The sequence below is a fragment of the Pelobates fuscus genome, chromosome 11, assembly GCF_036172605.1.
Source record: "Pelobates fuscus isolate aPelFus1 chromosome 11, aPelFus1.pri, whole genome shotgun sequence".
Classification (NCBI taxonomy): Eukaryota; Metazoa; Chordata; class Amphibia; order Anura; family Pelobatidae; genus Pelobates; species Pelobates fuscus.
Genome location: NC_086327.1, coordinates 2,104,017 through 2,176,105, shown reverse-complemented (window position 1 = coordinate 2,176,105; position 72,089 = coordinate 2,104,017). Strand labels below are relative to the sequence as shown.

The following is a 72,089-nucleotide window of genomic DNA, read 5'->3' as shown; positions in this document are numbered from 1 at the left end:
TCCTTGGTACTACCAGTTGGCGATTCTTTGATGGGGCTGTTCCTGTGTTATGGGTTTCAGTCATAATCTATCCTGTTCCCAGATAAACCTTTTCCCCTCTAATCCTCCTTGCTCTGTCACTGCCTTGGTCCTATACTTATGAAGGGACGGGTCCTCTGTAGTCTAACTCCCAAACTCCGCTAGGGTGTCCCAGGCTAAGGGTGTCATTGCTACTGTTCTGGTCGGGGTGTCAGTGATACTTACCTGGGTCTCTCTAAGCAGTAAGCTGTGTTCTGCGTACCTGGCTTGGGAGCGAGTTGTGACCGGGTTGACTGTGGCTGGTTCGGTAGGGACGTAAGTGGAGGTTAATGGTCCTAGGACACTCCCCAATAGTACTTCTGTGGGCAAGTTGTCCATAATTCCCACATTCACAATGCCATATCCAGCTTCCCAGTTAAGGTAAACGTGGGCAATAGGGAGGAGTGTCAGGATCGGGACAGGGATCCAACACGCAGAGTACAAACAGTAGCCAGATACGTATACCGGACCTTAGAATGGCCTTAGTAGTACAGTAGAGAATGGTCAAAGACAAGCCGAGGTCGAGGATAACAGAAGACAGGTAAGCGGTAGACAAGCCGAATCAAGGGTAACAGAGATAAGCAGAGAAGAGCAAACAAGCCGGGTCAAAACCAAAAGGGATAACTAGAAAACACGAGCACTGAGTGACTAGAACAAGCTAGAACCACGACAGGGCAATGAGCTAATGAAAGAAGCACTGTTAAATGCCCTGTTCAGATAAGTAGACACACCTCCGACGAGTCCTGATTGGTCCTGAACCAATTGAGTGACAGGTCGTTCCGGGTTGACGTCCTGACGTCGACTTCCGGGCGTCATGCTATAAAAGGGAGTCACTCCCTCGCGGCCGGCTTTGCATGACCGGATGGACCGCGAGAAAGAGGGAAATCAGACCGTCCGGATGGATGAACGACTAAGTCTCTACCTCTCTCGGAGGTAGAGACCTCAGGTACCCTGACAAGGAGAAAGACAGCTCCCCCGGCTACCCAGACAGCTACAGTTTGTCCGGTGTGTGCCTTGTTGCTCACCAGGTGTTGTTTCAATAGAATCAAAATATCGCCAATTTCCCGTAAACCCTGGGCCGATTGACCGTTGACCAACACCTCCTGCCAGTGTTGTTGGCGGTTATCCTGGGTTGCAGCTTGCACAGGTTCAGCCTCTTGCAGTACCCCTAAGTATTCCTCGGATGTGGCCTCCGCTACCAAGCAATGAGCTGCCGGAGTATGGGTTGGGGCAGGCTGGGTCACTGGTGGGGGTCGCCCCCAGGTTGGCCTGAGGGTTTCCAGGGGACAGTTACTCCTCACATGACCCCATCTGTCACAACGATGGCACTTTATCTCAGGTTGGTTCTGTTGAAACCTAGGAGGTCCTAGGTAGTGTGAAGGACCTGGGGAAGCTAAGGTCCAAAACCCTGGGCGAGGAGGGGGCCTCATAGTAGTCTGTTCCATGCGCCTGGTGCCTCTGGCAAGGTGAAGGGTCTTCGGTCACGTACCCATTCCAGCAGTTCAGATTGCAGGTGAGTTTAAAAAGTGACGTGCGGAAACAGCAAGAGGGCGACGACAGATGAGTGGAACGCATGATGCATTCCACCAAGTGGAAAAGACCGTGAAAATGAAAGAAGAGACATAAAAAAGAAACCACAAGGACCCAGCGAAACGAGGCTTGGTGATTATTGGACTCATATTTTATGCTCATTTTTTATTGTTTTATTTATATCAATAAATGTGTTCACCTTTTCCTAATTCCTGTTACTTATCATTCCTGGGAGGATATTGGATCACCCTTAAACCATCTAAAGTGGGGCTTGGATCTCCCAAAAAGGATCCTAAGGAAATACAGAGCCAGGTTCTCTATATGGCTCTATTCTTGTGAGTGTGCTTTATTGAGATGCTCATATGTGTATGCTGTTATAAGGATAATCGGCACTATTGTATATCCCTCTTTTTCTGTTTCAGCATTGTTGGCTGTATTAAGAAGAGAGGGGAATATTATTAGCTCCACATTACGCCTGTCACAGGCGTTTAGAGCGAACCACTACTGAATGATATACTATTTGTTTGTGTTACAACTATCACCAAACAGTTTGTTGCAACATGTGGACGTAGTTATACACCAAAAAAATGGTTGCTCTGAATAAGTACACTGTATATACTAGCTTTGCATCACAAATTTCAAACTAGTGTTAAACTATTCTTTAACAAAAAAAAAATCCCACCAGGAATACTAAAAAGAGAATATCAGGCTCTGGACTAAGTAGAGTAATCTATCAGTAATGAATTTACACTAGTATTTTGTAGCATTGCATTATTTAGAATATAAGCTGTGTAACTCACTCACTCTCATTCTCTCCTTAACTCACTTTCTCACTCAATCACTCATTCACTCACTCAATCTCTCAATCACTACCTCACTCACTCAGTCAATCTCTAATTCACTCCGTCATTCACTCACTCAATCTCTATTCACTCCCTCATTCACTCACTCCCTCACTCACTCACTCACTCACTCAATCTCTAATTCACTCACTCAATCTCTATTCACTCCCTCATTCACTCACTTAATCTCTATTCACTCCCTCATTCACTCACTACTTCACTTACTCACTCAATCTCTAATTCACTCACTCAATCTCTATTCACTCCCTCATTCACTCACTCAATCTCTATTCACTCCCTCATTCACACACTCCCTTACTCACTCACTCACTCAATCTCTAATTCACTCACTCAATCTCTATTCACTCCCTCATTCACTCACTCAATCTCTATTCACTCCCTCATTCACTCACTCACTCACTCACTCAATCTCTAATTCACTCACTCAATCTCTATTCACTCCCTCATTCACTCACTCAATCTATATTCACTCCCTCATTCATTCACTCACTCACTCAATCTCTAATTCACTCACTCAATCTCTATTCACTCCCTCATTCACTCACTCCCTCACTCACTCATTCAATCTCTAATTCACTCACTCAATCTATATTCACTCCCTCATTCACTCACTCAATCTCTATTCACTCCCTCATTCACTCACTCACTCACTCAATCTCTAATTCACTCACTCAATCTCTATTCACTGCCTCATTCACTCACTCACTCACTCACTCCTTCATTCAATCAATCTCTCACTCACTCACTCACTCACTCACTGCCTATTGAGGGTCTTTGTAACAAACTCAGAAACAAGAAAGCAAAACTCCCAGCACTGTGTGTCATCTGACCACTGGCCATCATGCCTTTGGGGCAACTACTATTGTATATTTCAATAAACTCCCTTATGAAAAGAATGAAAGTTTAAATAGTTTAAAGCCAAACCCATTGGTAAATAATTGCCAAGCTCTAAATATTTAGAATTTATTTTAGTGGAATTTTAAAATTGCAACACTTCCTGGAACTGAACACCCCGAGGATCTATATAAAATAGAATATATAAGAATGAATGTAAAACCCTCTTCATCATCAGAGTGAGGGAGTCTGCTACCATCACTCGAAAGAGCGCAGGATACAGGTAGCATTCTTTGTACACACTGTGTGTGTGTCTGTGTGTCTTTCTGTCGGCGTACATGTGTCTGTATTATATCTGTGTGTGTCTGTTTCTTTCTGTGCGTGTGTCTGTATATGTGTCTGAGTGTGTGCCTTTGTCTTTCTTTATCGTGTTGTGTCTGTCTGTCTGTATGTCTGTGTGTGTCTGTTTCTCTCTCTACGTGTGTCTGTATGTGTGTCTGTTTCTGTTTGTGTTTGTGTTTGTCTTTCTTTATCGGTCTGTGTCTGTATGTTTCTGTCTGTAAGTGTGTCTGTATTTGTGTCAGTTTCTATTTGTATCTCTGTGCATGACTGTGTCTCTTTATGTGTGTCTTTGTATGTAGAATTAGAGAAAGACAGAAAATGGGTGAGAAGAAGGGAGGGAGGAACAGAGAGTTAAATACCAGATGAACTAAAAATACTGAGAAATTGGAGAAAAATAATAAAATAATGAACTGTGTGTGACTATAGCTTAGTTGGAGAATTTTAGCAGGTTCCCTATTTTAGCCTAAAATTCCCCATTGATATTTCAATTCTCAACAATTTAGAGTCCAGTGAATAAAATACCATAGTGGGTTTAATGCTTTGGAGCCCTATGATACTAGTCTTTTTTAACTTGCTACTAAAGCTTTTAAACCCCAATTTAAAACTCTATTAGAGTTAAACCAACCACTGACTGAGCCTGATGGGAGTTGTATTTCACAGAAGCTAGGTAGCAAGAGCTAGGATGTCCATCATTGTCTTTGGGAGTTTGTGTGTATAGTTATCTGTGTGTGTCAATTTGTGTCTGTGTCTATATTTTTCTGTGTGTGTCTATATTTTTCTATGTGTGTTAATTTGTGCCTGTGTGTGATTATTTGTTCCTGTATGTATCTAATGTGTTATCTGTGTGTGATTATTTGTTCCTGTATGTGTCTATATTTATCTGTGTGTGTCAATTTGTGTCTGTGTATGTGTCTGTTTTGCACTGTGTGTCTATATTTTTGTGTGTGTTAATTTGTGCCTGTGTGAGTCTATATTTATCTGTGTGTGTCAATATGTGTCTGTGTGTGTCTATATTTATCTGTGTATGTCTATTTGTGTCTCTGTGTCTCTGTGTTTCTATATTTATCTGTGTGTGTCGATTTGTTCCTGTGTTTCTATATTTATCTGTGTATGTCTATTTGTGTCTCTGTGTCTCTGTGTTTCTATATTTATATGTGTGTGTCGATTTGTTCCTGTGTGTCTATATTTATCTGTGTGTGTCAATTTGTTCCTGTGTGTGTCTATATTTATCTGTGTGTGTCAATTTGTGTCTGTGTGTGTCTTTATGTATCTGTGTGTGTCTCTGTGTGTCTATTTTTATCTCTGTATGTCAATTTTTGTCTGTGTGTGTCTACAAATAGCATGTGAAAATACTGAGGTAATGGAAAAAGAAAGAGAAAAATTAATAAAATGATGCTGTGTGGAGGGAACAGGTAGAAACATTCATACATATATATATCGAGAGAGAGAGAGAGAGAGAGAGAGAGAGAGGAGAGAGAGAGAGAGAGAGAGAGAGAGAGAGAGATAAACTAATGCAACAATAGACAAAGATAACAGAGACTCTTATTTTAAACTCATTTTTTATTGTTTTATTTATATCAATAAATGTGTTCACCTTTTCCTAATTCCTGTTACATATTATTCCTGGGAGGATATTGGATCACCCTTAAACCATCTAAAGTGGGGCTTGGATCTCCCAAAAAGGATCCTAAGGAAATACAGAGCCAGGTTCTCTATATGGCTCTATTCTTGTGAGTGTGCTTTATTGAGATGCTCATATGTGTATGCTGTTATAAGGATAATCGGCACTATTGTATATCCCTCTTTTTCTGTTTCAGCATTGTTGGCTGTATTAAGAAGAGAGGGGAATATTATTAGCTCCACATTACGCCTGTCACAGGCGTTTAGAGCGAACCACTACTGAATGATATACTATTTGTTTGTGTTACAACTATCACCAAAACAGTTTGTTGCAACATGTGGACGTAGTTATACACCAAAAAAATGGTTGCTCTGAATAAGTACACTGTATATACTAGCTTTGCATCACAAATTTCAAACTAGTGTTAAACTATTCTTTAACAAAAAAAAAATCCCACCAGGAATACTATAAAGAGAATATCAGGCTCTGGACTAAGTAGAGTAATCCATCAGTGATGAATTTACACTAGTATTTTGTAGCATTGCATTATTTAGAATATAAGCTGTGTAACTCACTCAAGAACCAAAGAAATAAACAACAGGCTGGAAGGAACCAGACTAGTTGAATATGCTACTGGAAATAATAATTGCTGTACAAACTGAAACAGTAATAATAGTAGTAACAAATAGAGTAGATAGAATCACATCTAATTCAAAGTGCAGTCTTGCCTTAGTGGCTCACCTCCGAATATGTCTCTCCAATGGATACCGCTATCCTACTAAATCCAGCGCGAGCTACTGTCTAGTGACTTTATTAAGAGCTAAATGCAGTGTCAAGACTAGTGGCTTATGGATCTATTTGGTAGGTCAAACGTCATGCAACTGACGTGGGTATTTAGCATTTGGTCACACTCGGTCCTATGTAACTTAATCCGAGCTATTGCTGGTTAAAGTGTTGAATAACTTGTGAAAATCGCAGATTCAACCGTCCTAAGTTCACCCTAACAACTAAATGGGGAACAGCATATAAAAGGTAGCTGGGATAGATACATATATCCCTCTCAATTTGGCCGCTGTGGAGGATAATCATATGCTTCTCAGAGCTAAAGCCAGACAGTTATACCTTTAAATGCATAGAAATTGTACCCATTTAGCGAGGGTAAAAGAGATATGCATATGTGCTGGATATCTTTATATACCCCCTAACAGATAAGTGGGGGATAATATATAAGTAGTATCCAGAGTGAGATATTTAGCCACTATAGAGGGCTATTAAGTACCTCTTAAAATATACACATCTATATACTTTAAACTTCCACAAAATATAGAGAATAAACTGCGAATTTAACAGCTAATATACATATATACAAAGTTATTCGAATTAGGCATATCAAATGTAACCAACAGGAGAGAAGGTGGAGGTGAAAAATAAAGATTAAAGTGCCTCTATGTGCAGAACCATACTTAGAATGTTGGTTGCCTGCACATAGTGATAGATAACCTAGTGAGGAAAGCACACGGTGAGGAAAAAATGAGCCCAAAAGAGCCCGACGCGCGTTTCGGTGCTGAGATGCACCTTCGTCAGGGGCTAACTGGAGACTGCGTCTCGGTCTCCTTTTAAAGGGGTTTAAGTCCCAGTGTCTCTAGTTCTGTCCAATCAGGAGGTTGCTGACATGCGCACTACAGATCCCGGCCATCCGGTGATCATTATGCTAATGGTGGTATTGATTGAGCTCGTAGGAGCCGTCTTAACCGGCTCGGTGCTGGAAAGCTTCGAGCACGTCCTTGAACCTCCGTAAACTAAGGAGGTAAGGACCGGCTGCATACCACCAGGGTACAGTGTATCATGTGGATACACAGTGATCACGGCTTCAATTAACTCATTCCATGCTGGGAAAAGACTGAACAGCTAATGTGCACATTATGGGGCATAGCGTAGGTAGCGATCATGCCCTGTATTTAGCTCATGTCTATCCACATATTGGGTAATGGATATCCCTAGTTTTTGTAGTAGGTTTGGGTATCCTGACCACGGTAAGTTGGTGATTAGGATGGAGTGGAACATGGATGCTAGATATTAGGACAGAAGGTCCATATAATCATAGAGACTTAGTTTAGGGAAAAACATCAATAAATAAAAAGGGAAAAGAGAACTGAAGAAGAATACAAATTCTATATATACATATTAACATATTTACAAAAATGTACAATTTGCATATGATGCTTGATGCATAAATAAGATAACGCTTGCTCGAATGTGTATGGCATTAATCAATTATATTTATGAGGGGAAACTTCCCCAGATCATAGTAGTTATGACTAAAGGGATGTGGTACACACTGTAAGTCATAGAGACATGTTCTGGCTATTTAGTGAATAAATAGACTAATGCTGTTTAGGTAGGTTTATATAAACGAGGTATAGGAGAATCCTTCATTTAGACCAGAAGGGGAAAGGGTTTTTAATGTGAAAATCCAATAACTCTCTCTTTGGAGTAGTTTAATATCTATATCACCCTTCCTCGGGCCTAATTTCATTTTTTCGATCCCATTAAACCTTATGCCCTGGGCTGTGCCTCCATGTCTCAGTTTAAGGTGTCTCGAGATGACAGTGTCTATGTGTCTAGAGGGGTTTACCGAGTTTACGTGTTCAAGAATTCTTTTCTTGAACGGCCTAAAGGTCTTTCCCACATACATGAGGCCACAGCTGCAGGTTAGGAGGTAAATAAGACCTGTCGTTTGGCAATTAAAGAAGGTGTTGACCTCATGTGTCTGTGTATTGGTGGAATTTGGAAATGTTTTTGATTTCCTCCGAATATACCTACAGGCCTTACAGCGGCCGCATTGAAATGTGCCTACTGCTGGTGTTCTTAGCCACGTGTTGTCTGCTTTGGGTGAGGAAAGGTGACTGGGTACCAGTAGATCTTTTAGATTACGGCCTCTCCTGGCCGTGAGTGACACATGTGGTGACAGGACTTCCCTAAGGTGCTGATCTTGGTGGATCAGGGGCCAGTATCTATTCAGAATGCCCTTAACTGGATCCCAGCCTGCATCAAACGTGCCAATGCATCTAATCAGGTTTGGGGTCTTATCCCTGAGAGGGTTGTCTTCTAGTAGGTCTTTACGCTCAGTCGTAAGTGCTCTTAAGTATGCCGCTTTGAGACATCTATTTGAGTATCCCTTGACCTTGAACTGCGATCTTAATAGCTTGGCTTTAATTTTAAATTCCTCAGTGGTGGAGCAATTTCTTCTTACACGGAGATATTGTCCTACCGGGATTCCATATTTTAATGGTGTTGGATGGTGGCTTTGCCAGTTCAATAGATTGTTGGTAGCTGTGGGCTTCCTGAAAAGAGTGGTAGAGATATGTTTGTTGTCACTTTCCATGATTTGTAAAGTCAAATCCAAAAAGTTAATTTTGTTATCCCCCACCTCATGAGTCAATTTCAGGTTCTGATCATTCAGATTAAGAGCCTTGACAAAGTCTTCAAACACCTCAGTTGATCCTGTCCACACAATCAGTACGTCATCTATGTAACGTTTCCAGAGACTGATGTAGTCCTGGTAGGCGGCAAATTTGGAACTAAATACTACATTCTGTTCCCACCACCCCAGGTGGAGGTTTGCGTATGATGGGGCACAAGTCGTCCCCATCGCAGTCCCTCTCACCTGGTGGTAGTGGGTGCCCTCAAAGAGGAAATAGTTATGTGTTAAGATGAATTGTAGTAATTGCAGCACAAACTGATTATGGTCATGGAGGGATACGTCCCGTGTTTGAAGGAACCATCTTATATTGTTAAGACCTATCTCATGGGGTATAGAACTATATAGACCCTCAACGTCAAGACTACATAGTTTAGCCCCAATGGGTATTGTCAGGTCGTCCAGTATTTTCAAAATTTGCTTTGTATCCCTGACGTACGAGGGAAGGACCCTAACCAGGCCACTCAGAATTTGTTCCACATACATGCTGCAATTTTGGGTAAGATTGTTGTTGCCTGATACTATAGGTCTCCCTGTTAGTATTTTCTGTTGCTTATGTATCTTAGGCAGCGAGTAGAAGGTAGCGATGGTGGGTCTCTTGTTGAACATATACTTGTATTCATCAACGCTAATAAGGTTGGTTTGGAATGCCTGATCCAGAATCTTTTTGAGCTCAAGTAGGAATCTATTGGTGGGGTCTGAGGGGAGTGCTACGTAGGTGTCCTTATCTTCAAGTGTGATGTTCACCATTTGGACATACTTGTCCCTATCTAGTATTACTAGGTTCCCCCCTTTGTCCGAAGGCTTTATGATGATTGTCTCATTGGCCCTCAGTTTAGCCAGTGCTCTATTCTCTTGTGCATTCAGATTATTTGGATGGAACCCAGACTCTGAGTTGGTTCCCATTGCTTCAATTTCTTTGCACGATAATTCGACAAATAGGTCAATATATTTGTATTCAGGTATGTGTGGAGTGAACTTACTTTTAGGTTTTAACTTGGTGAATGGAGCTACTTGAGTGTTAGATGGATCATTACTACTAAGTAGTTCCACCAAATTGTCAAGTAAATTCATGTCCCTGGCTTCTAGACCCAATCTAAGTGCTTGCTTAGTTTTTTGAATGCAATGGTATTTATGCAGAGCCAGCTTCCTGGCAAATAGGTGAATGTCCTTTGTCCACCCAAACTTATCAAATTTGGGTGTAGGGACAAAGGACAGGCCCCTCCTGAGAAGCTGTGTTTCTGAAGAGGTAAGTTGATAGGAGGAAAGATTAATAATTTGACTCTCTGTAGTTAGTATGCTTTCCTCCGTTGGAAGCCTCTTGTGGATTTGCTCCTCGTATTTCTCTGGGGTCTTGCTTCTAGGTTCGCTCTGGCTAAAAAATTAATTCCCTTTTTTAGGATACTTTTGGGGTTCGGTTCAGGTAGGGTGGAGGCGTTATCTGAACCAAGTTCTGGGTCGGAGCCACTCGTATCGTATTCCGATGTGGAGAACTGGTCAAATTCTACCCTCCTACTCTGTTTGGACCTCTGGTATATATTGCCTGTTTGGAAGTCCTTTGTATCTCGTAGAAATTTAGAGTGTTTCCTGGATTTAATTGAGGATTGAAATCTCTCTAGTTGACTTTTTAATTTTATTTCAAGTTGTGCGAAATTACTCTCTGTCTTGAAAACCTCAATTTTCTCTATTTCGTCATCGACTTCTTTATTAATTTTGTCGAGTCTCTGTTTCTCGGATCTACATAAGATGTTCATAAACTTACGGGAACAAGTGCTCGCTGCCTCTTCCCACTCTTTTATGAATTCTGTTCCTTCAATGTGAGGACCAGGGATATTCTGAACTCTAAGACCCCTTGGTATTAATTCTTTGCTCAAATATTTTTCAAGTGAAGCAACCTCCCAACCAGCTTTAATCTGTTGTTTGAACAGGTATGTCAAGTGGTTAAATGCAGCGTTAATATTAGTGTATGTTACGCTCTCATTGAGGTGACCCTCTGAGAACACTGAATCGATGTCCGTATACCAAGCATCCCTAATAGCTTTATCGGATAGAAAACCGGCCATATTCGAGCAGCGTTTGAAACTCACTCACTCTCATTCTCTCCCTAACTCACTTTCTCACTCAATCACTCATTCACTCACTCAATCTCTCAATCACTCCCTCACTCACTCAGTCAATCTCTAATTCACTCACTCAATCTCTATTCACTCCCTCATTCACTCACTCAATCTCTATTCACTCCCTCATTCACTCACTCCCTCACTCACTCACTCACTCAATCTCTAATTCACTCACTCAATCTCTATTCACTCCCTCATTCACTCACTCAATCTCTATTCACTCCCTCATTCACTCACTACCTCACTCACTCACTAAATCTCTAATTCACTCACTCAATCTCTATTCACTCCCTCATTCACTCACTCAAAATCTATTCACTCCCTCATTCACACACTCCCTTACTCACTCACTCACTCACTCAATCTCTAATTCACTCACTCAATCTCTATTCACTCCCTCATTCACTCACTCAATCTCTATTCACTCCCTCATTCACTCACTCACTCACTCACTCAATCTCTAATTCGCTCACTCAATCTCTATTCACTCCCTCATTCACTCACTCAATCTCTATTCACTCCCTCATTCACTCACTCACTCACTCAATCTCTAATTCACTCACTCAATCTCTATTCACTCCCTCATTCACTCACTCCCTCACTCACTCACTCAATCTCTAATTCACTCACTCAATCTCTATTCACTCCCTCATTCACTCACTCAATCTCTATTCACTCCCTCATTCACTCACTCACTCACTCACTCAATCTCCAATTCACTCACTCAATCTCTATTCACTCCCTCATTCACTCACTCAATCTCTATTCACTCCCTCATTCACTCACTACCTCACTCACTCTCTAATTCACTCACTCAATCTCTATTCACTCCCTCATTCACTCACTCAAAATCTATTCACTCCCTCATTCACACACTCCCTTACTCACTCACTCACTCAATCTCTAATTCACTCACTCAATCTCTATTCACTCCCTCATTCACTCACTCAATCTCTATTCACTCCCTCATTCACTCACTCACTCACTCAATCTCTAATTCGCTCACTCAATCTCTATTCACTCCCTCATTCACTCACTCAATCTCTATTCACTCCCTCATTCACTCACTCACTCACTCAATCTCTAATTCACTCACTCAATCTCTATTCACTCCCTCATTCACTCACTCACTCACTCACTCACTCAATCTCTAATTCACTCACTCAATCTCTATTCACTCCCTCATTCACTCACTCAATCTCTAATTCACTCACTCAATCTCTATTCACTCCCTCATTCACTCACTCAATCTCTATTCACTCCCTCATTCACTCACTCACTCACTCACTCAATCTCTAATTCACTCACTCAATCTCTATTCACTCCCTCATTCACTCGCTCAATCTCTAATTCACTCCTTCATTCACTCAATCTCTCACTCACGCACTCACTGCCTATTGAGGGTCTTTGTAACAAACTCAGAAACAAGAAAGCAAAACTCCCAGCACTGTGTGTCATCTGACCACTGGCCATCATGCCTTTGGGGCAACTACTATTGTATATTTCAATAAACTCCCTTATGAAAAGAATGAAAGTTTAAATAGTTTAAAGCCAAACCCATTGGTAAATAATTGCCAAGCTCTAAATATTTAGAATTTATTTTAGTGGAATTTTAAAATTGCAACACTTCCTGGAAATGAACACCCCGAGGATCTATATAAAATAGAATATATAAGAATGCATGTAAAACCCTCTTCATCATCAGAGTGAGGGAGTCTGCTACCATCACTCGAAAGAGCGCAGGATACAGGTAGCATTCTTTGTACACACTGTGTGTGTGTCTGTGTGTCTTTCTGTTGGCGTACATGTGTCTGTATTATATCTGTGTGTGTCTGTTTATTCTGTACGTGTGTCTGTATATGTGTCTGAGTGTGTGCCTTTGTCTTTCTTTATCGTGTTGTGTCTGTCTGTCTGTATGTCTGTGTGTGTCTGTTTGTGTCTCTACGTGTGTCTGTATGTGTGTCTGTTTCTGTTTGTGTTTGTCTTTGTCTTTCTTTATCGGTCTGTGTCTGTATGTTTCTGTCTGTAAGTGTGTCTGTATTTGTGTCAGTTTCTATTTGTATCTCTGTGCATGACTGTGTCTCTTTATGTGTGTCTTTGTATGTAGAATTAGAGAAAGACAGAAAATGGGTGAGAAGAAGGGAGGGAGGAACAGAGAGTTAAATACCAGATGAACTAAAAATACTGAGAAATTGGAGAAAAATAATAAAATAATGAACTGTGTGTGACTATAGCTTAGTTGGAGAATTTTAGCAGGTTCCCTATTTTAGCCTAAAATTCCCCATTGATATTTCAATTCTCAACAATTTAGAGTCCAGTGAATAAAATACCATAGTGGGTTTAATGCTTTGGAGCCCTATGATACTAGTCTTTTTTAACTTGCTACTAAAGCTTTTAAACCCCAATTTAAAACTCTATTAGAGTTAAACCAACCACTGACTGAGCCTGATGGGAGTTGTATTTCACAGAAGCTAGGTAGCAAGAGCTAGGATGTCCATCATTGTCTTTGGGAGTTTGTGTGTATATTTATCTGTGTGTGTCAATTTGTGTCTGTGTCTATATTTTTCTGTGTGTGTCTATATTTTTCTATGTGTGTTAATTTGTGCCTGTGTGTGATTATTTGTTCCTGTATGTATCTAATTTGTTATCTGTGTGTGATTATTTGTTCCTGTATGTGTCTATATTTATCTGTGTGTGTCAATTTGTGTCTGTGTATGTGTCTGTTTTGCACTGTGTGTCTATATTTTTGTGTGTGTTAATTTGTGCCTGTGTGAGTCTATATTTATCTGTGTGTGTCAATTTGTGTCTGTGTGTGTCTATATTTATCTGTGTGTGTGTCAATTTGTGTCTGTGTGTGTCTTTATGTATCTGTGTGTGTCTCTGTGTGTCTATTTTTATCTCTGTATGTCAATTTTTTTCTGTGTGTGTCTACAAATAGCAAGTGAAAATACTGAGGTAATGGAAAAAGAAAGAGAAAAATTAATAAAATGATGCTGTGTGGAGGGAACAGGTAGAAACATTCATACATATATATATTGAGAGAGAGAGAGAGAGAGAGAGAGAGAGAGAGAGAGAGAGAGAGAGAGAGAGAGAGAGAGATAAACTAATGCAACAATAGACAAAGATAACAGAGACTCATATTTTATGCTCATTTTTTATTGTTTTATTTATATCAATAAATGTGTTCACCTTTTCCTAATTCCTGTTACTTATTATTCCTGGGAGGATATTGGATCACCCTTAAACCATCTAAAGTGGGGCTTGGATCTCCCAAAAAGGATCCTAAGGAAATACAGAGCCAGGTTCTCTATATGGCTCTATTCTTGTGAGTGTGCTTTATTGAGATCCTCATATGTGTATGCTGTTATAAGGATAATCGGCACTATTGTATATCCCTCTTTTTCTGTTTCAGCATTGTTGGCTGTATTAAGAAGAGAGGGGAATATTATTAGCTCCACATTATGCTTTTGTGTTGTATATGTTTTAAGGTGTAGGTGAAGGAGATACCTCACAGGCGTTTAGAGCGAACCACTACTGAATGATATACTATTTGTTTGTGTTACAACTATCACCAAAACAGTTTGTTGAAACATGTGGACGTAGTTATACACCAAAAAAAGGTTGCTCTGAATAAGTACACTGTATATACTAGCTTTGCATCACAGATTGAGTGAGTGAATTAGAGATTGACTGAGTGAGGGAGTGATTGAGAGATTGAGTGAGTGAGTGAGTGATTGAGTGATAAATTGAGTTAGGGAGAGAATGAGAGTGAGTGAGTTACACAGCTTATATTCTAAATAATGCAATGCTACAAAATACTAGTGTAAATTCATCACTGATGGATTACTCTACTTAGTCCAGAGCCTGATATTCTCTTTATAGTATTCCTGGTGGGATTTTTTTTTGTTAAAGAATAGTTTAACACTAGTTTGAAATTTGTGATGCAAAGCTAGTATATACAGTGTACTTATTCAGAGCAACCATTTTTTTAGTGTATAACTACGTCCACATGTTGCAACACAAACTCCCCATCCAACTACCGTCCTATCTTGCTACTGCCTTTTGCATCCAAGATCCTTGAAAGAATTGTGTATGCGAGATTGACAGACTTCCTCGAGTCCAACTCTCTGCTAGACCCGCTTCAGTCTGGTTTCCGCGCTAAGCACTCTGTGGAAACGGCACTGACCAAAGTATCCAATGATCTACTCGCTGCAAAATCTCGTGGTCACTACTCTATCCTAATTCTCCTTGACCTGTCTGCGGCTTTTGACACTGTTGATCATCAACAGCTTCTTCTCATCCTCTGCAATATCGGTCTACAAGATATTGCTCTCTCCTGGTGCTCCTCCTACCTCTCCCAGCGCTCTTTCAGTGCTTCTTTCTCTGGCTCTGCTTCTTCTCCCCAATTCCTCTCTGTTGGTGTCCCCCAAGGTTCAGTCCTTGGTCCCCTACTGTTCTCCATCTATACTGCCTCCCTTGGTAAACTCATTAGCTCCCTTGGCTTCCAATTTCATTTCTATGCAGATGACACGCAAATCTACCTGTCCTCTCCTGATCTCTCCCTGTCCCTCTTGACTAGTGTCTCTGACTGCCTCTCTGCTGTTTCTAACTGGATAGCTGCCCACTTCCTTAAACTAAACTTGACCAAAACTGAAATTCTGGTCTTTCCTCCCTCAAGTGTTGTTACTCCTGTGTCTCCCTCCCTCCAAGTCAACGGTGCTACCATCAGCTCCACCACGCAGGCTCGCTGCCTAGGTGTTCTCTTTGACTCCGACCTCTCCTTCAAGCCTCATGTTCAATCTATCGCCAAATCCTGTCATTTCCATCTCAAAAACATTGCGCGCATCCGCCCCTACTTAACGCCAGATGCTACTAAGGTGTTGGTCCATTCCACTGTCCTTTCTCGCCTTGACTACTGTAATCCGCTTGTCTGTGGTCTTACGTGCTCCCAACTTGCGCTGTTACAGTCCATAATGAATGCGGCAGCGAGGCTCATCTTCCTGTCCACCCGCAACTCCCATGCCTCACCCTTCTGTCAGTCCCTACATTGGCTTCCTATAAAATATAGAGCTCAATTTAAAATTCTGGTTCTTGCTTTCAAATCTCTACATAATGCTGCTCCCACCTATCTATCCTCCCTTATACACAAGTATGTCCCGTCTAGGCCCTTACGATCTGCTGAAGACTTACGTCTATCTTCTGTCCGTACTCCCACCTCTGATGCTCGCCTTCAAGATTTCTCGAGGGCTGCACCGTTCCTGTGGAACTCGCTTCCCTCCTCCGTTAGATGCTCACCCAGTCTAAACTCCTTCAAAAAATTATTAAAAACCCACTGTAACGGACACCTTCCGTTAATGGACGCTTCCTAGCTTGCGCCGAGGACCACAAGCACCGCACTTGACACCACAACCACCGCAGACTCCACAACCAACTCTACATACTCAAGGGAGTATGTAGAGCATAGCAATCCCCAGTGTGATATAGCAGTTCCCTCCAATAACGAGACAAGGCTACGTTTTGAGGGTCAAGAAGATCTCAGGTTTAATGGCACACACTCTGTTTTTATGGAATTCTCCCCTGCAAGGGAGATGCCCACAGACAATTAGACATTACCCAATAACACAATGGTTACATCCCACACATCAACTCCCCTTAGCCTGAGAGGTAACCCCTAATTATACGTACAATTTAAACATACTTTTTACCCAACTTTCATAACTCTAAAACTATACATCCAATATTAATAAAAGTCACATATTATTAATCAGCACATTCCAAATACAAACATACCCCAAAAATCATTTGAATCCGTTCAGCTGTTTGGGAGATAGGTATAAGTCACTTTTGACCGACCGCAAGCACATTTTCATGCCCAAAACAGTTCCATGGATTTGGGCTGTGCGGTCAGTCTATTTTACACCGAGAAAATTACTAAGTCCCATTCGAACAAGCGTTCGCATTTTCGAACGGGACATAGTCTCCAGCCGCGGTGTCGAAGTAGCGTAGAAGGTACGGGCCAGCGGTGTTCGTGCAATTGGGTAGCCGAAAACAGTTCCATAGATTTGGCTGCACACACAGCTGACCGCGTTCGAATAAGTTAAAATGGCCGCCGCCACGTGTTCGTTTGTCGAATGGCAGTCACTTCGACGACTTCGGCTCTTCGACTGCATCCCAAATGCCAGTTTAAAAGTTGCAACACTGCTCCAAAGTAATTAAAGGGCCAGGAATAGCATTATAAAAATCCATTATGCCCAAATACAGTTCTTAAAGGGCAATACATCCCAGGGCCATAGTCGCAGGGCAGGAGGCTAGCAATCAGTCCTCTCCAATGCCCAGTGGCAAATGGCAGTTTGTCACACCCACTTCTTCATAAAAGCATATCAATTAAACTGTTAATAGCTCCCAACTGATTCCTCTTCTGCAACTGTCACTAGTCTAATACTATCCTTACCTTTTTGTGTCATTTTACCCCACTCCCTCTAGCATGTAATCTCATTGAGCAGGGCCCTCGACCCCTCTGTTCCTGTGTGTCCAACTTGTCTGTTTACAACTACATGTCTGTTCGTCCACCCATTGTAAAGCGCTGCAGAATTTGACGGTGCTCTATAAATATCATAATAATAATAAAAATAACTGAAAATTTCCCTCTTCCCTCACCTCCATCTCAGCAATAATGTCCCTGGGAGCGTCCGCTGGGGAAGTTGCAGCCTTTCGGATTCGGAATGCCGAGATTATGGGCTGCAGCCCTCCCTCTCCCCTCACCTCCATCTCAGCCGAAATTTTGTTTGCAAACTCCAACACTGCCTCGGGGGCCACAGTTTAAGGCACCCCGCATATGCGTATATTTTTCTTGCGGTGCTGCGCTTCTATTGTCGTGACAGTGCCAGTGAGATGGTGAAGCTGCTGGGACAGGCTCTCTACTTCAGTTCGGGTCTCAGTAAGTATGTTGTCTCTTACTCGGGTTTCCACAGCTCCGACGCTTGTAGCGAGGCCGCTCATCTCAGTGCGTACCCCATCCAGGTTCTAGCAGAAGTGTTTTAATGTCTCCCTTGGTAGAGGTTGAGGTGTCAGTCGGAATCATCCCTCCTTTATACCCTGCTGGGGACTTGCGACTTTTTGGGTCCTTCTTCTTCTGGAGACATCTCAGAGTCGCTGGAACCGTGAGGCCTCCTCAGTGCCATATTTGACTGCATTGGTTAATGCTGCCATTCGAATGACCACCAAATATTTTAGAGGTTTCTGTAGCCATCAGTTTACGGTGTTTGCTCCCCATTTCTCTGTGGGGGGTTCGGGGTTACCAATCTTGCAGTTTTGAGGTTAGATTTCTGGTTTTCCGTGGAAATTTTATTTGTTTTTTGGAGCATTCAGCAGGAGCTCCAGTTAAACACGTCTGGTTAGGCACTGAGCAAGCCACCGTGGTTGGATGTTTTATAGTATACATTCTAACATACTATCTGTTTTACACAGAACCTGGTCTAAGAGATGAATAGATATTTTCGTGGTTGGATGATTTATAGTATACAATCTACATAGTATCTCTTTTACATAGAACGCAGTCTAAGGGATGAATAGATATTTCCGTGGTTGGATGATTTATAGTATACACTCTACATATTATTTCTTTTACATAGAACGCGGTCTAAGGGATGAATAGATATTTCCGTGGTTGGATGATTTATAGTATACAATCTACATAGTATCTCTTTTACATAGAACGCGGTCTAAGGGATGAAAAGATATTTCCGTGGTTGGATGATTTATAGTATACAATCTACATATTATCTCTTTTACATAGAACGCGGTCTAAGGGATGAAAAGATATTTCCGTGGTTGGATGATTTATAGTATACAGTCTACATATTATCTCTTTTACATAGAACGCGGTCTAAGGGATCAATAGATATTTCTGTGGTTGGATGATTTATAATATACAGTCTACATATTATCTCTTTTACATAGAACGCGGTCTAAGGGATGAAAAGATATTACCGTGGTTGGATGATTTATAGTATACAGTCTACATATTATCTCTTTTACATAGAACGCGGTCTAAGGGATGAAAAGATATTTCCGTGGTTGGATGATTTATAGTATACAGTCTACATATTATCTCTTTTACATAGAACGCGGTCTAAGGGATGAAAAGATATTTCCGCGGTTGGATGATTTATAGTATACAGTCTACATATTATCTCTTTTACATAGAACGCGGTCTAAGGGATGAAAAGATATTTCCGCGGTTGGATGATTTATAGTGTACAGTCTACATATTATCTCTTTTACATAGAACGCGGTCAAAGGGATGAATAGATATTTCCGCGGTTGGATGATTTATAGTATACAGTCTACATATTATCTCTTTTACATAGAACGCGGTCTAAGGGATGAAAAGATATTTCCGCGGTTGGATGATTTATAGTATACAGTCTACATATTATCTCTTTTACATAGAACGCGGTCTAAGGGATGAATAGATATTTCCGTGGTCGGATGATTAATAGTATACAGTCTACATATTATCTCTTTTACATAGAACGCGGTCTAAGGGATGAATAGATATTTCCGTGGTTGGATGATTTATAGTATACAGTCTACATATTATCTCTTTTACATAGAACGCGGTCTATGGGATGAATAGATATTTCCATGGTTGGATGATTTATAGTATACAGTTTACATATTATCTCTTTTACATAGAACGCGGTCTAAGGGATGAATAGATATTTCCGTGGTTGGATGATTTATAGTATACAGTCTACATATTATCTCTTTTAAATAGAACTCGGTCTAAGGGATGAATAGATATTCCCGTGGTTGGATGATTTATAGTATACAGTCTACATATTATCTCTTTTACATAGAACGCGGTCTAAGGGATGAATAGATATTTCCGTGGTTGGATAATTTATAGTATACAGTCTACATATTATCTCTTTTACACAGAACGCGGTCTAAGGGATGAATAGATATTTCCATGGTTGGATGATTTATAGTATACAGTTTACATATTATCTCTTTTACATAGAACGCGGTCTAAGGGATGAATAGATATTTCCGTGGTTGGATGATTTATAGTATACAGTCTACATATTATCTCTTTTACATAGAACGCGGTCTAAGGGATGAATAGATATTTCCGCGGTTGGATGATTTATAGTATACAGTCTACATATTATCTCTTTTACATAGAACGCGGTCTAAGGGATGAAAAGATATTTCCGCGGTTGGATGATTTATAGTATACACTCTACATATTATCTCTTTTACATAGAACGCGGTCTAAGGGATGAATAGATATTTCTGTGGTTGGATGAGTTACAGTATACAGTCTACATATTATCTCTTTTACATAGAACGCGGTCTAAGGGATGAAAAGACATTTCCGTGGTTGGATGATTTATAGTATACAGTCTACATATTATCTCTTTTACATAGAACGCGGTCTAAGGGATGAATAGATATTTCCGTGGTTGGATGATTTATAGTATACAGTCTACATATTATCTCTTTTACACAGAACGCGGTCTAAGGGATGAAAAGATATTTCCGTGGTTGGATGATTTATAGTATACAGTCTACATATTATCTCTTTTACATAGAACGCGGTCTAAGGGATGAATAGATATTTCCGTGGTTGGATGATTTATAGTATACAGTCTACATATTATCTCTTCTACACAGAACGCGGTCTAAGGGATGAATAGATATTTCCATGGTTGGATGATTTATAGTATACAGTTTACATATTATCTCTTTTACATAGAACGCGGTCTAAGGGATGAATAGATATTTCCGTGGTTGGATGATTTATAGTATACAGTCTACATATTATCTCTTTTACATAGAACGCGGTCTAAGGGATGAATAGATATTTCTGCGGTTGGATGATTTATAGTATACAGTCTACATATTATCTCTTTTACATAGAACGCGGTCTAAGGGATGAAAGATATTTCCGCGGTTGGATGATTTATAGTATACACTCTACATATTATCTCTTTTACATAGAACGCGGTCTAAGGGATGAATAGATATTTCTGTGGTTGGATGAGTTACAGTATACAGTCTACATATTATCTCTTTTACATAGAACGCGGTCTAAGGGATGAAAAGATATTTCCGCGGTTGGATGATTTATAGTATACAGTCTACATATTATCTCTTTTACATAGAACGCGGTCTAAGGGATGAAAAGACATTTCCGTGGTTGGATGATTTATAGTATACAGTCTACATATTATCTCTTTTACATAGAACGCGGTCTAAGGGATGAATAGATATTTCCATGGTTGGATGATTTATAGTATACAGTCTACATATTATCTCTTTTACATAGAACGCGGTCTAAGGGATGAATAGATATTTCCATGGTTGGATGATTTATAGTATACAGTCTACATATTATCTCTTTTACATAGAACGCGGTCTAAGGGATGAATAGATATTTCCGTGGTTGGATGATTTATAGTATACAGTCTACATATTATCTCTTTTACATAGAACGCGGTCTAAGGGATGAATAGATATTTCCGTGGTTGGATGATTTATAGTATACAGTCTACATATTATCTCTTTTACACAGAACGCGGTCTAAGGGATGAAAAGATATTTCCGTGGTTGGATGATTTATAGTATACAGTCTACATATTATCTCTTTTACATAGAACGCGGTCTAAGGGATGAATAGATATTTCCGTGGTTGGATGATTTATAGTATACAGTCTACATATTATCTCTTCTACACAGAACGCGGTCTAAGGGATGAATAGATATTTCCATGGTTGGATGATTTATAGTATACAGTTTACATATTATCTCTTTTACATAGAACGCGGTCTAAGGGATGAATAGATATTTCCGTGGTTGGATGATTTATAGTATACAGTCTACATATTATCTCTTTTACATAGAACGCGGTCTAAGGGATGAAAGATATTTCCGCGGTTGGATGATTTATAGTGTACAGTCTACATATTATCTCTTTTACATAGAACGCGGTCTAAGGGATGAATAGATATTTCCGTGGTTGGATGATTTATAGTATACAGTCTACATATTATCTCTTTTACATAGAACGCGGTCTAAGGGATGAATAGATATTTCCGCGGTTGGATGATTTATAGTATACAGTCTACATATTATCTCTTTTACATAGAACGCGGTCTAAGGGATGAAAAGATATTTCCGCGGTTGGATGATTTATAGTATACACTCTACATATTATCTCTTTTACATAGAACGCGGTCTAAGGGATGAATAGATATTTCTGTGGTTGGATGAGTTACAGTATACAGTCTACATATTATCTCTTTTACATAGAACGCGGTCTAAGGGATGAAAAGACATTTCCGTGGTTGGATGATTTATAGTATACAGTCTACATATTATCTCTTTTACATAGAACGCGGTCTAAGGGATGAATAGATATTTCCGTGGTTGGATGATTTATAGTATACAGTCTACATATTATCTCTTTTACACAGAACGCGGTCTAAGGGATGAAAAGATATTTCCGTGGTTGGATGATTTATAGTATACAGTCTACATATTATCTCTTTTACATAGAACGCGGTCTAAGGGATGAATAGATATTTCCGTGGTTGGATGATTTATAGTATACAGTCTACATATTATCTCTTCTACACAGAACGCGGTCTAAGGGATGAATAGATATTTCCATGGTTGGATGATTTATAGTATACAGTTTACATATTATCTCTTTTACATAGAACGCGGTCTAAGGGATGAATAGATATTTCCGTGGTTGGATGATTTATAGTATACAGTCTACATATTATCTCTTTTACATAGAACGCGGTCTAAGGGATGAATAGATATTTCTGCGGTTGGATGATTTATAGTATACAGTCTACATATTATCTCTTTTACATAGAACGCGGTCTAAGGGATGAATAGATATTTCCGTGGTTGGATGATTTATAGTATACACTCTACATATTATCTCTTTTACATAGAACGCGGTCTAAGGGATGAATAGATATTTCTGTGGTTGGATGAGTTACAGTATACAGTCTACATATTATCTCTTTTACATAGAACGCGGTCTAAGGGATGAAAAGATATTTCCGCGGTTGGATGATTTATAGTATACAGTCTACATATTATCTCTTTTACATAGAACGCGGTCTAAGGGATGAAAAGACATTTCCGTGGTTGGATGATTTATAGTATACAGTCTACATATTATCTCTTTTACATAGAACGCGGTCTAAGGGATGAATAGATATTTCCATGGTTGGATGATTTATAGTATACAGTCTACATATTATCTCTTTTACATAGAACGCGGTCTAAGGGATGAATAGATATTTCCATGGTTGGATGATTTATAGTATACAGTCTACATATTATCTCTTTTACATAGAACGCGGTCTAAGGGATGAATAGATATTTCCGTGGTTGGATGATTTATAGTATACAGTCTACATATTATCTCTTTTACATAGAACGCGGTCTAAGGGATGAATAGATATTTCCGTGGTTGGATGATTTATAGTATACAGTCTACATATTATCTCTTTTACACAGAACGCGGTCTAAGGGATGAAAAGATATTTCCGTGGTTGGATGATTTATAGTATACAGTCTACATATTATCTCTTTTACATAGAACGCGGTCTAAGGGATGAATAGATATTTCCGTGGTTGGATGATTTATAGTATACAGTCTACATATTATCTCTTCTACACAGAACGCGGTCTAAGGGATGAATAGATATTTCCATGGTTGGATGATTTATAGTATACAGTTTACATATTATCTCTTTTACATAGAACGCGGTCTAAGGGATGAATAGATATTTCCGTGGTTGGATGATTTATAGTATACAGTCTACATATTATCTCTTTTACATAGAACGCGGTCTAAGGGATGAAAGATATTTCCGCGGTTGGATGATTTATAGTGTACAGTCTACATATTATCTCTTTTACATAGAACGCGGTCTAAGGGATGAATAGATATTTCTGCGGTTGGATGATTTATAGTATACAGTCTACATATTATCTCTTTTACATAGAACGCGGTCTAAGGGATGAAAGATATTTCCGCGGTTGGATGATTTATAGTATACACTCTACATATTATCTCTTTTACATAGAACGCGGTCTAAGGGATGAATAGATATTTCTGTGGTTGGATGAGTTACAGTATACAGTCTACATATTATCTCTTTTACATAGAACGCGGTCTAAGGGATGAAAAGATATTTCCGCGGTTGGATGATTTATAGTATACAGTCTACATATTATCTCTTTTACATAGAACGCGGTCTAAGGGATGAAAAGACATTTCCGTGGTTGGATGATTTATAGTATACAGTCTACATATTATCTCTTTTACATAGAACGCGGTCTAAGGGATGAATAGATATTTCCATGGTTGGATGATTTATAGTATACAGTCTACATATTATCTCTTTTACATAGAACGCAGTCTAAGGGATGAAAAGATATTTCCGTGGTTGGATGATTTATAATATACAGTCTACATATTATCTCTTTTACATAGAACGCGGTCTATGGGATGAAAAGATATTTCCTTGTTTGGATGTTTTATAGCATGCCGTCTAACATATTATCTCGTTTACGCAGGTGAAGTGGATATTGTATAGAAGGCGATAGTGTCGTGGACAAGCTAAACATGTATCACTGCACATTATTTGTGCTTCTACTGATCAGTAAGTCTGTTTTTATTGGGAATATTGTCTGATCTATTAATTTGTCCTTTTGATTACTAGGTAATAGGCAATTTTACCATTAAGGTTGTGTCCTCTTTAGGTTCCTAATAACCAGTGGAACCTCTTGTGAAGATGCAGAGATCACTGCTTGTGTGGAACAGACGTGGCATTTTATTATAATCAATACAATATTTCAGCCTAGAGCAATGGCTGTTTTATATTTTCTGCCACTCTCTCTATTTGTGGTGTTTGGAGCGAGCTATGCACACACCTCACAATTCTCTGATGTCATTTTGACAAATGATTAAGTGGAAGAGACTTTACGTGTCACAACGTTAGACTGTAGGAAGATGTTCTAGTGATACATATAGAATGCATTTGTTCTTTATATGGTTTTATAGATGATACGATATTTAATTTCTTTACCCATTCTGACCTTTATACATCATTAAATCAGAGCTGCGGGTTCTGACCTTGTGTTTGTCTCAGAGATTTGGGATCTTTGAGAGCAGAAACTGTCATTTAATGTACTTACCCCCAGCCAGTGGCCACCCTCCCCTGCCTGTCCCATTTTAGAGCTATTTCACAATATGAATGATTTGTACGATTCCTGCAGTAATACAGCATCCAACACCGATCTCATTTATATCAGCCGGTCATCGCATAGAATTCACATGTTGGTTTAATAAAGATTTTGCAGTTTGTGTTTTACTAATTATGGTTATGGTTTGATTAACTTTCCTTTGCTCAGAGAATATAACCTATTAATACACAGACATTAACTATAGACACTGTAAAATCAGCAAATCCTCTGCTTTTGTAAAATTTTGATTAATTTATCTAATTTTTTATCAGATATTTCCTGGATAAATTCAACAACTTCCACAGGTATGTATGATGTACCACCTACTGGCTCACATAGTCCAACTGTAACCTTTTACAGCATTACTGTGTTTATTAATATTATTATTGAAATGCTTCCTCTGGGAGCCAGGAAGAGGTTATTGTCCTAGACAAACTCCCTCAGTCTGCTGAATCTACCATTTGTCATTGATTGATACGTTCACTCGTACATTACTCCAGTAAAAAGGCTCAAAACGCACAGGGTACGTCCACATGTCTTAATATTGCAGCTATATCAGGTGTAAGGTCTTAACATAAACCATTTAATGGCATAACAGACCAATGGTTGCAGAACGCGTGTGATATTAGACTGTTGCTTTTTTAAAAAATGAAATATGCTACAATGTGCATTTGTGTCTGAGATAATGTACTAAAATGCTCAGTAATTTTGTTCAATTTATTTCAGGTGACATCTGGGGTGACTTATGATAAGTAACACTTCCTGTCACCAAACAAAATAGGCTCAAAACAAATAAAATAAAATGGCTTAAACTGACATTGATCCAGTGGGAGGCCAAGTTGACCCCACAGCCCTGACATCCTCTGATGATGTCACTCACCCTTATTTGAGGGGGACAGACATTAAGGAGAGCGGCATGGGGGGAGAGGGGGAGGTTCTGTGTTGCCATTGGTTGTCTGTCACCAACATGCTGTGAGTTCTGATGAAAGGATGCCAAACGTGCACAGGATTAACATTATCCAGGCTGGAACTCTTGTTACGGACTGGCTAATGGCACCCCAAGGATTGGTACATCTCCAGAAGCAGAGGGTTAAACTCATAAACATAAACTAGTCATCACATTGTCTGCTGCTAGTTAAGGCAGGTGGTAGTTAGTAAGAATATGTTACTTTACAAGGTAGAATATTATAGGGGAGGTTCCACAGATACATTCACACTCTATAACCATTTTCTTGCAGACAGGATGAATTCTTACAATGAGATAACACAGAAGATGAATAGTAACAGCACATTCTTTACATAACACAGATATTTAATTAATCTGTCAGATAGATGGCTTTGTGTCGTCTTGTCACACTTTCTTTAAATGACACACAACTATGTTATCTATTTAATATTTGGATGATTTTAAATCACTGTCCCTGACACACTAAGCTCGCCGGTATTACCGTATTCTGTAATGTGTTCCGGTTTGAATTTCTATTTCTTCCAATTGGGGCGTTTCTAGATAACATAGTGTTGATAAAAATCTGTTTTAGTGATGTGTTTAGAAAGGTTGCGAAACGCGCAAGGTATCAGTCATATTGTGTTTAGTGGGGAGTTATCAATATGTTATTGGTGAAACTAAATTACACAACAGTTTAATATCGTAGTACTTGTATTGGAAATCAATAAATACAATATATTCTCTCCTTAGATCTTTTCTATCCATATGGATCAGCCCTCGACACAATCTGTCAAAAAATAGACGATGGATCATCACCAATAATATATCTCACCACCCCGATACCACTGTTTGGCAGCTTGTACTCTTTTCTATATGTGAGTACAATATTTATTTAATATATTGATACTTATTGAATCATGCAGAACAAGCCTTCTGTGAGCCAATCGTATTACAGACGAATATTACAGTTAAATTATAAATTGCCCTCTCTCAAAAAGCCACTGGTAACAAATACAATTTATACAAAGTATATGAAATTTCATTTCTTGTTTTTTTGTGTAATTTATAGATTTTCTGGATTGTTTTTACTACTTTCTCTTACGTCCTCTGATACATATTTCTTTTGACTTTCTTCACTTCACAAAATTCTCAGACGATGTAAAGTCACTAAACATGGTGACAATCCTGCCATGTGTCTGTCTTAAATTTCAGCTAATCTAATCATTCCAGCTGTTTTACTTCTGATGCACAGTATATAATACAGAAATACAGTAAATATGGTCATTACATAAATAGTATTAACATGACAAACAATTGATGAACTCTGTGCATTAGTAAAATATAATTTAACATAATAAAATATACATCATCATTGCCCCAGGAGGAAATCAAGGAAAGATTTGTGTATATTGTGGAATGTCTTGTCCAAGAGCACAAACTGGCGACATCTCTCACACAAAAAATATTAATTCTATTTTTAAAATCACTCCTGAAAATATGGGAATGGGAGTTTCAATAAACAAAAAGCCCTTTCTCTGCATTGAAAACAGTCAATCAACGCAATGTATGGTCAGTTCTCCAGGAAGGTTCTACCAAAATTGGTAACATTAAGAAAAAAGATACAAAAATGATCTCAAAGTTAACACTGAAAGTCCCCCGGTTGTCATAATTCTTGGATTTCAAGTATTAAGGGACTCAACTGCAGATAAATAAGGTGAACATGGAAAATTCAAGGCCAGAGCTAATTACACTCAGTAGAGGAATTAAAGTATTTTATATGTATGCTCAGATTTAAACAAAGTATGATAAGAATGTACCTTGTTACGGATATTGTAAAGCAGCGATATTTGTTCTAATGGGACATGCAGTTCAAAAAAGATAAAGAGAATAGTTGTGCAGCTAGTGCTTGAGGCTGGAAAATAGAAGTCCACATTGAAGGCAGAAATAATACTGGACTTGTCAAAAACTTCAAATCAGTAAGCAGAGTTATGGCATAGTCTGGATAACAGGAATTGGAGAGTTCAGCAGAAATGTTTTAAAGGACCACTATAGGCACCCAGACCACTGCAGCTTAATGAAGTAGTCTGGGTGCCAGGTCCAGCTAGGGTTAACCCTTTTTTCTATAAACATAGCAGTTTAAGAGAAACTGCTATATTTATAATAGGGTTAATGCAGCCTCTAGTGGGTGTCTCATTGACAGCCGCTAGAGGTGCTTCCGAGCTTCTCACTGTGATTTTCACAGTGAGAAGACGCCAGCGTCCATAGGAAAGCATTGAGAATGCTTTCCTATGGACTGGCTGAATGCGCGTGCGGCTCCTGCCGCGCATGCGCATTCAGCCGATGACGGCGATATGGAGGAGGAGAGTTCCCCTCCCGGCGCTGGAAAAAGAGGTAAATTTAACCCCTTCCACCCCCTAGAGCCCGGCGGGAGGGGGGCCCTGAGGGTGGGGGGGACCTAGAAACCCTATAGAGCCAGGAAAACGAATATGTTTTCCTGGCACCATAGTGGTCCTTTAAGTAGAGGTCTGGTACACGGAGATTCAATCACAGAGATCTTGATGGTAACTTTGTATCACAAGCAAAGCAAAATCACTGAGCGATACAAAGTTGCTGCGGCTTCAAAGTTACAAAGTTGCTGCAAACCACATCATCCCACGGAGGCAGAGTTCCATCATCGTGGAGCGGACCTGGAAGAGGCATCGGGGAAATCGGAGGTGCGGTAAGTTATGATACCAGTATACAAGACAGAGAATTTCCAAAACCCAGCAAACTATTCTCAATATCTAAATACTCCAGAGTATATAAACAGTGATAACAACTGAACATTATTTTATCTTCATTTATTAACAGGTAAATCATAACGGATTGCTGTCATTCAACCAACCAATTAGTCAGTTTACACCCAGCATAGTTCCTGTGACTTCCTGGAACCCCTATTTAGCACCTTTCTGGGGCGATGTGGATAACAGAATAACAGGAGACATATATTACCGTCAGAGCATGGATTCAAGCCTCCTAGCGCGGGCCACTTCCGACATCAGATCCTACTTCAATTCTTCAAGATTCACTTCTCAATGGGTGTTCGTGGCCACGTGGGACAGAGTTGCGTATTATGGATCTGTTGTCAGTCAGGTATAGCTTCTCCTTAAAAAAACTAAATATTTCATTACTGGTTTAACATCAATAAGTGATTTTTTAAAAATGGTTACTGTTACACTGTGGCCTTGTTTTAACATCTCATCCCATTTTTGCATTTCTGAGACATAGCTTTTTATTAGCTCTAATGATTTGTCCCCCCCCCCCCCCCAGCCCCAGTCACGCATCGCGCCCACATAATGGTCACAAATTAACAATGCTTCCACAATTCTTAATATCTCAATTCTCCAGCCATCACATCCAGTGACTCTTGTCTCAGCTACCTATAATAACATTCAGAAAACACTGTAAATGCAGACCTTTCGCTATGTATGCCACAGTGGAAACAATTGTTAGCATTCTGTTATGTACTCTGGATAAGATCGCTACTTAAACATAGTTAAAGTGAAAAAAACGAAAAAAAAATTGCTAATCCGAGCTTCTTGATTGTAGCAACAGACAAACACTTTCCAAGTAGTTCTGACCACCGATGGAAATGCCACGTTTGTTCTGTTCAACTATGGGACCATCCAGTGGACAACTGGTACAGCCAGTGGGGGAGTGAATGGAACTGGAGGAACCCCGGCTTTGGTAAGTATGGAGAGATAAATAAAATCTTATCTAACAGCCAACTGATATGGACGAAATGCTGATATAAAATTGCTGTGTGTCTGCTTTCAATAAATAAAAGGATATTCTAAACCTTTCTAAAGTCAGAAAATCAATCTGATTTATATCCATTTACAGATAATGTTCTCTTGTATTGTGTTGTTCATTCTCTACAGGTTGGTGTATACAGTGGAAACGGTAGCAGTTTCTATACTCTATCAGGTTCAATGACCTCGGCCATCCTCAATGTGGCGTCAACAAGCAATGTTCAAGTGCCCGGTCGTTGGGCTTTAGAAATAGACAAATACAACCCACAATTCACTGTGCTTGAATCACCAGGTAATTTCAGGATATAATATTAATTCCATATATATATATATATATATAAACTAACTGAACAAGTTCTTTAGTTCCCTATAGGACGTTTTTATTGTATATACGATTTGGAGATTCATTTAGTTTTGCACTGCAATTCATCCAAATTTGTACCAATGAGGTGAACAGTTGAATTCCCGACATCTGAGCCATAATGTACCCAAATTACAAACCAAACAAATTGCACAATGGCTGAACATGCTCCCTTTCACTCACCATCCATGGCACCAAAAATAGAGATTATTGATAATAAAAAAAAAAAGTGATGATAGATACGGGACAGTCACTAAATGTTGGTTTTATTCACAGATCAAGTGAGCAATAGAAGGGAAAAGGAGAAACAGTAAAATAGTTATACAGCTACTGTATAACCAAAATTATCCAACCCCAATTAAAAAGTGGGTTTATTGTCAAAATGTACAGACTTTCAGCTGTTTGTAATGAACAAATCATACAAAAGCAATAGAAATAGCTCAACACAACAAATGCTTCAAGTGGTTTCCCTAAATTCAACTGAAAATTATATTTATACTGATTTCTCCAATCTCAAAAAAAATATTCAACCCTTGAATAGAATCCCTCACACCAGCACAAATATGCAAAAACAGATATTGTCTTAAGCACACTGATGCAACTAATCAAGGGCTTCCCTAGCTGCACCAAGTGTGCTTGAGCTGGAACACGTGCAATCCATGAATGAGGGGTTTGTTGAGCGTCACGTCTCACTGCATGTTAGAATCATGGCTAAGTCAAAAGAATGGCCCACAAAGTTAAGAGAACTTAACAGGATCCAAACGAGGAACAGGATCCAAAAAGATAGCACTGAAAGTTCCTAGAGACACGGTTTGAAGCATAGTTTGCAAGTTCAAATTCGAAGGAACAGTGGTTACACTACCTGGACTGGGCAGAAAAAGGAAGCTATCAATGGCTGCAACCAGATTTCTGAGAAGGCATGTTGTGAAGGCATGCCTAATATTGGAGTACTTAATGGGAGAGAGGGTTGTGGTATGTAGGAGATGTGCTGATGATATTGGGGGCATACATCTCCTTCTCCCTATATATATATATATATATATATATGTGCCAGTTGCCCAGTCCTCTTTTCTCAGTTGTACTGTGCTCTCCTCAGTACTACTCCAATGTTATTCATAGTCCCTTTGTTGCCTGACCTTTCTGCCTGTATACCTGTATATGAAACTGTACTAACTGGAGGAACCTTCTGCTATTCTGCCCACATCTTTGCCTTGCCTCTGTTGGTACCTCGTGTTGGTTGAACAAGCATTGTACACTGGTACACCGTCTGTATCACATATAGGAAACAAAACCCGCCGGGGTCTTCTGCACAATGCTCTGTATTCTCCGCCCCCCCCCCCCAACACCAGGGGCACGGAGGGTAGCCTCACCACCAGCTTCACCGGCATTTCCCCAGGGGGCAAGCCATCAGCCAGCACGGTAGTTACTTATGGGGGCAGAGTTCGGCCAGCACTCACTCTCAGGCACGCTCCCTCCATAGCCGACAGCGGTCTATTCTGCCGCCAAGGGCGGTCACAACACAAGCTCTGCCTGCCTCATTAGCAACGGCAGAGGGGCGGGAACGCATTAGGCAGTACAAAGATCACAACTCTCAGCGACCCCAGGCCTCATAGAGTGAGTGATACTTACCCAGGGGGAAATCAACGGTTTCACATATGAACACATCATTTTCATACTTAGAAATTGCTCATGTTATCTGCACATTATGGTCAGTATCGGTTATCCTCTGTGTCATGTTATCTGCACATTATGGTCAGTATCGGTTATCCTCTGTGTCATGTTATCTGCACATTATGGTCAATATAGGTTATCCTCTGTGTCATGTTATCTGCACATTATGGTCAGTATCGGTTATCCTCTGTGTCATGTTATCTGCACATTATGGTCAATATAGGTTATCCTCTGTGTCATGTTATCTGCACATTATGGTCAGTATCGGTTATCCTCTGTGTCGTGTTATCTGCACATTATGGTCAGTATCGGTTATCCTCTGTGTCGTGTTATCTGCACATTATGGTCAGTATCGGTTATCCTCTGTGTCATGTTATCTGCACATTATGGTCAATATAGGTTATCCTCTGTGTCATGTTATCTGCACATTATGGTCAGTATCGGTTATCCTCTGTGTCATGTTATCTGCACATTATGGTCAATATAGGTTATCCTCTGTGTCATGTTATCTGCACATTATGGTCAGTATCGGTTATCCTCTGTGTCATGTTATCTGCACATTATGGTCAGTATCGGTTATCCTCTGTGTCATGTTATCTGCACATTATGGTCAATATAGGTTATCCTCTGTGTCGTGTTATCTGCACATTATGGTCAGTATCGGTTATCCTCTGTGTCATGTTATCTGCACATTATGGTCAATATAGGTTATCCTCTGTGTCGTGTTATCTGCACATTATGGTCAGTATCGGTTATCCTCTGTGTCGTGTTATCTGCACATTATGGTCAGTATCGGTTATCCTCTGTGTCATGTTATCTGCACATTATGGTCAATATAGGTTATCCTCTGTGTCATGTTATCTGCACATTATGGTCAGTATCGGTTATCCTCTGTGTCATGTTATCTGCACATTATGGTCAATATAGGTTATCCTCTGTGTCATGTTATCTGCACATTATGGTCAGTATCGGTTATCCTCTGTGTCATGTTATCTGCACATTATGGTCAATATAGGTTATCCTCTGTGTCGTGTTATCTGCACATTATGGTCAGTATCGGTTATCCTCTGTGTCATGTTATCTGCACATTATGGTCAATATAGGTTATCCTCTGTGTCATGTTATCTGCACATTATGGTCAGTATCGGTTATCCTCTGTGTCATGTTATCTGCACATTATGGTCAATATAGGTTATCCTCTGTGTCGTGTTATCTGCACATTATGGTCAGTATCGGTTATCCTCTGTGTCGTGTTATCTGCACATTATGGTCAGTATCGGTTATCCTCTGTGTCGTGTTATCTGCACATTATGGTCAGTATCGGTTATCCTCTGTGTCGTGTTATCTGCACATTATGGTCAATATAGGTTATCCTCTGTGTCGTGTTATCTGCACATTATGGTCAATATAGGTTATCCTCTGTGTCGTGTTATCTGCACATTATGGTCAGTATCGGTTATCCTCTGTGTCGTGTTATCTGCACATTATGGTCAATATAGGTTATCCTCTGTGTCATGTTATCTGCACATTATGGTCAGTATCGGTTATCCTCTGTGTCGTGTTATCTGCACATTATGGTCAGTATCGGTTATCCTCTGTGTCGTGTTATCTGCACATTATGGTCAGTATCGGTTATCCTCTGTGTCGTGTTATCTGCACATTATGGTCAGTATCGGTTATCCTCTGTGTCGTGTTATCTGCACATTATGGTCAGTATCGGTTATCCTCTGTGTCATGTTATCTGCACATTATGGTCAGTATCGGTTATCCTCTGTGTCGTGTTATCTGCACATTATGGTCAGTATCGGTTATCATCTGTGTCATGTTATCTGCACATTATGGTCAGTATCGGTTATCCTCTGTGTCATGTTATATGCACATTATGGTCAGTATCGGTTATCCTCTGTGTCATGTTATCTGCACATTATGGTCAGTATCGGTTATCCTCTGTGTCATGTTATCTGCACATTATGGTCAGTATCGGTTATCCTCTGTGTCGTGTTATCTGCACATTATGGTCAGTATCGGTTATCCTCTGTGTCATGTTATCTGCACATTATGGTCAGTATCGGTTATCCTCTGTGTCGTGTTATCTGCACATTATGGTCAGTATCGGTTATCCTCTGTGTCGTGTTATCTGCACATTATGGTCAGTATCGGTTATCCTCTGTGTCGTGTTATCTGCACATTATGGTCAGTATCGGTTATCCTCTGTGTCGTGTTATATGCACATTATGGTCAGTATCGGTTATCCTCTGTGTCATGTTATCTGCACATTATGGTCAGTATCGGTTATCCTCTGTGTCGTGTTATCTGCACATTATGGTCAGTATCGGTTATCCTCTGTGTCATGTTATATGCACATTATGGTCAGTATCGGTTATCCTCTGTGTCGTGTTATCTGCACATTATGGTCAGTATCGGTTATCCTCTGTGTCGTGTTATCTGCACATTATGGTCAGTATCGGTTATCCTCTGTGTCATGTTATCTGCACATTATGGTCAGTATCGGTTATCCTCTGTGTCATGTTATATGCACATTATGGTCAGTATCGGTTATCCTCTGTGTCGTGTTATCTGCACATTATGGTCAGTATCGGTTATCCTCTGTGTCGTGTTATCTGCACATTATGGTCAGTATCGGTTATCCTCTGTGTCATGTTATATGCACATTATGGTCAGTATCGGTTATCCTCTGTGTCGTGTTATCTGCACATTATGGTCAGTATCGGTTATCCTCTGTGTCATGTTATATGCACATTATGGTCAGTATAGGTTATCCTCTGTGTCGTGTTATCTGCACATTATGGTCAGTATCGGTTATCCTCTGTGTCGTGTTATATGCACATTATGGTCAGTATCGGTTATCCTCTGTGTCATGTTATCTGCACATTATGGTCAGTATCGGTTATCCTCTGTGTCATGTTATATGCACATTATGGTCAGTATCGGTTATCCTCTGTGTCATGTTATATGCACATTATGGTCAGTATCGGTTATCCTCTGTGTCGTGTTATCTGCACATTATGGTCAGTATCGGTTATCCTCTGTGTCATGTTATCTGCACATTATGGTCAGTATCGGTTATCCTCTGTGTCGTGTTATCTGCACATTATGGTCAGTATCGGTTATCCTCTGTGTCGTGTTATATGCACATTATGGTCAGTATCGGTTATCCTCTGTGTCATGTTATATGCACATTATGGTCAGTATCGGTTATCCTCTGTGTCATGTTATATGCACATTATGGTCAGTATCGGTTATCCTCTGTGTCGTGTTATATGCACATTATGGTCAGTATCGGTTATCCTCTGTGTCATGTTATATGCACATTATGGTCAGTATCGGTTATCCTCTGTGTCATGTTATATGCACATTATGGTCAGTATCGGTTATCCTCTGTGTCATGTTATATGCACATTATGGTCAGTATCGGTTATCCTCTGTGTCATGTTATCTGCACATTATGGTCAGTATCGGTTATCCTCTGTGTCGTGTTATATGCACATTATGGTCAGTATCGGTTATCCTCTGTGTCATGTTATATGCACATTATGGTCAGTATCGGTTATCCTCTGTGTCATGTTATATGCACATTATGGTCAGTATCGGTTATCCTCTGTGTCGTGTTATCTGCACATTATGGTCAGTATCGGTTATCCTCTGTGTCATGTTATCTGCACATTATGGTCAGTATCGGTTATCCTCTGTGTCGTGTTATCTGCACATTATGGTCAGTATCGGTTATCCTCTGTGTCGTGTTATCTGCACATTATGGTCAGTATCGGTTATCCTCTGTGTCGTGTTATATGCACATTATGGTCAGTATCGGTTATCCTCTGTGTCGTGTTATCTGCACATTATGGTCAGTATCGGTTATCCTCTGTGTCATGTTTTATTGCTGTATTTTCTAGTCTTTGTTACAAACTCTGCTTTTTCAAACAAGTCCAGATATCTCACAACGGGTGATCAGGTTTAAGTGCAGCACAACGCCACCTGGTGGCCTTGTTACACATAGCCTATAATAAGCAATCACTGTTTCCTATGTATGTTAGAATTCCATTGCTATGTCTTAATTTACATATTTCTTAAAGACTGTTAGCACTTTCAGGCAGTATGGAGAATTAGTTTTCCCGGTTGGATTTTGGTTGACTATTTATAACAGTTGTAACGCATCACCTGGCACCCCGACTGGGTACCTCCGTCAAAGGATGCTCCTAGCACTTCCTGAGGGCTTCAAGCACTCTAGCAGACACCACAACCACCGCAGGCCGAACTTCTCTTCCTTCAGAGCGAAGCAGGAACAAGCTCTTAAAATAGCTTAGGAGTGATTATAGCGAGGGAATATGCAGAGCATAGCAATCCCTTGTAGCCGATTCCCCCCAATAAGAGATGGCACTCCAAATTGAGGGTGAAGTAGAACTGAAGCATTTAATCCAACACTCTGCTTTTATGCCCATTTTACAAACATAGTACTGCCCACAGGGTTTTGAAGAACAACCAATCAATACATTACAACACAGCAACACTCCTATTCATACCAGCAGAAATCCTCCCCTCTGCCTGTGATACAATTATCTCAACACAATAGACTAATTATCACAGGCAGAAAATATACAGTTTTTACACAATATTAATAACTTTCAAAATAAACATGTCATTCACATAAAACATATATTTTCAGAATCAGCATACTCCATATACAAACATACTCAAAACTCAGACATTTCCTTCCATTGGTTTAAAAGTTAGGTCAAAGTCCTTTGTGACCACTGAAGCATGGCTTTCCAGCCCAAACCTGTTCCACAGAGTCCTCTATCCTGGAGATAATTGGCTTAACTGGGTGTGGTAAGCCAACTATCTCCAGGTACAGAAAATGTATCTATTCACAACAACAGCAAAAATACACAAAAATACACAATTCCTATCATACTGAACAGAACCCCCACATTCAAACTATCCCCAGATAGCTTGGATCTGAGCGCTCAATATATCCAAACAGCGCTCAGATCCCACAAATACAGTCAAATCACCATGGGGTTTAAATCTAGCATGGGCTGATGAGAGGGACCATAGTCACAGCACAGGAGGCTGGCAATCAGTCTTCTCCAATGCCCAGTGGCAAGGCTGGTTCCGCCACAAACAGTATTTTGTCATTCTGACCTATAGGTCTGCTTTCATGTTTATAGACCTAGTCAGAGCTCAAGAAGTGTTTTGTTGCTTTCTTACTGGTACGTGCATTAGGTAACAGTTACAAGTTTCTTAAATCATAGCTGACGGGCATTTTCCCCGGAGAGGGGGGGCGGGGGGCATTTAGTTGTATATGTTAACTCATTATTTGTAATTTTGATCTCTAGGTCTGCTTTCGTGATTCAGAGACCTAGACAGAGGTCAAGAGTGTTGTGTTTCCTACCAATTGGTCCGTGCATTATATGTAACAGTCATACGTTTCGTTACTCAGACATACTACTGCAACTCAGTGAGCAGGAGCATAAATGTACGCAAGGTACAAACGGTACTGAGCAGACATTTACAAACCTACTATAACTTTATTCTGACATGTGTTCCAGACTCAAGGCTCCAAGCTTAGACAATCTTGGCTCATCAAGCTCATAGATCATACGTGCCAAGCTAGGACAAGTTTAACACGTCACCTAAAGGTCATAGGTGTGTAGATCATAGTGGATTTAAATATTATGGTTATGGGGATATTCAGCAGGTTGGAGTATCATACAAACTTACATACTTACCCCCTTCCTTCTATTCTGTTATTTACCAGCTTGGTTTAGGCCTTCTTCCTTAGCAGGATTTCAGACTACCGCTGGGCAGAGCCAAGCATACATTGTTCAACATGTACGTTGCTCTCGCTTCCTTACTCAGCCATATACTTGGCTTTCTACGGCTTCCTCAGACCACGAGAGTTCACTATCACGGGGCAACATGAAGGTCAAAATTGCCTTGGCACCTCATACCTTAACAAGCAACAAGACCATCATGTGCTGAGCTTAACCACAACTAAGACTAGTCAAATGGGTCAAACCGTCCATTACTACCCCACCGACAATTACTACCCCACCGACAATTCATGGTGCCTGGTAAACGTTTTCGACGCATACCTACTTTCAGCACCCACTCACGCCTCACTCCCTCTCCTGTCACTTCATGGGGCTACCCTCACCATGTCTAAATTCATGGAATATATACGACTATTGTTGACACGACTATTGCTTGAACACCAACAAATATTCAGGGCACTCATTCAGGATAGGGGCAGCATCCACTGCCTTAAGCCAAGACATTCCGGTACATGTGATCAAAACATTAGGCCGCTGGAAGTCGTCGGCCTATGCTGTTTATATAGTTAAAAACAAATAAAGGATACAAAGGCGCTAGTAATTCCTTAAACCCGGTGCAGCTAAAAATACCCAAGTGTAGTGTCACCTCTTACACTTTGAAATAAATTGAAAAGAAGAAACAAAGGTACTTAGCGCTCACGCAAAAGGAGAAGGAATGTTACCTTGCACATATAATGTTTCGAGTGGTTACATAAACAAGTTGTTCTTTTAACCTACATATGAATAAAATAAACCACACATAGTGTAACCTGTATATACAATGTAAAAGTGAGAGAAAGCAATTTTCTTCAAACTCACAATTTTCAGAGCCTTTTATAAGTCGGCTCTAAACTCTTAGCGCTTATCGTCTCCTCCTTGAGACATATATGATTTAATCTTCCAGGAAGGTCCGCATCACCCATGTGACCTTAATTTCGCTAAGATCGATACGTCACAGGAAATGACGTTTCGTTTGATAACCACATGACTCGCGTCACAGGAAGTGACGCGCCGACAAGCCGGAATCATAGAAAGCACGGACGGAAGACACCGACTGGATATTAGTGAAAGGACTTGGCGGACATGTTGGGGAGGGCAGGAGGGAGCCGTGCATAGCCGGAAGTGCAGCCATAATTCGTTTGGCAAGACACTTCCGGCTATGACCATATTTGGAAGTGGGTGGATTTGTGTATACATGTGCAAACCATTATTCACTTTGTTCCCTGTTCCCCTTAGTGTATATAAGCATTTTGTATTCAGTTGTCAAGACAGATGCACTTGAAAAAGACCTGTTATGGTTGAAATGCGTTGTGCTATATTTACTTTTTATTTGTGTATATATATACCTTTTTATTTTAAACTATTTGTTTAAATAAATCTTCTTCCATATACTTTGGAGTCTGCTGCACTTTCATCAGTCCCTGCGGACCTTCCTGGAAGATTAAATCATATATGTCTCAAGGAGGAGACGATAAGCGCTAAGAGTTTAGAGCCGACTTATAAAAGGCTCTGAAAATTGTGAGTTTGAAGAAAATTGCTTTCTCTCACTTTTACATTGTATATACAGGTTACACTATGTGTGTTTTATTTTATTCATATGTAGGTTAAAAGAACAACTTGTTTATGTAACCACTCGAAACATTATATGTGCAAGGTAACATTCCTTCTCCTTTTCTGTGAGCGCTAAGTACCTTTTTTTTCTTCTTTTTATGCTGTTTATATACCTCAACCAATACAGGAGATTAGAAAGGCATTTGTTAAGATGTCCTCATAGATATGTTGGTATGATGTTATATGGTTTCGTAATAAATATCTTTTTGAGCAAGCTTGATATTCCTTTTGCCCACTTATTTAAAGGCCTACCACATACGTCAGTATCAGCACACCTCAACCCACTTTGCTTATTAAAGGTAGATTACTTAGTCTCTATTTAATTTCTATTACTGAAATGGCCCCAAACACAAATTGGAAGGCTGGGCCTGAAATTGTGGGAGGGGCTATGTACCTTTAAAAGGGACTCCCCCTCTTCCCTACATTACCTGATTGGTTCCAGACGTAATGCTGGCCCACCCTCCACTCCCTCTATTCAACTCTATCTAAGGTAGGCCCAACTATTTACAGGCCTACCACATACGTCGGTATCGGCACACCTCAACCGACTCAACCGACTTTGCTTATTAAAGGTAGATTACTTAATCTCTATTTCAGTTCCATTACTGAAATGGCCCCGAACACAACTAATATATACCTATATCTAATGTAAACAATATAATGTGTGTTTGTGATAAGAGTAACAGGTTATACTTGGAGGACCGTGTTATGATCTATGTTAAAATGCTCAATAATTTATATTTTGTGCCATTTTTTTCAGATGGCTCATGGGTAAATTCTTCAGTAGATGTTACAAATGCCACAGGAAATTTTTCCACAACTACCACAACTCCACCTACAACTACCACGACTCCAACTACAACAACTACAACTACCACGACTCTAGATACAACTACCACGACTCTAGATACAACTACCACTACTCTAGATACAACTACCACGACTCTAGATACAACTACCACTACTCTAGATACAACTACCACTACTCTAGATACAACTACCACGACTCTAGATACAACTACCACGACTCTAGATACAACTACCACAACTCTAGATACAACTACCACGACTCTAGATACAACTACCACGACTCTAGATACAACTACCACTACTCTAGATACAACTACCACTACTCTAGATACAACTACCACGACTCTAGATACAACTACCACGACTCTAGATACAACTACCACAACTCTAGATACAACTACCACTACTCTAGATACAACTACCACGACTCCAACTCCAACTACCACATTGTTTACTAATGCAGGTAAGTGTTCTCTAGTTACTATTGCTAGTTTGTGAGAGAGACAGAAAAGCAACTCTCATTTATTATAACTTTATTTATTTTGAATTAAGTTTGTTTTTGCAGTAGGCTGTTTGTGGTAGGTTATTATTGTGTTATTATTTGTTAATGACCTTAATTTAATAATTTTCAATAAGCTTTTCAAAGCTTTACAATTAATTTTATGTATGTTTAACCCCTTAAGGACCAAACTTCTGGAATAAAAGGGAATCATGACATGCCACACATGTCATGTGTCCTTAAGGGGTTAAACATATCATACATGATCAAAATATATCGAATTATGAAAAAATATCTAAATATTTAACTATTTCATTTTTTTTTCCAAAATATTAAATCATTTAAAAAGCTGATCCACAAATATTAAACCAAGTCCATAATTGGATCACTCTGAATGTAAATTGGTAAAATATGTAGCGAAATATTCCCAAAATGTAAAGAGATTTGCTCTGAATTGGATATTTATAGTCAAGGCTCGAGTAAAACGTGTATAATAAATCCCGGTGGTCTGAGCTAGCCAGAAAACTAAATTCATCCACTGGGTTTTATAAGGAAACTATTAATATATAGCTATACAAAGTGGTCACATGACAAACAAAAATCATGACCTGCCAGAGCGTGTGCCTGGCGTGTGCCACAAGCGCTGCCTGCGTTTCTCTCTGATGCAGCCTCTTCACCCTCCTTACAGACGCCGCCCACTTCTCTGACAGAGTTAAAGGGACAACAGCTTAATGTAATTGTAGTCCCTTCAGGCTTTTTGCTGTAAACCCTAGGGACAGCTTCAGTTGCCACTCCTCAGAGGGTCACTGGAGGTGCTTCCTGGGGCAGTGCTGTACAATGTTCAGAACTGAAGTTCAGCATTTCCATGGCCTGCATGGACAAACTGAACTTTCCCCATAGAGATCGGACCCGCGCAATGCTGGAAATAAGCTAACTTTTATTACCATTTCGGTTAAAGCACAGCATATCTGAGCTATATTTGTGGCTACATTACAAATTTAGGATTGCACCCCTCCATAGCGCTGCTGGCCATTCTTTAGAATTATTTTCCATATTCTCACTGTATTTGTTTTCCAGGGGGCTCCCTCTACTGCATAGAGTGTGTGAACACCACGGGTTCTACCTGTACCGGGAGCAACGTGCCCTGTCCCACTGGAAGCGTCTGTGGATCTCAGTACACAGTAACTAGTTTGGGTATGTGGTTAAAGCGACGCTATAGTTACCACACGTGGCTTGTCCCGCTAGGAGTGTCTGTGGATCTCAGTAAACAGTAACTAGTTTGGGTATGTGGTTAAACGGACTCTATAATTACCACGTGTGGCTTGTCCCGCTAGGAGTGTCTGTGCATCTCAGTACACTGTAACTAGTTTGGGTATGTGGTTAAAGGGACACTATAGTTACCACACATGGCTTGTCCCGCTAGGAGTGTCTGTGGATCTCAGTATACAATAACTAGTTTGGGTATGTGGTTAAAGGGACACTATAGTCACCACGTGTAGTCTGTCACACTTGATGCACCTGTGGATCTCAGTAAAAAGTAACTAGTTTAGGTATGTGGTTAAAGGGACACTATAGTCACCATGTGTGGTCTGTCCCACTGGTAATATCTGTGGATCTCAGTACACATTAACCAATTTGGGTATGTGGTAAAATGACACTATAATCACCACGTGTGGCCTGTCACACTGGGAGTGTCTGTGTATCTCAGTACAAAGAAAGCAGTTTGGGTATGTGGTTAAATAGACTCTTTAGTTACCACATGTGGCCTGTTCCACTGGGATTGTCTGTGGAACTAAGTACACAGTAAGTAGTTGGGTATGTGGTGAAGTAGGTCATGGAATGAGGTTCACAGAGGAACTGACAGTATACCTCACTGTTCTATTTCTGGTCAGAAGATGTATCTCAAAACTTATTTAAGAAATTTAGTTCCTATATTTAGGTTGGAGTTATGCTGTAGTTTTTACTTGTTTTGAGAATTAGTTTTGTCTCTAAAGTCAATGTAAAATGATCTTAGATGTTCTTTATTTGTATTACCATTGTGCATCACCTGCATATATCTAGAGATGGACTTTAGAAAGTCAGCATTCAGCTCAGGAACTTGGAAAATTATGTTTCCAAACTATCCCAGAGTTCCCATCTCGATGTACAGATGAGGACAGACCGGTATTGTGTTTCAGACTTTATTCCGCATTTCTGTTCTTTTCTCGTACAACGTACAGACGGAGTGGTTTTTGAAAAGATTTCCAGGAAATGTCTCCCAGAGAAGCAGTGCAGTGTGAGTGGAAGCTATAGCTTTAACCAGGAAAAGATCACAATTGCAACGTCATGTTGTAACAGTAGTGGATGTACCCCGACATTCCCCACATGTGAGTAAAATGGAATGTTACCAATAAAATGAACACATGATCAGGGCCGGCCTTAGGCATTTAGACGCACTGTGCGAAAAATCTTCACAGCGCCCCCCCCCACTGCGTCATCCATGTATGCGGTAATGTTTGTGTTGTCTGTGTATGTGATAGTAGGTGTGATGACTGTGTGTGATATGTATGCTATGTGTGATATTTGTAATGGGTGTATTAACAGTGTGTGATATGCGTGTATTGGTTGTATGTGACACACACACACACACACACACACATAGTCAGACGGCCATACACACACACAGGAAGACATCCACACACACACACACACACACACAGGCAGACAGTCATACACACACAGACACACAAAGGCAGACAGTCACACACACACACACAGGCAGACAGTCAGTCATACACACAGACACACAGACACAGACAGTAATACACACAGACACACACAGAGGCAGACAGTAATACACACAGACACACACACAGTCATACACACAGACACACACAGAGGCAGACAGTCATACACACACACACACGCAGACAGTCATACACACAGACACACACACACAGGCAGACAGTCATACACACAGACACACAGAGGCAGGCAGTCATACACACAGAGGCAGTCATACACACAGAGGCAGTCATACACACAGTCACACACACAGAGGCAGACAGTAATACACACAGACACACACACTGAGGCAGACAGTAATACACACAGACACACAGTGGCAGACAGTCATACACACACACACACACATACAGACACACACAGGCAAACAGCCATACACACAGAGGCAGACAGTCATACACACAGAGGCAGACAGTCATACACACAGACACACACACAGAGGCAGACAGTAATACACACAGTGGCAGACAGTCTTATACACACACACACACACACACACAGGCAGACAGTCATACACACACACACAGACGCACACAGGCAGACAGTCAAACACACAGACACACACAGGCAGACAGTCATACACACAGACACACAGAGGCAGACAGTCATACACACACACACACACAGAGGCAGACAGTCATACACACACACACACACAGAGGCAGACAGTCATACACACACACACACACAGGCATACAGTCATACACACACACACACAGACAGACAGTCATACACACACACAGGCAGACAGTCATACACACACACACACACACAGAGGCAGACAGTCATACACGCACACACACAGACAGTAATACACACACACACACAGGCAGGCAGGCAGACAGTCATACACACAGACACACAGAGGCAGACAGTCATACACACAGACACACAGAGGCAGACAGTCATACACACACACACAGAGGCAGACAGTCATACACACACACAGACTGTAATACACACACACACAGGCAGGCAGACAGTCATACACACACACACACACACAGAGGCAGACAGTCATACACGCACACACACAGACAGTAATACACACACACACACAGGCAGGCAGGCAGACAGTCATACACACAGACACACAGAGGCAGACAGTCATACACACAGACACACAGAGGCAGACAGTCATACACACACACACAGAGGCAGACAGTCATACACACACACAGACTGTAATACACACACACACACACACAGGCAGGCAGACAGTCATACACACACACACAGAGGCAGACAATCATACACACACACAGAGACAGTAATACACACACACACACACACACAGGCAGACAGTCATACACACACACAGAGGCAGACAGTCATACACACACACACACACACACAGAGGCAGACAGTCATACACACACATACAGGCAGACAGTCATACACACACACACACACACACAGAGGCAGACAGTCATACACACACAGACAGTAATACACACACACACACACACACACAGGCAGACAGTCATACACACAGACACACAGAGGCAGACAGTCATACACACAGACAGTAATGCACACAGTTACCTGAGGAGTTCATTGTGGCAGCTCCTGGTGACTGTTTGGTGGGGAAGCAGGGACTCCTTCCTGCTTCCCCTGCAGCAATTTTCCGGCGCTTTTAGCTCCCGCCCCGCCGCACGGTAAGCTCCGCCCCCACCACAAATGTTTAAAAAAAAAAAAAAAATGTAATCCAGGTCGGCGCCCCTTCTCCATGGCGCCCTGTGCGGCCGCACAGCTCGCACACCCCTAAGGCCGGCCCTGCACGTGATACAAGTAACATGAAGGTTATATCTCTCTAATGGTGGGATTCCTCGAAATCATTGGTTTGGATTCTGATCTTATTCTTTATCTGCTTTAATTAAAGTGCCAGCAGGAAGCCCGGAGCCCAACGGTGTGACCTGCCCAACATGTTCCTCTCCAGGCTCCATTGTGTGCTACAGTGGGGATAACATTCAATGTACTGGGAATGAGACCATGTGCTTCCTGCGAGGTTCCACCATAACAGGTAAAGTAACGCCAATCTTACCACTGGGGACTTTATAGTAATAAGAACTGATTTCACCCGCAGTGCAAATATGCTTTGTATTATTCTAAGTTTAATAACTAAATGTGAGATCACTGCTGAACACTATTTATTGAATTTGGGAATTCTTATTTGGACGAATGTGAATTTGTCAGAATTTTACAAAGTTAGCTCATTCGCACAAAACAAGAATAAACAAATTTGCACAAAATGACCTCTGTGCACTTTATTCATTCGTCATTCGTCTAATAACATGGAGGGAATTACCAGCTCTCTCCTTGAAACTAGATCATTTAATATAGAGGCCCTTCTTTCCGTCTCCCAGAGTTAAACAAACTATGCCTAATTGAGATATCGCCTGAACTAAGCGTCAATTAATATGACCCCCATATTACTAAACCTTCCTCATACTCCAAAACAGTGAGCACCCAGTGGCTGTTCGTTGTCATAAAAGACCAACAAGCTATTGCTACCCAAGCTAATACAATAAGGGCAGGTAGGGGTATGAGGGGTAATTTAAACCTAGCTGTACTAGAACAGGGCTCAGACTGATCATATTAGGCTTCTATCTGTTAATGTAACCTCTTAGAGGATTAGGGGAAGGAAGGCAATGAGTGAGAGGTTAAAAATGAAAACAAATTGTCCCAATTACATTTACCACAAAAATCTGGAAACAAACTTTGTACGAACCGAACCAACTAGATGCAATTTTCTGTCTGTGCACAATTTGACTATTTATTGAAACCTGTATAATATTGATAAAGAGACCAGGACTCCATACCAAAATACAGCCCTTTCTGTAGGTCGCGCTTCGCTTTACAGACACAGAGAGTTTTATTCACTCAGAATTGTTTAGTGTTGAGAATTGAATTCAGTTTTCATTTCACTGGACGTCGACATGAAACAAAACAGAGAGGATGAAATGTTTATAGGGTTAATAAATATACATATATTGACGTTGTGGCAGGCTTATGTAATCTATGATCATATATTGTAACTAAATTCCCATTATTTTGTACCTAAGGCGTTTTTAAATAAATCTGTTATATTTTGTGACCTTTCGTTATTGTGCAGTTGGTTTTTAGGGAGTGAGTGTGCTGGATCTTGAATATTTTATGTTTATCTATATATATTCAGTCTTTTTCTCGCACTGGTAATTACAGGGACACTGTAGTCACTGTAATGATTCCATTTTGATAAAGTGGTTATAGTGTCTGGAGTCCCCAGGTGTTGTCCCTCCATTAATTAATAAACCATTTTCAAGCAGTTTAACACTAAATGAGGTTCGCTGCCCACCAATAACCCTTCCCCCACTAGAGGTGTGCTTAAAGCAGAGATTATACAGTTCCTTGTAGCCATACTAATTCATACCTGCAATGGGCGCTGTGATAGGTTAAAAGCAGTCAGCTGACACTCTCGGCCAATCACAGCCTCTCATTGCTGCTCAGGCTAATACTACCTTATTAAGCCACGCAGTACAGAGGGGATGGGCCCCTGGTTTTACCATAAAAACATTAAAACCTGTCTAACACTGAATAAAAGGAAGTGGACAGGGGAATCCAGACACTATAACCACTGCATTGAGATGAAGCAGAAAAGGTGCCTACAGTGAACCCTTTAAGACAATGTTGCAAAGCTGCATTTACATATTCTTGTTAAAAAGCCTTGATTTTATATTTCTGCTTAAGAAGCAGAACATATTTTAAGATATTGATTCAAACTTTCACTGTGGTGTATTGCGCGCTTGTTAATAGCTGGCTGATGTAAAACATATTTTGTTACATTTCTTATCTACAGAAAATCTGCAATCTCTTTCAATTCGCGGTTGTGCAACAAAAAGTGTTTGTGATAATGAAATTCAGTCCTCGGTCACCGGTTTTACAGATACAAATGTTAGGTTCTTCTGTACTGTGCCCGGAGACGACTGTCAGTGTGAGTACCAATTATTGTATTGTTAATTTACTGACTTGTTTTCTGAGGTGGATGGATAATGGACGGACAGATGAGTGGTTAGATAGATGGATAGATGGAAGGAAGGACATCTGGGTGGATGGATCATGGATGGATTGATCGATGCTGTATCGGTGGGTGGATGAAGTCATGGATGGAAGGAAGCACATATTGGTGGATTGATCGTGAATGGATTGATCTATGATGTGTGTAAGAATGGATGCGTGCATGGGTGGGTGGATAGATGGATGTATGGACAGAAGGATGGATGGACAGACAGGTGGGTGGATCATGGAGGGGTGGATGAACGGATGGATGGATAGATGGATGGACGGATGGATGGATGGATGGGTGGATGAATGGACAGGTGGGTAGAAGGATGGAAGGGTAATGGATGGACAAAGGGATGGATGGAAGGATGAATAGATGGGATGATAAGTAGGTGGTGGGATGGATTGATAGGGGAATGAATAGGTGCGTGGGTGGATGCATGGATGGAAGGATGGTATGACGGACCACCTGGCAACCCTGACTGGGTACCTCCATTAAGCTTGCTTACTAGCTCTCCACCGGGACAAAGGAGTGCTTCAGCTCCTAGCCACCACAGCTTGGCTGGGGTCTCATCGTCGCTTCCTGCCTTGGAACAAGGTTCTGGGTACAGCTTCAAATGATTGAGCTCTCCTGCAGACATTACAGCTGATCCACCCAAACACTAGTCCAGACTGAGTGAAGGGTGAAAAGGAACTGCTTTATTATGGCCAAGTTGCCTGCTTACATACACAAGCCCCTGCAGGGAGTCACCACACAATACAATGCAAGCCCCTCCCAAAGATCTCTGTGCCTGGAAGATATTTGAATTAAAGACCGGTAAGCTAATTACAGTGCCTTGCAAAAGTATTCACTCCCTTAACTTTTTACCTATTTTGTTACATTACAGCCTTAAGTTCAATGTTTTATTAATATGAAATTTATGTGATGGATCCGAACACAATAATTTAAGTTGGTGAAGTGAAAAGAGAAAAATATACACATAAAACTATTTTTTTAGAAATAGAAAACAGAAAATTGGCATGTGCGTATGTATTCACCCCCTTTGTTATTAGTGAAATGATGTCCACCTGTGTGCAATCCAAGTGTCACATGATCAGTCATTACATATACACACCTTTTTTTAAAGGCCCCAGAGGCTGCAACACCTAAGCAAGAGGCACCACTAAACAAACACTGTCATGAAGACCAAGGAACTCTCCAAACAAGTAAGGGACAATGTTGTTGAGAAGTACAAGTCAGGGTTAGATTATAAAAAAAATATCCAAATATTTGATGATTCCCAGGATCTATCATAACCAAATGGAAAGAACATGGCACAACAGCAAACCTGCCAAGAGACGGCCACCCACCAAAACTCACGGACCGGGCAAGGATGGCATTAATCAGAGAGGCAGCACAGAGACCTAAGGTAACCCTAGAGGAGCTGCAGAGTTCCACAGCTGAGACTGGAGTATCTGTACATAGGACGACAATAAGCCGTATGCTCCATAGAGTTGGGCTTTATGGCAGTGTGGCCAGAAGAAAGCCATTGCTTTCAGCCTAAAACAAAATAGCACGTTTTGAGTTTGCGAAAAGGCATGTGGGAGACTCCCAAACTATATGGAGGAAGGTGCTCTGGTCTGATGAGACTAAAATGTAACTTTTCGGCCATCAAAGTAAGTGCTATGTCTGGCGCACACCCAAACATCACATCACCCAAAGAACACCATCCCCACAGTGAAACATGGTGGTGGCAGCATCATGCTGTGGGGATGTTTTTCAGCAGCCGGGACTGGGAAACTGGTCAGAGTTGAGGGAAAGATGGATGGTGCTAAATACAGGGATATTCTTGAGCAAAACCTGTACCACTCTGTGCGTGATTTGAGGCTAGGATGGAGGTTCACCTTCCAGCAGGACAATGACCCCAAACACACTGCTAAATCAACACTTGAGTGGTTTAAGGGGAAACCTGGAAATGTGTTGGAATGGCCTAGTCAAAGCCCAGACCTCAATCCAATAAAAAATCTGTGTCAGACTTAAAGATTGCTGTTCACAAGTGCAAACCATCCAACTTGAAGGAGCTGAAGCAGTTTTGCCCTATTTGTTGTTTGCTTCACCAAAAACAAACAAGAAAAAAAATGCTCTTCCTCACCGGGTCTGCAACCGATTTCCAAGGTGTCCCATCGTTAAACATCTACTAATCCACAATGGGAAAGGAAGAGACTCATATCAACATCGTTGTCATTGGACACGTAGATTCTGGAAAATCCACAACAACTGGACATCTTATCTACAAATGTGGTGGTATCGATAAGAGAACCATCGAGAAATTCGAGAAGGAAGCTGCTGAGATGGGAAAAGGTTCCTTCAAGTATGCCTGGGTTCTGGATAAGCTGAAGGCCGAGCGTGAGCGTGGTATTACCATTGACATTTCCCTGTGTAAATTCGAGACCAGCAAATACTATGTTACCATAATTGATGCTCCTGGTCACAGAGATTTCATCAAAAACATGATCACTGGTACCTCTCAGGCTGACTGTGCAGTCTTGATCGTTGCTGCTGGTGTAGGAGAGTTTGAAGCTGGTATCTCAAAGAATGGACAAACCCATGAGCATGCTCTATTGGCTTACACTCTTGGTGTAAAGCAGCTCATTGTTGGTGTCAACAAAATGGATTCCACTGAGCCACCATACAGCCAAAAGAGATACGAGGAAATTTGCAATGAAGTCAGCACATACATCAAGAAGATTGATTACAACCCAGACACCGTCGTCTTTGTACCCATTTCTGGCTGGAATGGTGAGCCCAGCTCCAGCTTGAGCCCAGCTCCAATATGCCTTGGTTCAAGGGACGGAAGATCACCAGGAAGGAAGGAAATAGCAGTGGAACTACTCTGCTTGAAGCTCTTGATAGCATTTTGCCACCAAGCCATCCCACAGACAAACCCCTCCGTCTGCCACTTCAGGATGTGTACAAGATAGGTGGTATTGGCACAGTACCTGTTGGTCATGTAGAAACTGGAGTTCTTAAACCAGGCATGGTGGTTATTTTTGCCCTAGTCAATGTAACAACTGAAGTGAAGTCTGTGGAAATGCATCATGAGGCTCTGACTGAGGCTTTTCCCGGTGACAACATTGGTTTCAACGTAAAGAACGTCTCCGTCAAGGACATCCATCGTGGCAATGTTGCTGGTGACAGCAAAAATGACCCTCCTCTTGAACCTGGTGGATTTACTGCACAGGTAATCATCCTTAACCACCCAGGTCAAATTGGTGCTGGATATGCCCCTGTGTTGGATTGTCACACAGCCCACATTGCCTGCAAGTTCACTGAGTTGAAGGAAAAGATTGATCGTCGTTCTGGTAAGAAACTGGAAGACTTACCCAAGTTCCTCAAGTCTGGTGATGCAGCCATCGTTGAAATGGTTCCAGGCAAACCCATGTGCGTTGAGAGCTTCTATGACTATCCTCCACTTGGTCGTTTTGCTGTGCGTGACATGAGACAGACTGTTGCAGTTGGTGTCATCAAGGCCATTGAGAAGAAAGCAGCTGGATCTGGCAAAGTCACAAAATCAGCCCAGAAAGCACAGAAAACAAAATGAATCTTGCACAAATCACAAACCACCTCAGTCTTAACCAGCGGTGGAAGATTGGTCTCTGAACTGTTTGTACCAATTGGCCATTTAAGTTTAATTGTAAACTTGACCAAAATCTGTCATCAAATTTGAGACCATTAAACAAAGTTAATGAGAAAAAAGAAAATCTTCAAAGTTGTGGGCATACTCTGTAAATTAAATGATGCAAATCCTCAAACAATCCATGTTAATTCCAGGTTGTGAGGCAACAAAACACAAAAAATGTCAATGGGGGGTGAATACTTTTGCAAGGCACTGTATCTCCCAGGAACAGAGAGCCCAACACAAAACATAAAAGTACTCCAAAACATAATAAAAACATACAGTAACCACACATGTCATACATCCCCAAAAAGCCATGATCTGAACACCCAAGTTGTCCAAATAACACTCATATCAATGCAGTGGTAGGGAAAACGCCACTGTGTTAAAGTTCTGACTGGCTGCACTCGTGGTCCTATGCCCAAAATAGGGCGTTTGGTGCTTTTGCCGGTCAACTTTTGGGAGCTCCTGCATCCGAAATACCAGGTGCTCAGCAAGTCTCTCAGGTTGTTTCCCTTAGTCTCAGGCAACTTCCCTCCATAAAGCGCTCTCCTGGCAGTTGCAAACTGGTTCAAAACCTCGGACCAAGTTGTCTGGGAACCGCACGGTCACCTCATGCTGAAAAAATATAAAATTCACGCCTTAGTCCCGCTGAGGTGATCGGGAATCATGAAGTCCTCCTACCAAAAACAGTTCCCAGGGGCACCCAGGGAAAGCTGCTAATGTTGGCTGGGCAAGCATGGGCGTCCACAGGAATATTTTCAGGGGGGAAGGGGGGTAATTGTTATGACATCCATGCTGGGCCCCATTTTGACAGTGTCATTAAGGGGAGGGGCATAGTCATTATCACATGAAGCGTAAGCAGGCAAAGAGTAAAGAAACCTGATGCAAAATCTTATTAGAAGAATCAAGTTGACATTATGTGATTTAAGTATTGCAATTTCTAATCTGTTTCAATATTAACACTACTCAATGCACCCCATTAGTCATACAGCCATGATCAAGGAACTATAACTGAATTAAAAAAATAAAAATGTGTAATCTACATTTCGCGTTACATTTGGCCACAGCAAAAGGTGGCATGCACAGCACCAGATTGCACCCACAGCACTTTTCATTTCACATCACCAGATTGCACCCACAGTACCAGATTTAACTTGCCACAGTCCCAGACAAAGCTATTGCCACATCAGAAGGTAGCATACACAGCGGTTACTACAGAACTATGAGACACTCATAGCACCAAAAAGTACCAACAGTATCAGATTGCACCCACAACACTTCCCACACCTTATCAATGCCACTACTAGTACTACTACTAATAATAATAATGATAATAATAATAATAATACAGAAAAGAAAAAAAAACTTTTGTGTCCCCCCCCCAACTTCTGCCCCTTCTCTTATATCCCATCCACACACACCTTCAACTTTTTTCATATCTCCCGACCCATCTTGTGCCCCTTCTCTCATATCCCCTCCATACACACCTTAACCTTTCTTCATATTCTCCATGTTTCCATTCTCCATGTGTCCATTCTCCATGTGTCCATTCTCCATGTTTCCATTCTCCATGTGTCCATTCTCCATGTGTCCATTCTCCATGTGTCCATTCTCCATGTTTCCATTCTCCATGTTTCCATTCTCCATGTGTCCATTCTCCATGTTTCCATTCTCCATGTTTCCATTCTCCATGTTTCCATTCTCCATGTGTCCATTCTCCATGTTTCCATTCTCCATGTTTCCATTCTCCATGTTTCAATTCTCCATGTTTCAATTCTCCATGTGTCCATTCTCCATGTGTCCATTTTCAAATAGCTCCCTACACCCACCTTCATATTTCTGCATATTCCCCCCTCTCCCACCCCTCATCCTGTCCCTTTCTCCATATATTCGCCCTGTCTGTTCATTCCCAATTGTATAGTAATTCTCTCCCTACCTGCTCTGGTGGAGTGTGGCTGAGTGGCTTGGGACTGGTAGTCCTACCATAGAGCTCAGCTCAGTTTGGTGCCACCTGCACGTAGAAGGTAGCAGTGATAAAAGTCAATCCCTGCTTTCTATTGCAGCCCACTCTCAGGAATGAACACTTGGCTGCTTCATGTGCAGTTTGGCTGAGCACAAACTGAAAGTGCAGCCTTTTTTTTTTTAAGTTATTAAACAAAGTACCCACTTCAGGTTATCCTGCATGGGTATCTGTGGGGAAGAAGGGCAAATTGACATTTCCCTTCGCCCCCCCCCCCTCCGGATGCCCCTGTGGGCAGGGTAATTCCAGAATGAGGTCTTAGACCTGGACCATAGTTGGCGGGCAGGAGGCCAGCTTCCACACTCCTCCAGGTGTTCGTGGCAAACGTCCTAGGAAAAGAGCGTTTGTCACAGATGATCAGACAGGGGGATGGATCATTGATAGAAGGATGGACTGATGAATGGATGGACGGGTGAATGGAAAGATGGATGGATGGATGGATAAATGGAAGTATGGGTGGGAGGATTGAAGGATGGATGGATTGAAGGATGGATAGATGAATGGATGGATGGATTGAAGGATGGACAGACTCATACAGTTATTATACAGTAGTTATGGCATAAAGCATACAGGGATTGGTGACCTATCACAGTAGAAAATCTGATCTTACTTTCCCTAACTAATGCAATGCTTTGTTTTTTGAACAGGTAAGAGATGCAAATCTTTCCTGCCCTAATTGTGTACAGTGAACACACATGACACCAGGTGACACAGATTCAGGAAATACACAGAGGGAACTGGAGACACAACAACAATTCAACAAAATATTAAAATGAATGTGACAAATCATTCTAATTATAGCTACAGTATTTCAGATAATGAATTGAATTCCCCATGCAGTAACGATACTCGCTACATCAGATAATGAATTCCCCATGCAGTAACAATACTCGTTATATAGGATAATGAATTCCCCATGCAGTAACGATACTCGTTATATCAGATAATGAATTGCCCATGCAGAAATGGTACTCGTTATATCAGATAACGAATTGCCCATGCAGTAATGATACTCGTTATATCAGATAATGAATTCCCCATGCAGTAATGATACTCGTTATATCAGATAATGAATTCCCCATGCAGTAATGATACTCGTTATATAAGATAATGGATTCCCCATGCAGTAATGATACTCATTATATCAGATAACAAATTCCCCATGCAGTAATGACACTCGTTATATCAGATAATGAATTCCCCATGCAGTAATGCTACTTGTTATATCAGATAATGAATTCCCCATGCAGTAATGATACTTGTTATATCAGATAACGAATTCCCCATGCAGTAATGATGCTCGTTATATCAGATAATGAATTCCCCATGCAGTAATGATACTCGTTATATCAGATAATGAATTCCCCATGCAGTAATGGTACTCTTTATGTCAGATAATAAATTCCCCATGCAGTAATGACACTCGTTATATCAGATAACGAATTCCCAATGCAGTAATGATACTCGTTATATCAGATAACGAATTCCCCATGCAGTAATGATACTCGTTATATCAGATAACGGATTCCCAATGCAGCAATGATACTCGTTATATCCAATAACGAATTCCCCATGCAGTAATGGTACTCGTTATATCAGATAACGAATTCCCCATGCAGTAATGGTACTCGTTATATCAGATAACGAATTCCCCATGCAGTGATGCTACTCGTTATATCAGATAACGAATTCCCCATGCAGTAATGATACTCGTTATATCAGATAACGAATTCCCCATGCAGTAATGATACTCGTTATATCAGATAATGAATTTCAGGGTTTGATCGTTTTTTATGTTTATACTAAATAATTACAACATATTTCTGGAAGATTTGTGGTTTTGAAGTTTCATTCTAATATTTCAGTTTTGTATACTTTATATTTAGTGTTGATTAATATTTTAAAATAGAAATGGGCATTTTTCAGTTTTTGGATGTTAACAGGTTAATGATTTATAAAAAAATATATTTTATCTGCACAAATGTTGGTATTGGGTTAATGGTGACGGTAAGACTAATTAAAGACTCAGAGTTAACACATGATGCATCTATTGTTAGTTTACAGTAGCTTTGCAGTTTATTAATTTACTTACGTTAATGTTTTATACTTTGTATTGTTTTCTATTAGATGTACTATGCACTGCCTGTTTAAAGCACTCAAATATCACGCATTTAATACATAATTCGAAGCATTGATTGAATGTTTTTTTACCCAATTCTTTTCCAGAAATATTTGTTTTTCTGGTGGGTTCATATTTTTAATCTTTAGTTTGTATTTCCTTTGTAGCTTCACTTACTCATCTCGTATTTCCTTTTTTTATTTAATTTGCATTTAATTAGAGAAGTTATAGACATGTTGCTGTGTTCTAGGCTTGTGCACAGTGAACATTGTTTAGTTTTTCTCAATTGACTCAGTTCAGATTTCCAAAATTTTTTGGGTTCTGAAGAATTTCAAAGTATAACAAAACAGAGAAAAATGTTCAGAAACACAAAAACACAAAAAAACACAAAACAGAGAAACACAGCACTGACTCGATGGGCAGCAAAGCTCTGTAACATGTATACCCTAACAGTCCAAGATGATCCGGCAGAATACAAAGAAAGAAAAAACAGATTGCGCCAAATAATAACTGTACCAAAATTTATCTACAATAATAAAACAACAAGGGCCAAACATAGATTAGTATAGTAATACACTTACGGAATGTAAAATTCAATGTTGATCTCAAGAGTATAATAAAAATGAGCTTATCTTGTCTGCTGATAAAATTCTGATGGTCAAGGTCTTCTTATATTCTCAAAATTGCATGTAAAAGAAATGGTGGAGAAACATAGGGCTACACTGTATGAAGGTATAACAAACATATTATATAATATTGTAAAGCGCTACGGAATCTGTTGGCGCTATATAAATGGCAATAATAAATAAATAAATAAATAAAGGTATTTTTCTTAGGCAGTGGGCGAGACCCACAAAAATAAAGAGATCACACAATATTTATCTTTGAGAGACAATCCAGAATCAATCTTACCAATCGATTTGCCCCCTTCACAAGTTTGAATACTTGAAGCAAGAGGAGAAGAGAGAGTGGGGAGACGGAACAAATTTAATTTTAAATTGTAATGAAGAAGAGAGTTTATGTATTTTTAACATTTCCAATGTAGAGGTCACATTACAAGAATGCATGAATTTAAATAAAGGTTTAAAGTTTTCACCTAGTACACCATCTAAACCCTTCAAATTGTTAATAGAAACCTTAAAATGTATAAGAAAGATGACTCTATTAAGAAAAAAACAAGAATATCCCTCTAAGGATGATACATCTTGACTAACCGAGGCATCAGACCCATTGCACAAATGTAAACCTAAGTCCACTTGTATCCTTAATGATAGAGGTAGCCAACTAGAAACAATTAATAAAATGATACTTAGGAATTAAAAAATTTTGGTCAAAAGAATAAATTTAAAAGTAACCTCACTGAAACAGAAAATGGTAAATTAAAAATCCTAAAAGAAAGAGAGGACATATCATCAAAAATGCTGATAAAGAGTGAGGTATTTTAATTATGTCTAAAGAATATTATTCACGGGAAGCGTATAGATTGGTCAATGATTCAAGTACTTATAACAAACTATCCCAATAAAAAAAAATTCAGCAAAGAATTACGACTTTTATTGTCGGAGGCAAAACAATAGGATGTTACTAGTCACGTTTTTTTATTTTTTATTTCAAGGGTTCCCTAGGATTGCCACATTTTACTTCCTCCCCAAAATTCACAAGACCAAAAAGAATCCATCAGGGTGCCCTGTTGTAAGTGGCATTGAATTCTTAACATCCAAACTTTCTGAGTTTTATGTTGATAATTACGAATGTTTGTATGCCGATAAGAATATCACAGTAGAAGTGCTGTTTTAAGATTATGTTGAATAAGTGACTAATACACTGTAATTTCATTCTATATCATCTGGGACTGTTTAATACTGTTTAATGAGGATCGTATAAGGACGAAATGTTACACACACAACTTCCGCATAGCCAGTCAGAACGATAAGACGAAAGCATTTCCGGATCAATGGAACGCACGTGCGTTCCACGGACATTTTTTCCAGAACTCCATAAAAGGAAATAGAGAACGAGCAATTGAAGCCCAGCTAATTGAAAGCAGCGGATTGGAGGAACAAAATGAAAAGCCGGCGGGGGGTCTTTAAAAGACAGCTGCAGTTCCCAGAAGATTTGAAGCACTTCATTTTTACTCCTGAGGAAGTCTGAGACTACAGACGAAACGCGTAGAGTTATATAGAGTTGTAATTTTATTTGAATTATTTATTTGTTTTTCTGCCTAACACTTCTGCGAGGATCATCTTACTCCATATTGACGGGACATACAGAATTGCATTGATGGGCCTTTTTACATCTTTTAAATTGTAAGTGCAACCATTAAAGCTGATTTATACTTTATGACAGTAGTGTACTATGTTGTTTTTTATCTTTTGCATGCAATATCCATCATCCTAATTACGAGGAATTCGTGAGAATCTTCAAAATTGATGAGCCTGAAAATCACTTCAATTTTGTGAGTGTAAAAAACGGGCTACCTGTGAATTTACGTTAATCCCCTATGAGCGTGTTCTTTCTTTATTTTATAGGTTTAGGTATATCTTAATGTGATGTTAGTCTCAGTTAGTTATATTGGGTGTTAATGGGATCTTTCTTCCAATGTCTTACTAAGGGTTAATACGATGTTACTCCCAGTTAGTTATATTAGGTGTTACAGTGATCTTTCTTCCAATGTTATACTAAGGGTTAATATGATGTTAGTCTCAGTTAGTTATATAAGGTGTTACAGTGATCTTTCTTCCAATGTTATACTATGGGTTAATATGATGTTTCTCCCAGTTAGTTATATTAGGTGTTACAGTGATCTTTCTTCCAATGTCTTACTAAGGGTTAATATGATGTTACTCCCAGTTAGTTATATTAGGTGTTACAGTGATCTTTCTTCCAATGTCTTACTAAGGGTTAATATGATGTTACTCCCAGTTAGTTATATTAGGTGTTAATGGGATCTTTCTTCCAATGTTATACTAAGGGTTAATATGATGTTACTCTCAGTTAGTTATATTATGTGTTAATGGGATGTCTCTTACAATGTCATACTAAGAGTTAATATGATGTTACTCCCAGTTAGTTATATAAGGTGTTAATGGAATCTTTCTTCCAATGTCTTACTAAGGGTTAATATGATGTTAGTCTCAGTTAGTTATATTAGGTGTTAATGGGATCTTTCTTCCAATGTCTTACTAAGGGTTAATATGATGTTAGTCTCAGTTAGTTATATTAGGTGTTAATGGGATCTTTCTTCCAATGTCTTACTAAGGGTTAATATGATGTTACTCCCAGTTAGTTATATTAGGTGTTACAGTGATCTTTCTTCCAATGTCTTACTAAGGGTTAATATGATGTTACTCCCAGTTAGTTATATTAGGTGTTAATGGGATCTTTTTTCCAATGGTATACTAAGGGTTAATATGATGTTACTCTCAGTTAGTTATATTATGTGTTAATGGGATGCCTCTTCCAATGTCATACTAAGAGTTAATATGATGTTACTCCCAGTTAGTTATATAAGGTGTTAATGGGATCTTTCTTCCAATGTCTTACTAAGGGTTAATATGATGTTAGTCTCAGTTAGTTATATTAGGTGTTAATGGGATCTTTCTTCCAATGTCTTACTAAGGGTTAATATGATGTTAGTCTCAGTTAGTTATATTAGGTGTTAATGGGATCTTTCTTCCAATGTCATACTAAGGGTTAATGTGATGTTACTCTCAGTTAGTTATATTATGTGTTAATAGGATCTCTCTTCCAATGTCATACTAAGAGTTAATATGATGTTACTCCCAATTAGTTATATTAGGTGTTACAGTGATCTTTCTTCCAATGTTATACTAAGGGTTAATGTGATGTAAGTCTCAGTTAGTTATATTAGGTGTTAATGGGATCTTTCTTCCAATGTCATACTAAGGGTTAATATGATGTTAGTCTCAGTTAGTTATATTAGGTGTTAATGGGATCTTTCTTCCAATGTCATACTAAGGGTTAATATGATGTTACTCCCTGTTAGTTATATTAGGTGTTACAGTGATCTTTCTTCCAATGGGGTTAATGTGATGTTACTCTCAGTTAGTTATATTATGTGTTAATGGGATCTCTCTTCCAATGTCATACTAAGAGTTAATATGATGTTACTCCCAATTAGTTATATTAGGTGTTACAGTGATCTTTCTTCCAATGTTATACTAAGGGTTAATGTGATGTAAGTCTCAGTTAGTTATATTAGGTGTTAATGGGATCTTTCTTCCAATGTCATACTAAGGGTTAATATGATGTTAGTCTCAGTTAGTTATATTAGGTGTTAATGGGATCTTTCTTCCAATGTCATACTAAGGGTTAATATGATGTTACTCCCTGTTAGTTATATTAGGTGTTACAGTGATCTTTCTTCCAATGTCATACTAAGGGTAAATGTGATGTTACTCTCAGTTAGTTATATTATGTGTTAATGGGATCTTTCTTCCAATGTCTTACTAAGGGTTAATGTGATGTTACTCCCAGTTAGTTATATTATGTGTTAATGGGATCTTTCTTCCAATGTCTTACTAAGGGTTAATATGATGTTACTCCCAGTTAGTTATATTATGTGTTAATGGGATCTTTCTTCCAATGTCTTACTAAGGGTTAATATGATGTTACTCCCAGTTAGTTTTATTAGGTGTTAATGGCATCTTTCTTCCAATGTCATACTAAGAGTTAATATGCTGTTAGTCTCAGTAAGTTATATTAGGTGTTAATGGGATCTTTCTTCCAATGTCTTACTAAGGGTTAATGTGATGTTAGTCTCAGTTAGTTATATTATGTGTTAATGGGATCTTTCTTCCAATGTCTTACTAAGGGTTAATATGATGTTACTCCCAGTTAGTTATATTAGGTGTTAATGAGATCTTTCTTCAAAATTTATACTAAGGGTTAATATGCTGTTAGTCTCAGTAAGTTATATTAGGTGCTAATGGGATCTTTCTTCCAAGGTTATGCTAAGGGTTGATATGATGTTACTCCCAGTTAGTTATATTAGGTGTTAATGGGATCTTTCTTCCAATGTTATACTAAGGGTTAATATGATGTTACTCCCAGTTAGTTATAGTAGGTGTTACAGTGATCTTTCTTCCAATGTTATACTAAGGGTTAATATGATGTTAGTCTCAGTTAGTTATATTAGGTGTTACAGTGATCTTTCTTCCAATGTTATAATAAGGGTTAATATGATGTTACTCCCAGTTAGTTATATTAGGTGTTAATGGGATCTTTCTTCCAATGTCATGCTAAGGGTTAATGTGATGTTACTCCCAGTTAGTTATATTATGTATTAATGGGATCTTTTTTCCAATGTCTTACTAAGGGTTAATATGATGTTAGTCTCAGTTAGTTATATTAGGTGTTAATGGGATCTTTCTTCCAATGTCTTACTAAGGGTTAATATTATGTTACTCCAAGTTTGTTATATTAGGTGTTAATGGGATCTTTCTTCCAATGTCTTACTAAGGGTTAATACGATGTTACTCCCATTAGGTGTTAATGGGATATTTCTTCCAATGTCTTACTAAGGGTTAATATGATGTTACTCCCAGTTAGTTATATTAGGTGTTAATGGGATCTTTCTTCCAATGTCTTACTAAGGGTTAATACGATGTTACTCTCATTAGGTGTTAATGGGATATTTCTTCCAATGTCTTACTAAGGGTTAATATGATGTTACTCCCAGTTAGTTATATTAGGTGTTACAGTGATCTTTCTTCCAATGTTATACTAAGGGTTAATGTGATGTTACTCCCAGTTAGTTATATTGGGTGTTAATGGGATATTTCTTCCAATGTTATACTAAGGGTAAATATGACCTCTGTCCCATCACAGGAGCACAGATAGCATCAAGTTGTGTGTTATGTTGTATTGCATGGTATTATGCACCTGTGGATTGTAAGATTTGGTTAAATTGTTAGCTGTACAGTCACCAGCCAGGAAATAAAACACAAATAACAGGTAGAGGTGGGCCCTATCTTTGCTCCTGACACAGACAGAATTCAGCATTCCCTGGGATATCGAGTACTGGACATTTTACATATGACTGACCTCAGTCCTTGGCCCACGAGTGATCCTAGGGATGTTTGATACAACGCAGGAATGGATGAGGAGATAAAATTCCCAGGTAGGTCACTGAAACTACTTATCACTGTTTATTCATTTGTATTAATTTGTAGATAAACTTTTTAAATGAATGAATATTTTGAAAAACAAAATATTCTATTATTTTGATATATTTTTAATATATTGATATTTTTTTTACATGATCTTTTTCAATATTTTAATACTTAGAATAAAGAACTATAAGGTTTATCCAAAAATATTACATTAAATCTTAAATGTCGTGTGGAGTTTTCTTGTTTCTATTAGTAAAGATTGCTGGACTGGAGACATTCCAGTTTACAATAATGTCTGTAAAAATGATTGGAAATATAAAAGAAAAGGAAAATATAATGATTTTTGTGATTACCATACAGTAGTAACAGATACATTTTATAAAATATAATCAAACTAATAAAAGATTAAAGCAGGTTAAAGGGAATTACACCAGAAAAAGTCACTTACGTTTGAGTGAAGATTAGATTTCATTTTCCTGTCATTCTCTGTGTTATGGAAATTAAGATTAAGATACGTAACAATCAAATAGGAGTCATGACAAGAATACACATGCAAAGCGGGATGCTGTGTTAGTAAAGGTTCTAATAGGAACTCCTGTGGGAATTGGCCTCATTTTTAAAAAATAAAAGGAACGTCAGGCTATTACAATATATATTAGAGGATGACATTCTCCAAAATTGTTAATCTAACAGGGATGGCTAAACATGGGTAGTGTAGGTCATACAACAGGCATAGAGTGTCGAGGAATGCATGTCCTAAAAAGCAAATCAAACCTCTTGGAAATAAAGGAGAGAAACGAAATATAGGTGGAATGACACAGGCTGCGCTATTATAGAAAACAAAATAAGCGGTGGCGCTGCTGGGTTCTTTGCCTAGGATAAAGAAGCAGAAAGTCCAGCACTATAACCAGGATGGTAGCTGTAATTGAATAGATCCTTCTGTGCTATGTAGGTAAGTTTCCCCAGCAGGAATGTGGATATCGAAAGGGGGTGGTTGCGGAGCATCAGGTGCGTTGCATTTCAGAGCGGACTACATGTCAGGAGATTGTCCGCCTCTCCCTGCCACCAGGTAGCCTTCCACGCTAAGCCGCACAGTCAAACTGCGGTATTACTCATAAGAATTGTGCGGAACTTGTATCCAAAGGCTCCCACTTGATTCATCAGTAATCTACCAACATGCAAGGCTGTAAATATCATGAGTTTAGGCAGTAAAATCCGAACATAAACTCGGCTATGTCGGACTCTCAAATAATAAGTCCTGCCATCTTGGCTGTCAGGACCGGTGCCCAAGATTATAAATCTGAATTTTAGAAAGATATGAAAAAAGATTCTCAGAACTGGGCAAGATGTTACATTACACAGAGGGGCTGGGTGGAGACAAACAGACACAGACAGGCTCGGGAAGGGGGAAAACAGAGACAATGAGGGGTTGGGGGTGGGGCTGAAGAGACAGAAAGGACTTGGGCTACAGAAAGAGAAAAAGAGAGGCTGGGGAAGGGGAAAAAAAGAGACAGACATAGAGGGATTGGGGAAGGGGTGAAAAAAACAGACAAGGTAATAGGGAAGGGGCAAAAGAGACAGACAGGTGCTGTGGGGATAAAAAGATAAGTTCCTAGGGGGAAGTGACACACGGGGACAGGAATAATGATACACACTTAAGGGGCTGGGGAAGTGGCAAAAGAGATAAAGAAGGGATAAGAAGGGGCAAAAGAGACACAGAGGCTGAGGAAAGATATCCAGAGGGGCTAGGGGAGAAAGGGACAAGAGTTGGGGAAGGGGCAAAAGAGACAGACATCAGTTGGGGGGGGGGGCACAAAGTGGCACAGAAGGGTTGGGGAACAGTCAAAAGAGACAGACAGGGACTAGGGAAGAGCAAAAGAGATAGACCGTGGCTGGGAGACACAAAGAAACACAGAGGGACTATGGGGAGACAAAGACAAAGTGCTGGGAGAAGAGAAACACAAAAGGGGCTGGGGACAAATGAAAAACAGTGAGGCTTGGGGAGAAAGAGAAACACAGAGGGTCTGGAGAGAAAGAGAAAGAGGGGCTAGAGATTGGACAAAAGAGAAAAACATAGGCTGGGGGGAGACAGAGACACAGAGACACAGACAAACATGATTCTGGAGAGATGGATGGATGGATAGATGGTTGAATAGATGGATGGTATATGGAGGGAGGAAGGTAATGATGGGTGAGTGGATGTATAGATGAATAGGTGGGTGGGTGGATGGAGGGATGGGTGGATGAAGGGAGGGATGGATGGATTGGTGGATGGGTAAATGGAGGGAGGGATGGATGGATGGATGGGTGAATGGAGGGAGGGAGGTAAGGATGGGTAGGTGGTTGGGGGGATGGATGGGTGGGTGAATGAATGGAGGGAGGAATGGAATGGATGGATAGGTGAATGGGTAAATGGAGGGAGGGATGGATAGGTGAATGGGTGAATGGAGGGATGGATAGGTGGATGGGTGAATGTAGGGAGGGGTGGATGGGTGAATGGAGTGAGGGAGGCAAGAATGGGTGGTTGGGCAGATGGATGGGTGGATAGGTGAGTGGGTGGAGAATAATTGTATTAAAGAGTGTAACGGGTTACTCAAAGTGCCATGACCAATTCAGTAAATTGAAGGGATCATGGTGCTGGAATCCGTATGTGCAGCATTCCATTAAGAAAACACAGTATGAAACGCTGCACAGAGAGATTTTATTTTGCTAACAGAGGTGTAACTCCACCCCCAGCAGCATCTTCAGCCAGCCTGGAATAAGAGTTTGGTACTGGCTAATGTCAATTCTGTGCATATTCTATGCACAGAGGGTCATTCATTGGCTGAGAGTGATCAGCTGATGCTCTCAGCCAATTAGTGGATGGAAGGATCAGCATTCTGCAGCTCTGGAGAAGGCGGATGTTGTCACCGGCCATTACCAGAGGCTCAGCACCCAGCAGGGTCACAGGTCACATTGTAAAACGGTTTGCCCCATTATCAGGGGATGGTGCCAGGACACTCCTCACAATATAAACATTACAGCAGGCTGCAGCGGCTATGTAACGTGGAGTAATTATTTCATGTTGATCTAGCGTGTAAAGATCTCCTTAATATAAAGGTTCAATGGACGCTGATACATAAGGAGAGCTTTAAAAATGAATATTGTACAGGTGGATATTGTGTCCTTAAAAATGGTAATGTGCAGTTCTACACGTACTCCACATTGCTCACAGATACAACATTCATTCACAATCGGTATGTGAATCAAAGCAGAAATAAACAAAAGAAAAACAATCTCAAAATAACCCAAACAGAATGAAACCAGCTGTCAGATACCGGTTTCTCCAGTTCGGTTTAGATTTACTCTGTCTCGTCTTAAAACCCACTTTACACAACGAAGCAGTTAATATGCAGCAGCAATTCCTTGTCGCATAATAAGTAGAAAAAGGGAAGAAAATATATGGGTTCCACCAAACTGGGATTGCTGAGAATTGACTGCAGGAATGAGGATTTTGGACAAAACGGAAACGTTCCACTACTAAAATTATCAGTTATCGTGTTCAGATAATTTGGTCAAAAAATGGAAATTCTCTTCAATTCTTTACTATTTAATTTTTTGTTAAAAAACAAAGATTTTTTTTTTTTTTAAAGGTTTGGTTGTTTAAGTTTTAATTTGTTTAAAAAGCATGGTATGCAATGTCACTTTAATTGATATGAATCATTATAAAAAATGGATTGTTGATGGAAAGAGAATTCTAACTCAAGGTGACGTTCCTCCATTTTAATTTAATTTGGACATTGCTTTAGATTACGGTTTTTATATCAGCATTAACGTAATGTTAAACCCTGATCCGGAGATAAAATACTAACTTTTTGTAAGTTACTGTATTGATATAATTATCATCTCAAATTATTTAGCTAGAAAAAAAGGTCCATTTAGCTTAGCACCAGTTTTAACGTACATCCTGCTATCAGTTTTATTTTAACTGTAAAATCCCACAAACTGGCTGCATTGTACATTCTGATCGTCTGTGTAACTGGTACCATTTTCTCCAAAACCCTACTATAGCATTATATGCACTGGTTGTATTGGAGTATTGGTTGTATCTAATAGAGAATTCCATTTTCCAATGGCATTTAGCGTTGAACATTTGATACAATGTTTAGTAAATTAGTTTGTGTTAATTATAGAGGGGTGGGTTTAGGAGCACCTGTGTGTTAATGACTCAATTCCGTGACCTTTAAATATTCTGAAGTAACCTGAAAGACGTGTAACTCCAGAAAAATTCCCAAGCTCCCATCGCCTCATCTATGCCTACCCACCCATCGCAAGAAGCAGTCCTATAGGCAGTATCTATCAATCTCTACTCGGATCTGAGACACAGGATGCCTCACCTCTGCTATCGGATTTATTAAGGAATAGCAGGAGAGATCCGCTAACATTCGCTCGCTGTTACACAGGTATTCGGTCAGTGTTTATAGTTTGTTTATTTTTGTTCTGTTCGCATCACATTCAAATTAACGATTATAAGGTTACCTGCAGACTGTCGGCTTTAATTGAAAGGTAATCGCCATATTCGAATTCAGGCAGGTATAGATATAACCTAAACACAGCACTTGTGAAATCATCAGCAAATGGCTGGATACAAAGATGTACTTACCTGATGACGACACGAGGAGGAAGGTAAGTGTATCTCCTTCCTCCCCGATGACGATATTGTGTAAGTGGATTTGTATCTGCCAGGAGGGGCCCTTGTCTAAGTGACAGATTGCTTTAAGATATGAAATATTCAGAAACCTTTATTGATATCCATAATAATGTGTTACATTTATTATAAAGTATTTCATCATTCACTGCTCTGAAACGGACTGTAAAGTATATCAGAGAGTTAGTTATTTTACGGCAATGTTTCTGCTCAACGCGGCATATTTGCATTAATAGTGGCGCAGCCAGCCGCAGGTTGAAATATCCTGTATATGATGAGAAAAGACCTCTCAAAGGGGGTTTTAAACTGTCTTTTGGAAATGGCTTCTTCCTTCTGATTATCATTTTGGTAGATGTTGGTTAAAACGAGGGCATTTGCCTCTTTATCGTTGCTTGTAATTATTAGATAACACTGTAAGGCAATTCGTTATTCAACACATTAGTCTATCTATGTTGTTAATACAGTTTGCAAATGTTCTGTTTTTTTTTAGATTGACATGAATGGTTTCCTGGGTCCATATTCCTGTGTGTTCCTGAACGTACTGCATCGACAATGGATCTGATTTGTATGGTTTTCCTTCTTGTTCTGGGTGAGTGGCTGAATCTAATTCCATGCATCTTACTGATCGTTTGTTCTCAACCACACATAGATCATGCCTTTCCTACCCTTCAGACATTCTCCCCGGCTACTGACCAGGAGGTGGCTGCTCTTCTCTTCTCCTCTCGCCCCACCACTTGCCCACTCGATCCTGTCCCATCTCACCTTATTAGATCTCTCTCCACTTGTCTCGTGCCTTCCTTAACCCCTTAAGGACACATGGCATGTGTGACATGTCATGATTCCCTTTTATTCCAGAAGTTTGGTCCTTAAGGGGTTAATGCACATATTCAACTGCTCTCTCTCTTCTGGCATTGTCCCTGCTGACCTTAAACATGCCACTATAGTACCTTTACTAAAAAAAACATCCCTCAACCCGTCCACCCCCTCTAACTATTGTCCCATATCCCTGCTCCCTTTTTCCTCAAAGCTTCTGGAAAGACTTGTCTTTACCCGTGTGTCTCATTTCCTCAATTCCAACTCTTTCCTTGACCCTCTTCAATCTGGCTTCCGCCCTCTCCACTCTACTGAGACTGCGCTTATCAAAGTTACTAACGACCTAATCGCAGCTAAATCCAAAGGCCACTACTCCATACTAATTCTTCTTGACCTCTCTGCGGCCTTTGACACCGTTGATCATGCTCTCCTTCTTCAAACTCTTCAATCACTTGGTCTCTGTGCTCTCGTGGTTTTCCTCTTATCTCTCCCAACGCTCATTCAGTGTCTCCTTTTCTAATGATACCTCCTTCCCTCGTCCTGTCTCGGTTGGAGTCCCCCAAGGCTCTGTCCTTGGTCCCCTTCTATTTTCTCTTTATACATCTCTTGGCAAACTTATTACCTCTTTTGGATTCCACTACCACCTGTACACTGATGACACCCAGTTATATCTCTCCTCCCCGGACCTCTCTGCTGCCATCCTGCAACGTGTCACTGCTTGCCTTTCTTCCATCTCTGACTGGATGTCCTACCGCTTTCTGAAACTCAATCTCTCTAAAACTGAGCTCCTTGTCTTTCCTCCTCCTAATACTGATCCTCCTCTTTCGCTCTCCCTTCAAGTTTGTGGTACCCACATCAGTCCATCCTTGAAAGTGCGCTGTCTTGGTGTCATACTTGATTCTGGCCTTACCTTTGAGCCTCACATCCAGCATGTTGCCAAATCCTGTAGATTCCATCTTAAAAACATCCGCCCCTGTCTTACACAAGATACTACCAAGGAGCTTGTCCATGCTCTAGTAATTTCCCGCATGTATTATTGTAACCCTCTCCTGATTGGTCTTCCCAAAAGCCGTACTGCACCGCTACAGTCCATAATGAACGCTGCTGCCAGACTGATTTTCCACTCTAGTCGGTTCTCTCGCACCTCACCCCTCTGCCAGTCCTTACATTGGCTTCCTGTATGCTAAAGGAGTCAATTCAAGGTACTAATTCACACCTATAGAGCACTGAACAACTCTAGCCCCTCTTATATCTCCTCACAGATCCATAGGTATGTCCCTTCTCGGTCTCTCTGCTCTGCCCGTGACCACCTCCTCTCTGTTGTCTGCACCTGTATGGCCAACTCACGCTTGCAGGACTTCTTGCGTCCTGGAATTGCCTGCCTACCGCCATCAGACTTTCCCCTAGTCTTGTATCTTTTAAGAAGTGCCTTAAAAACCATCTCATTAGGAAAGCTTATGGCCTCCAAGACTAACCCTTACCTCACATACCTGTCTCTTGCTCTCTCCTAAAGGGCAGCCCACCTTTTTTGACTGCAAATTCCTGTCCTAATGTGTTTTACACCCACCTCCTATAGAATGTAAGCTCGATCGAGCAGGGTCCTCTTCAACCTATTGTTCCTGTAAGTTTTTTTTTGTAATTGTCCTATTTATAGTTAAATCCCCTCTCATAATATTGTAAAGCGTTACGGAATCTGTTGGCGCTATATATATGGCAATAATAATAATAATAATAATAATATTACCTAATACCTCACTATTACCTAATACCTCAGGGTTACCTTGCTGGTACCTCACGGTTACCTTGGTAACACCTCATTAGGTCTTTCATAAATAATGTGGTTCACACTCAGAATGAAATTGCCCTAGTGGTGAGAATAACAGTAACCTTCTGTGTGTGTCACTGAGCGAGCAATGAGTTTATAGCTGAAATTATTGTTTTTATTTGCAAAGAGTGCAATGGGTGGGACGGAGCAGCTAATTTCAACTGAATTTATTCATGGAGTGCCCATTGAAGGACTGGCTAAATTTATCATAAAATCTGAAAAAGTAATATTTACGTAGTATTTTTTCATTAAAGTAGAGTAGAAACAACTTAAAAATCTTATCTTTTCATATTTTCATTTTTTGTAGCTGGACCCAGCATACGACAAACGGCATCAACAAACACGTCCTCAGGTAAATTAGTTGACACTCTTAACACCATTGCTTGTAAGACTGACTTAGAGCTGTGTTTACCCCCATACTGATAGAAATGTAATATACCGTAACGGTGATAGTCAAACCATCTCCTTATTGGGAAAGCTGAGCCCTCTTTATCTTCACAGACGATGATGTCACATCTTAACTGAAGACTAAGGATGAAGAACATTTAAGCAAAAAAAACCAAAAGGATGATCTATCCTAACCCTACTTTAGGTTAGAACAATCCCTATCACACTTTAAAATCTCACTATTTAACACTCTGTTGTTGACAATCATGAAGAGATGCCTTAATATCCATTTCTACCATGTTTTATTTATTTGTTTGATTATATGTTTATGTTGGACTGAGTTAGGTGTTTGCCGGTAGTTGTATATAGTTAGATGTGACTGCCGGTCGCAGTATTTAGTTAGATGTGACTGCCGGTAGTTAGGTGTTTGCCAGTCGCAGTATTTAGTTAGATGTGACTGCCGGTAGCTGGGTGTTTGCCGGTCGCAGTATGTAGTTAGATGTGACTACCGGTAGTTAGATGTGACTGCCGGTCGCAGTATTAGTTAGATGTGACTACCGGTAGTTAGATGTGACTGCCGGTAGTTAGATGTGACTACCGGTAGTTAGATGTGACTGCCGGTAGTGATATGTAGTTAGATGTATTTGCCGGTAGTTAGGTGTTTGCCAGTAGGAGTATGTAGTTAGATGTATTTGCTGGTGGTTAGGTTTTTGCCGGTTGCAGAACCAGGTTAGGTTTTTGCCGGTTGCTCCGGATACAGTGTGTCTGTGCGTGTGCTGGGGATGCAGTGTGTGTCTGTGGATTGGCTTCCTATGTGCAGCACACTGTGTGGGCAATGTAGCCAATTATGACACTTACCCTCGCTGTATCCCTGGTGGTGTGGCTCTGACTGGAATGGAGTCTGAACTGTCTCCTAGCAGCTCTGCTCCTCACATCCTCTCCACTGTTTGTCCACTCCCGACTCCTTGTGCCCCGCTCCTGGCTGCTCTGTGCACCTGACTCCTGTACTGCCCTCCCTCTCCATGTCTGGCTATCTGCCGCTCCGACATCTTATATCAGCCAGCCCACTGCCCTGCTGAAAAGTGTAAAGTAAATCACTGAAGTTCTGGCACATGCTGAGTTAAGGCCCTGGGGAGTCAGCACAGCTCAATGGACAAGGGCACATGTATGAGTGTGGGGATGGTGCTAGTGATTGGCTGTATGTGTTTAGGGGAGTGGTTATGGGTTTGTAGTGGGGCAGGGATTTCATTCAGTAACAATATGTTCAGATACCGGTAATTTACATGGAATTGTAACATGACTCAGTGCCTTTGGGATTCTGGCCAGCAAACAACTTCCCTCCCACCCTAATTTTCTGTTTTTGTTCTGTCACAGCTAGCGGGGAGCGTGTCCTTGCCAACAGGGTTGGGGAGCAGATGGAATGTCAGGAGATGGACATGGTGGGTCTCAACCTCCCCTGCTCTGTAAGATAAACTTTTAAGTTACCGAATAGGATGTGCCCACCAAGCAAAAAGCCGGCTGGTGGTAGAGCATTTAAGATGATGGGAATTGTAGGTTTGGACGAGGAGGGGGGGGGGGGGGGGGGGGCGAGACACCAGTGGGTAAAGTTAGGCACCTGGTTAAGTTCGTTGGCAAGGACGGTTATTTAAGTTGGAGGCTGTAGGGCAATAAGTGTAATTTATATGTTAATTATGGTATGTATATATATATATATTTATGTGTTTATTTATATTTGAATTAAAGAAAAATAATAAAGTTCAGATGAGTCCTACAGTTGTAAGTTTAATAAATGCTGTGGCCTGTTTCATCCAATATTCGTTGTTTGTCATTATTCGGGGGAGAATTGGGGTAGTCTCCTTACTCTTAGTCGCACCACATTCCCCGCTACGTACATACATGTCAGAGAGCTAGAACTACAGTGAGAAACGTGTCCCTGGCCAACTCTAGCTCAGCTTCCCCCTCCTAATGACTCCATATAAAAAAAATAAAAAAAATTGGGGCAGCATCTCAGCCGGCCCACCTAGTCAGTGGGGTTGATCAGGGAAGAAAGGACCTTCTCTAACTGCTGTTGGCCAAAGACAGGGACGGCCACCCATGTCTGAGTGCCGCCTGGAGCCATGGTCCCACCTGCCCTGGGTATTGGCCAAGCAGAGGTGCACTCCTAACATTTAACTGGAATTTTCCACAGAAAAAGGAGAACAATTTCTAAAATAGCAGCAATAATGCAGAAACCCCTCCTAAAGCCATTCTATTCTGAATGCTTAGCTATATCTAAAGAGAATCTGCTACTTATTTGCACATTCCCTCTTTCATGGTGATCGCATAAAAACACAGGATTTATATGAAATATTTCTGTCTTTAGTTCTCTATCCATATGGACCCTCTGTCAATGATGTTCTACTGCCGCCAACATACGATAGTCTAGAAGATATTGAGACTCCCACCCCGATTCCACTCTTTGGAAGTTCTTTCTCTACAGTATATGTAAGTATGACTGCAATCAACAAACGTATATAGAAATCGTGTATGTGAAGGAGGGGTTTATCCCCGAATATTTCAATAAATGATGAATGAATATGAAAATCACTGCATCTTGTTCTGAATTAAAAAAAATACTATAAGTACTAAACAACTTTTGCCTGTGTGTGTGTGTGTGTGTGTATATATATATATATATATGTGTGTGTTTATATTTATTTATGTGTGTATATATGTATAATCTTCATATCTATATAACAAAACACATTTTCTCTAAATAATGTTCTCCCTTCTATTTTACACTTTCACACTAACTTCTCTCATTCTCACCTTCTGCTCACCTGTCCCTGGCAACACCATCTTCATTGCTTCCACTTTACTCTGCTTCCCTCTCTATTCATCCCATGCACTCTACACATACCTTTGCAGACTATCTCCTCCAACTCCTCCCAAATCCTCTATATACATATCCTCCTACAAAACTTTCA

At 40.2% G+C, this 72,089-nt stretch overlaps 2 protein-coding genes and 1 pseudogene across 2 annotated transcripts in view; all 3 read left to right on the top strand.

Annotated features, from left to right (window-relative positions):
• Window positions 1-12,510: 12,510 nt before the first annotated feature.
• LOC134577862 (uncharacterized) lies at window positions 12,511-54,682 on the top strand. Its single transcript, XM_063436770.1, has 13 exons — window positions 12,511-12,598; window positions 24,463-24,548; window positions 25,404-25,436; window positions 26,828-26,952; window positions 28,928-29,209; window positions 29,666-29,803; window positions 29,998-30,160; window positions 40,106-40,618; window positions 41,732-41,848; window positions 42,874-43,020; window positions 45,321-45,461; window positions 47,277-47,411; window positions 53,806-54,682. Exons 2-13 carry the CDS (start codon window positions 24,512-24,514, stop codon window positions 53,832-53,834), a joined length of 1,860 nt encoding a protein of 619 aa, XP_063292840.1. The 5' UTR covers window positions 12,511-12,598; window positions 24,463-24,511; the 3' UTR covers window positions 53,835-54,682.
• On the top strand, window positions 49,607-51,138 carry LOC134577255 (elongation factor 1-alpha, somatic form-like; annotated as a pseudogene).
• An 11,945-nt stretch (window positions 54,683-66,627) lies between the features above and the next one.
• LOC134577671 (sushi, nidogen and EGF-like domain-containing protein 1) overlaps window positions 66,628-72,089 on the top strand; it is a 56,658-nt gene continuing 51,196 nt past the window's right edge. The window contains exons 1-3 of the mRNA XM_063436524.1: window positions 66,628-66,687; window positions 69,044-69,088; window positions 71,486-71,607. Of these exons, the coding sequence (XP_063292594.1) occupies window positions 66,651-66,687; window positions 69,044-69,088; window positions 71,486-71,607 (204 nt within the window). The 5' untranslated portion in view covers window positions 66,628-66,650. The remainder of the gene's footprint in view (window positions 66,688-69,043; window positions 69,089-71,485; window positions 71,608-72,089) is intronic.

Excerpts from the sequence above, each read along its gene's own strand:
- LOC134577862 (XM_063436770.1), top strand. The coding sequence starts at position 24,512 with ATGTATCACTGCACATTATTTGTGCTTCTACTGATCA. Across the intron at positions 29,210-29,665 it reads ATGGATCTGTTGTCAGTCAG|CAACAGACAAACACTTTCCA; the intron begins GTATAGCTTCTC and ends TCTTGATTGTAG. Across the intron at positions 43,021-45,320 it reads TACCCCGACATTCCCCACAT|TGCCAGCAGGAAGCCCGGAG; the intron begins GTGAGTAAAATG and ends CTTTAATTAAAG.